General features: G+C 35.9%; 4 protein-coding genes and 2 long non-coding RNA genes across 6 annotated transcripts; 3 read left to right on the top strand and 3 right to left on the bottom strand.

Moving 5' to 3' along the window:
* Positions 1-3,414: 3,414 nt before the first annotated feature.
* Positions 3,415-4,424, bottom strand: LOC109157848 (abscisic acid receptor PYL4-like). Its single transcript, XM_019305685.1, has one exon. The coding sequence runs from the start codon at positions 4,305-4,307 to the stop codon at positions 3,663-3,665; it is 645 nt and encodes a 214-aa protein (XP_019161230.1). The 5' UTR covers positions 4,308-4,424; the 3' UTR covers positions 3,415-3,662.
* Positions 4,425-12,526: 8,102 nt separating this feature from the next.
* Positions 12,527-23,380, top strand: LOC109157849. Its single transcript, XR_002050293.1, has 3 exons — positions 12,527-12,537; positions 16,252-16,259; positions 23,232-23,380. It is a non-coding gene; the product is annotated as an uncharacterized LOC109157849 (long non-coding RNA).
* Positions 17,795-20,483, bottom strand: LOC109157846 (40S ribosomal protein S4). Its single transcript, XM_019305683.1, has 5 exons — positions 20,357-20,483; positions 19,319-19,396; positions 19,012-19,192; positions 18,811-18,908; positions 17,795-18,421 (listed from the first exon to the last, which is right to left on the bottom strand). Exons 1-5 carry the CDS (start codon positions 20,357-20,359, stop codon positions 17,987-17,989), a joined length of 795 nt encoding a protein of 264 aa, XP_019161228.1. The 5' UTR covers positions 20,360-20,483; the 3' UTR covers positions 17,795-17,986.
* Positions 23,381-26,458: 3,078 nt separating the features above from the next.
* LOC109157819 (gamma-interferon-inducible lysosomal thiol reductase-like) lies at positions 26,459-28,673 on the top strand. Its single transcript, XM_019305659.1, has 5 exons — positions 26,459-26,940; positions 27,041-27,106; positions 27,364-27,504; positions 28,147-28,239; positions 28,363-28,673. Exons 1-5 carry the CDS (start codon positions 26,671-26,673, stop codon positions 28,501-28,503), a joined length of 711 nt encoding a protein of 236 aa, XP_019161204.1. The 5' UTR covers positions 26,459-26,670; the 3' UTR covers positions 28,504-28,673.
* A 1,733-nt stretch (positions 28,674-30,406) lies between these two features.
* Positions 30,407-32,253, bottom strand: LOC109157734 (nodulation-signaling pathway 2 protein-like). The gene has a single exon (XM_019305578.1). It carries the CDS (start codon positions 32,101-32,103, stop codon positions 30,628-30,630), a length of 1,476 nt encoding a protein of 491 aa, XP_019161123.1. The 5' UTR covers positions 32,104-32,253; the 3' UTR covers positions 30,407-30,627.
* Positions 32,254-32,870: 617 nt separating this feature from the next.
* On the top strand, positions 32,871-53,891 carry LOC109157735. The gene is made up of 3 exons (XR_002050281.1): positions 32,871-32,911; positions 51,727-51,729; positions 53,818-53,891. It is a non-coding gene; the product is annotated as an uncharacterized LOC109157735 (long non-coding RNA).
* The last annotated feature ends 1,266 nt before the right edge of the window (positions 53,892-55,157 follow it).

Here is a 55,157-nt window from a genome sequence, read left to right as displayed (position 1 = left end):
AATTTGTTCATACGAATTGCCAATGCTGTTAAATTACTCATCGCATTCATCCTCAATGATCATATTGTGCATTATAATGCACGCTGACATTATATCATGCAATACACATTTATCCTTAAAACGTGTCGGTCCCTTGACTATTGCAATACACATTTATCCTTAAATCGTTCTTGCAAATCGTGATTGGAGAACTTCAAATGCACGTTCTACGTCTTTTCTACACAATTCTTGCATCATCGCAAATAACTTCTTTTTTTGGCCCTCGAGGTTCACGAATTGTTTGTACCAATATGGACCATTTTAGATATATACCATCCACTAAATAATATCATGTGTTGTACTCATGTCCTTGAATTACATAATGACAAGGAGGTGCTATACCATTTGGAAGATTTGAAAACAAATGAGATGCATCCAACACATTAATGTCATTATTCGACCCCGGCATACCAAAATGTGCATGCCAAATCCACAAATCATAATCTGCTACAGCTTCAAGAATAATAGTTGGTTCTCTACTCCGCCCAGCATATTGTCCAGCCCAAGCAGGTGGACAGTTTTTCCAGGTCCAGTGCATGCAATCTAAACTCCCAAGCATTCATGGAAAACCACGAAGTAGATATACAAGGTTGGAGGGAAGCACTGCTTCCTAAAGTTGATATAGCTAGAGATGAGAATATTATATTTCAAAAATTATTGCTCGGCATTGACAAATTAAAGATAAAGAAACACATTATGCACTTCGTAATGCATTGATTGAGCATTTGTAGGAACGATATAGTGATTCCGATAATTAAATATACTAGATGTTTTATGCTATATTATTATTATGGAATCAATTAAATTTTCAAAAATATTGTTAAATTTTATTTTTTTAATAATTAATGTTAATAAAAATTATTATTTACATCACAAGTTATATTTTATATTAAAATAATTAAATTCGGACTAAATTATATTAAACTAATTAAATTCGAACTAATAATTGAGAAATCAAATTATTTTAGTGTAGAAATTTGGTGTTTTGGTGTAAATGGGTTGGAGATGAATAAAATTTGGTGTGAAAATATGTTGAGAATATTCCTTCTGATGTGACATTTGGTGGAGAAATTTGGTGTTTTGGTGTGAATTAGGTTGGAGTTGCTCTAAGGGACATTTTTGTAAACACAACCTGGCATGGGTTGTGCTTGGGGCCTTAGGCCACTTTTCCTCCACTTGAGGTAAAAAAAAATAATAATAATAATAATATATATATATATATATATATATATATATATATATATATATATATATATATATATACACACATTAAAACAAAGGAATAGGGTTCAAATTGGCCACTGGACCTAACTTGAAAGTACGATTAGGTCACTGAACGAAAAAAATACAATTAGGTCACTAAACATCCCAAATATATGTAATTTCACATAATACCAGGTTATCATTCATTTCATGAGGTTGCATGCTTACTTGGATGGTGAGTTGACATTTTAAATAATTTTTAATAATAAATTTAAGAAATTAAAATAAATTTTTTTAAAAATAAAATAAAATAAAATAACCGGGGTGGCAGGCCTTTCTTCGTCTCCGCCGGAGATGACGGACTTATCTTCTTCTCCAACCGGAGACGAAGGAGGAGGTAGGGGGGAAGGGGGACGGAGTGGCCGCTTGCATTTTTTTTAATTTTTAAAGTTTATTATTAAAAATTATTTAAAATGTTAATTCGTTATCCACATAAGCAGACAACCTAATGAAATGAATGGTACCTGCTATCAGGTAAAATTGCATATTGGTGTTTTGGATGTGTCTTTATATTAGAATCAATTGTCTTGATTTTGTGTTCTTGTATTTTTAAAATTTTTATTCCAATTATTGGATTATACATAACCAAACAACACTATTGATAATCATTCTCATTCCACCCTACTACAAACATGCAAAATACTTTCAGTGTACTAACATTGATTACCATTACCAAGTATTTGATACCCATTTCGATTCGGATTCCCATGTGCGAACCAAACACACCCTTCGTTGGTTCTTATGGATTGAAATTTTTAAGAAATATTTAATTTCGAAATTTTCTTTGAAACTTTCCTACAAAACATATCAAAATCCATAATTAAAAGTGAAAAATACTATTATCAACCAAAAGGGAAATAAACTTGTTCAAAATTTGTGAATAATGTGGATGGTTTGGTCTTGTTTGAGGGGACAACACCTCATGGGAATTGAAAACGTGAAGATGAGTAGAAAAGAAGCGTGCAGTGAGCTAGGAAGCTAGCGCATGAGGGTCATTAATAAAGGCCGGTCGCCGGCCGGACTGTAGTGCCCACTTGCACCCTCCAACTTGCACTCCAAAATATATTCAAACCACAACCCAACAAACAATTTGCAACTTGCATATATACACCCCATGCCCATTACATTCTTTTTTGTACGTTAACTAATTAAAAGCTTGCAACTTGCATTTCTTTTTTGTCTTTTATTTTATCATCATATTAATAATAATACTTATGCATCACCTAATTGGTATCTCCAACCAAAAAATAAAGTTCAATTCCTCCCCACTTGCAGCCTTGATTGGCTGGTGATTCCCATCAACATTTTTCCATTCAAATAATCTATTAATTCTTTTTTCATCTAATATGATATTTTAAACAAAAAATTATGTTGTAATTGGTAATCCTACTCCTAGCTCCATTAAGCCCAAGTGCTTTTCCCCTTCAAAAAGTGAAAAAGATTTTTATCTTTTTTAAATAATTAGAAAAAAAAAAACCCCAATGTTAAAGAACCATGGTGAATGAGAATATATATATATATATATATATATATATATATATATATATATATATATATATATATATATATATATATATATATATATATATATTATAACCTGATTTTATGATGATTCATAAAGCCAACTATTATGTAGGGTGATGGTAGCAAACCTGTTACCATTCTAAATGGATGGTCATAGGATCAAACTCTGACAGTAGGGGCAGTGATTTTTTGGGCTGAAATATGCAGAATATATATTGAAAATTAGTAAAAAGTGGGTCAATTAATAATTTTTCAAAAACAAGTAAAAAATGTAACAATTTTTTGCTATTTTTAGTGTTCAACAATGAAATGAAAAAATTACCATATATATATATATATATATATATATATATATATATATATATATATATATATATATATATATATATATATATGTGTGTGTGTGTGTGTGTGTGTGTGTGTGTGTGTGTGTGTGTGTGTGTGTGTGTATGGATCTTTAATCCAATATTTTGTGTTGTTGATTATTGTAGTAGAAATTTTGTTTGTAAGATGAGTAGAATTAGGTCTTGTGCCTAGGGATTTTGAGAATTTATATGATTGATTAGAAGTGATTGAGGAAGAAAAGTGTTGAATATACAAAACCTAATAAATTAAAGTTCATTCATCTCAAAGGCAATATAATGCAACAATAGCTGGCTAGCTAAAACAAAAACTTAAGGATAATATGTATGTACATAGTGATCAATTCACAAGTTATCATACCATCCAAAATATCTCAACAAATTAAATCATAGAACTCACAATGCCTAGCAGCTAAGATCTGGATCCAGATAATCAATGTTGACATTTTCATATTAGATCTTGTTCTAACAACATCAGTTGTTGTTGTTTCGCCGGCAGGAATTCTGGGCGATCTGCGCCAGAGATTGGAGGTTGCATTTGACGATAGTGTCGACGAAGACGCAGGTTTCGTCTCTCGTGTTTCCCGGCGGGACGTCAACAACGTAGGACTCCACGACGATGGTGGTGCCGCCGGTGGCCTCGGAGTGGAGGGTGGTGACGGAGCGGTAGTTGGCGAGGCGGTGGTCGCCGGCGACGACGCTGAAGCTGATGACGTGGCGCTCCTCGTCGAGGATCTCCAGCCGCTCGGTGCTGCTGCCGGCGGGGAGGCCGGAGATGACGCGGACCTCGCGGAGGGTGCCCACGGTGCCGTCTCCGACGATGACGTCGCAGCTCTTCACGAAGTGCTTGTAGGCCTGGGGGTTGTCGAAGCGGCGGACGACGGACCAAACGGTGGAGGCGGGGGCGGAGATCCGCTGGATCACGGCGGAGCAGCACTGGTTGGGTCCTACCGGATGGGTGTGATAGCGGGCCACCGTTTCCGGGACCTCTGTGACTGTGGCGCAAGATATTGGCGATGACAGCCGTTGATGCGGCGGCTGAGATTGCTTACGAGTGGTGGAGGTGGCGGTGCTGATTCTTTGAAGTAGAACAGAAGTCTTTGGTGGGTTCGGAGCCATTTTGTTTTCAGATGGGCTCTTGATGATTCTATACACGCATATATAAGTGAAACTCTTTGTTTTTTTTTTTTTTTTTTTTTTTCCAATGGGACAGACTGACAGAATATATATATAAATGAAAACCCTTTGGAACCTTAACTTTTTTTTTTCCATCAAAGGATCCAAAGAGCAAATAACAAAATTATATGAATCTAGGTCAAATCACTAATTCAAAAAATCAGCTTAGTTGGCGTGTGAACTGTACTCTCGTTCTTTAAGAGAGGGTCGGGAATTGAACTCTTCTCGTATAAAAAAAAAATCAATTTGGTCAACATTTTACCCCTTAATTGGACTGACTCGATGCGAGCAGAGATTAGTCTGAGTATGGTACAGGCTTAAATGTGTCATATAATTAGGGTTTGCTGACGATACCTCGTGGTCTGACCAAAAAAATCACTAATTCAATGGTGCTTGATGTTGACAAAGACGGATATATATTAGAAGGAAACTCAAAATTATAGAATTCAAAATCAAAATTGTCATAAAGGATTATCTAACTTTGCATCCAAATTAACTCACATGTATCTTTCAAGTTAACTCTCTAATCTCAATTCAATGACTTTCTAATGACTTCAAGGGTATGGAAGTTGGAGTACTTATTACGGAGTATTAAATTACCTCAATGTTTAATCTTCTAAACAACCACGATTATATATTGAGTTATAACCCTCCAAGGTACATGTTAGTGTAAATTGAAGCACTATAACCCCGATTATACATAGCCTAAATTTAATATTTAATGAAATTAATTACAGAAGTATAAATTGATGAATTGAAGCTTTAGTACCCCAATATTGATTATATATATAGCCCAAATATTGAATGAAAAATGAATGAATTTCTTGGTTGCTCAAGGTTACAAGTAGGGATGGCAATTTCAATCCGACCCGTGGATATCCACCCGAATCCACCCCGCATGGATCGGGTTTTTTTGGGTGATGGTGGGTGGTGGGTCGGGGGTGGGTCTTAAAAAAGCAAACCCGCGGTGGGTCGGGTTGGATTCGGGTTCTATGTACAAGACCCGCCTAGAACCCCACCCGACCCACCATGTGTGTGTGTATATATATATATATATATATATATATATATATATAATAGTAAAATAAATACTAGTATGTAGTTATTTATAAAAGTTTATTTAACTTCGTGTATCTTTTTACTTTTTTTTTATATCAAAACTACTAAGTTTATTTTTAAAAATTAACAATTTAGTTATTATATTTAAATATTTCCATTATTTATGTTTTAGTACCCCTAATGGATTTTATTTTTTTTTATTATGTGTAAATAATTTAAATATTATTTTTGGAAAAACATAATAAGATGATAAGTGGTGGGTACCCATAGTGGGCACCCGCACCCAGTGGGGGTGGGGGTGGGTTCTGAAAAAGTCCACCCGATGCGGGTTGGAGGTGGGGGTGGGTGGAGAAAATATAAGGTGGGTCGGGTGATGGATGTAGCCCTCCCCGACCCACACCCGACCCATTGCCATCCCTAGTTACAAGGACACTATCTTAATTATAATAAAGTCATATGGTCTTATGAAAATTAAATGTTGATATTAATGGTTAAATGTTAGTATTATAGTTAAGATTTAGCAAGTTTAGCAAACACTTTTTATATGAGTGAAAAACATATGATATATAACATGAAACAAGTGAAGAAAATGTATAGTGCATGCAATACAACAAATCTGATACATTACCTATATAATTACATGGAAATAGTGAATTTTGCAACAAAAATAATAATATAGCATTAAAAATGATGTCAAACCAGATATCAAAGGGAAAACTACTCCTGAAAACTATTTATAAAATATCAAAGAGAAAAGAACACAAAAGTGAATGACAAACTAGATAAGGAAAGTAAATGTTAACACTTGAAAATCATTTTTAACTCTAAAAAAACAATTGAAATCTTAACTATAATATAGCCATATGGTTTGGTGAGCAATTATTGTTACAATTATTTTTTAAAATGGTGATGATGATTAATAGTCATTTATATTTATAAATAATTGTTTGGTCTTTAAATGTCAATTGTATGTTGCTACATCGAGTTAGAAATCTGAAAGGTCTAAAAATTTTGATCCGTGGGGACTCTCAAATTGTAATTCAATTACTATTGTAGTTTACTAAGTTCTTGAAATTTTGTAATATTAAATACTATGCACTAATCTAATACGTAATATTGGTAAATTTCTCTCTAGGGTTTGCTAGAGTTTTCTCCTCCCCTAGGGTTTGCTAGGTTTCCGACGGTTTCCTACGTTTTTTCCGGTGATCATCACTGTTTGGCGACGCTAATGAGTACGCTGAGTTGGAACTGCCGTGGCTTGGGTAATCCACGGACAGTTCGAGAGGTGGTGGACATGGTGTCCAAAAAGCAACCCGACTTTGTATTTCTAATAGAAACTAAGGTAGCGCGAGATCATGCTGAGCGTCTTCGTGTTACGATCGGTTTCGAAGGCTTATTTTATGTTGACAATGATGGTTTGAGTGGTGGATTAGCGTTATTGTGGAAGAAGAATAATACGGCGAGACTCCTTAGTTACTCAAGAAACTACGTTGATATTGAGGTAACTATGACAGGTAATCCGGCCTGGAGAATGACGTGTTACTATGGTTATTCGGACCGTAATAGGCGTGCTGAATCATGGGATTTGTTGAGAATGTTGGCGGCAAAATCGAATCTCCCGTGGGTGGTGGTGGGGGATTTTAATGATTTGCTATACCAGTATGAGAAGAGAGGGGGAAATCCACATCCGAATAGCCTTCTTCGAGGTTTTGGGGAGACGATTGAGGATTGTGGATTGGCCCAGTTGCCAATGATTGGATACCCATATACCTGGGAGAAGGGGAAAGGGACTGCAAACTGGATTGAGGAGAGACTTGATAAGGTCCTAGTAACGAACGAGTGGCGCAATATAATTCCCCATGTAAAGGTTATGAATTTGAGAACCAGGAAGTCAGATCATTCAGCCATTTTTTTCACAGTTCAGGAGGAGGTAGGGAGGGATGGGGTTAGAAGAAGGGGTTTTAGGTTTGAGATGGCATGGTTATATGATGAGGGATGTAGGGGTGTGGTGGAGCAGGCGTGGCAGGAAGGGAGAGGGCAGGGTTTACAGGGTTGTGTTCAATACTGTGGAAACCGGTTAAGACGATGGGGTGGGGATCGGTTCCATAAGTATGGGAAACAGATTGTGCAGCTGAAACGGGATCAACAACGTTTGAGAGGATGCACTGACTCGGCCTCTCTTGTCGAGTTTCAGCGAATAGAGCAACTTCTGAGTCGCACTGAGGCCCAGGAGGATGCATACTGGAGGCAGAGAGCCAAGCAGCACTGGCTCAAGGAAGCTGACGCCAATACCAAATTCTTTCACAGGTATGCCTCTCACCGAAAGAAAAAGAATACTTTACTTAGATTAATGAATGACAATGGGGATTGGTTGGAGGGGGATCCCATGAGAGATATCATTCTGGACTATTTTAAGAATATTTTCAGCTCTGGGGGTCCGGGAACTGGAGATGATTTTTTTGGGGGGATAGAACCCAGGGTATCACAGGCGCAGAATGACTCACTATTACGGCCATTTAATCTGGAGGAAGTAAAGGATGCATTGTTTGCAATGTATCCGGATAAAGCACCGGGACCGGATGGAATGAATCCGGGTTTTTATCAGCATTTCTGGGATGTGGTAGGAGGGGATGTTGCGAGTTTTGTGCTAAACTGTCTTGAATCAGGTGACCTCCCGTCTGGCTTGAATGAGACAGATATTGTGTTGATCCCTAAAAAGAGTAATCCAGAGTTAGTAACTGATTTGCGCCCTATAGCACTTAGCAATGTCATTTACAGAATAATAGCTAAAATGATGGCTAATAGAATGAAGCCTTTGATGGAAGGAATAATATCTGAGACACAGAGTGCTTTTATCCCAGATAGATTGATAACAGATAATATTCTATTAGCTGCAGAAGTGGGGCACTTTCTGAATCGAAAACAGTGTGGATTGAGGGGCTGGGGTGCACTTAAGCTGGATATGGCTAAGGCGTATGATCGAATGGAGTGGCCTTTTCTCCGTAATATGATGATGGCATTGGGTTTCCATGATAGATGGGTTGATTTGATTATGAAATGTGTGACCACAGTCTCCTATAGTATTCTGATAAATGGCTCAAGGAGTGACCCAATAATACCCACGCGTGGTTTGAGACAGGGAGACCCGCTATCCCCATATTTGTTTATTATCTGTGCAGAGGGACTCTCGTTGTTACTACAACAGGCTAACAGAGCGGGATTAATTCATGGATGTAGGGTAGCAAGAGGTGCCCCTCAGATTTCTCATTTGTTTTTTGCGGACGATAGCCTTTTATTCTTTAAGGCTAATGTGGAAGAGGCTAATGAGATAAAGAAATGCCTGACTGTATATGAGGATCTATCGGGACAGGTGGTTAACTACCACAAGTCGAGTATTTGTTATAGCAGGAATACGAGTAATGTGGATAGGGAAAGTGTGGCCCAAGTTTTGGGGGTGGAGCAGGCACCAAACTTTGGCAAGTATTTGGGTCTACCTTCGTTTGTGGGTAGGAATAAAAATGCAGCTTTTGCATATATTGAGGATAAAATACGCCAAAGAATTGGGTCATGGAATAAAAGGCTATTGTCTCAGGCAGGGAAAGAAATACTGTTGAAAAGTGTGGCACAATCTATGCCTACCTTCTCAATGAGTGTTTTTTTGTTACCTATATCAGTATGCACGGCTATAGAAAGAACGATGAATAGATATTGGTGGGGTTCTGGGACGGACAACCGAGTTCACTGGAAGGCTTGGGACAAGCTATGTGTTCCTAAGAAGTATGGTGGATTGGGTTTTAAGGACCTACGTGCATTTAATCTAGCTATGTTGGGGAAACAGGCATGGCGAATGCTCACTAAGCCTGATTCCTTAGTAGCTCGTGTTTACAAAAGCCGATATTTTCCCAAGGATACTTTCTTTGATGCGCAGGTAGGAAATAATCCCAGTTTTTGTTGGCGGAGTATAATGGCATCAAAGAGCATAATTTGTAGTGGGGTCAGACGAAGAATTGGGAATGGGGAAACTACATCTATATGGACCCATCCATGGTTACTGGATGACCAGGACCCTATGATACAAACAGAGATGCCTATACAGTTACGAGAGGCCAGAGTAGTGGGGCTAATAGATCAACAAACTGGTACATGGGATAATGAAATTTTATCAGATTTATTTCAACCTACGGATGTCGAGAGAATTATGAGAGTACCTGTATCCCGGGATTATAATGATGCATGGTATTGGTACGGGGACCCGAGAGGATTATATTCTGTGAAAAGCGGGTACAGACGATTGGTGGGAGATTATGAGAATAATCAAGGCCACTTTACTAATTGGTTAGCTTTATGGAGACTAAAAATTCCACCAAAGTGGAAAATGTTCCTCTGGAGAGCTATTTGTGATATTTTGCCTACAACTACGAACTTGCTTTTAAAGAGGGTGGAGGTGAACCCATATTGTGCTATGTGTGGGATATCACATGAGAATACAATGCATGCATTAGTCTTGTGTGATTTTGCAAGAAACATTTGGGATCAATCCAACCTTACAATCCCCAATATTGTCACAGATATTTTTCATGTTTGGTTTGGGGAACTTCTAAATATTTTAGATTCTGATGGAATGTTATATGCAGCATCAATTCTATACAATATTTGGAAAGCTCGAAATGGTGCAGTTTGGGAGGCGTTTTTACCACGCCCGGGGTCCCTACTCAGAGCCGCAGCGGCAGCCAAGACCGCATGGACTCAGTCCCGCCCAGCCGTGGCTGCCACTGCCACTGCTACGCTGCCGACAGAAAACCGCCACGCTGCCCAGGCGAGTCCCACCGCCGGCCGCGGTGCTGCTGACGCCGCCGGATCCTCTGTGCTGCCAGTGAGAAGATGCAGGGTCGATGCGGGATATCTACACGAGACAGGGAATGCAACTGTAGGGGCCGTTTTATTAGATGGAGATGGAGCCTATATCTCGGCACTAACCGCGCCGCTACCGGCCTGTACGTCACCACTTATGGCTGAGGCTTTGGCGTGTAAGGAAGTTTTATCATGGCTAAAGGATCGAGGTGAACAGAATATTGAGATCTACACGGATTGTTTGACACTACAACGCTACCTTACATCATCAACCACTGCGTTTCGCTCTTACGTTGGCTATGCCATTGATAGCTGCAGGCAAATTGCCGTTTATTTTCACTCATGTTCTTTTAATTATATTTCTAGATCGGACAATTATTTAGCTCATGCTTTAGCCACTACGGCTTATCAGCAACCTGATACTATGTACTGGGATACTCACCCACCAGACATTATTTCAGCATTTTTCTAATGAAGCACCGCAGAAAATTTTCAAAAAAAAAAAAATACTATGCACTAATTTTTTAATATAGTTTAAGATTTGTAGTAATCACACACCTTAAATATTATTTTAATTGTAAATATATTTATGTTCATAATTTTATCATAGGAATTCACACATAATAATTATTAAATAACAAAAATTTTATATATGAATAAATCTCATATAGGGTATACTTTTATAATATATTTTTCGTGCATCGCACGGGACAAATACTAGTTATATTAAATTCAAGAGTTTAATTTGAACCTTTTTTAAATACATTATGGTAGTATTTATAGACTTTGATGGCTTCTAGTCGTTACAATATATAGATTACGTGAGATTTGGCATGCATCCTAGGTAACTGCCTCACATTTAGGGCGCGGCTAGCAATGTGAATCTAGGTAAGTTATAACAAATTTTAGGAACCCTCCAAGGCATTCAGTGGGTCAATTAGTCCTCTAGAGCGACTAGGTAGGTCAATGGGTCCGATCTTCTAGACACTTATGCTATAAATATTTTAAGTCTTACAGTTAGGAATTATCTTTATATATATATTGATGATATTGATTGTTGTAATTTTAAGGACTTAGACTCTCTAAAAGTTTCTTTGTAATAGCCCTCTTGGGTTGATCTTTGTATAAACCGAAATTAAGACTTAATGGTTGTTAAGCCTTTGTATGTTAGAAGATCTTCACCGGCAAACATGTATTGATTCTTTATAGTTGAATGTGTTCACTATTAGCAAGCCTTATCCCGTAGATCCTATATTTAAGATTTTAGTATATCTTGCTCTTATGACCAGTAGACTCTAACGGTAAAATTCTTCAGCAAACTCGATCAGCAGATCTCAACTTCCCTATATAGTTCAAGTCAATGGTAGACCATTCAACTCATGTGTTAAGGTTTTTTGGCAAATGTATTATCATCTTACTATGACGGATTGCCGGGAATGAGCAGTACTGAAACCAAGTCTCAGTAGACAGTTTGTGCAACAGATCTTAGGTTTACCGGCACTCCGATAGATGTACTTTTGACAAAGTCGGTACAAGGAATCTTCTTTGTCCTTGTTTGAAGAAGAGTTATTGGGCACTTTTTTCGAAGATTCCTGCCTAAAAGCTATCTTCTGATAAGTAGAATACATTATTTTTTAACCTACACCAATTAGAGAGACATTCCTTTTACCTGAAATTAAAGGAAATAATTTTTAAACAAAGATCAATGCGTGTTGCGGAAAAGGAGGAGATGGCATATTTTGGACACCCTGCTACTATCTTAGAATGCGCCAATAGAAATTTTTAAAATGTTTAAATTTTCAAGCTCCTTAGCTCTATATAAAGAGTAACTCATGAAGCGTAGTAGGTGTTGAATAACCTAAGAATTATGAGCAAATCATTAGTGAAGTACACAAGGACGTCATTCTCAGTGCTTAAACACTTCAAGAATCATCTCATATTCTATTTTGTTAGTCTTCAAGACTAAAGTTCCTTGTCTCAAGCATTTAACAAGGTTCTCTCAAGGTGACTTGGTGGACGATCCTTGACGAAAAAGTTAGACAGTGAAGAGCGCACAGCTTAGTAAAAAAAGTTGTTCAAAGAATTTCCAAAGAAATTTTGCAAGTAACCTAGTTGGCTTGGTTTGCAACTAGAGTGAAATGCTAATTTTTCACTTTTATTGGGTTGATACTAGCGAAACATCCTATGTTAAGGAGAATAGTAGAGTAGGAATTTCGCAAACCATCCCATTATAAAAATCTCTAACTCAATTTTTCTATCACTTGTCGTTTTTACTTTATGCTTAGCTTACACTACATATGGCGGACTCAAGCTTGGGTTATTAGGCTATCGTTGAGTCTTGAGGGTTAGTGATATTAACATCCACAGTATTTTATTTCATAAAAAATGTAAATCATGTGTATAAATGATCAACAAACACATATGGGGTTAGGAGAGTTAAAAGTGTTCAATAGTCATTTGATTTCAAATCAATCAAAATTGAGCAAAGAATATAAAAGAAGAGCATATATATATATATATATATATATATATATATATATATATATATATATATATATATATATATATATATATATATATATATATATATTAAAGGAATAAGCTAGGTTCAAATTGGTCACTAAACGTAACCTGAAAATGCAATTAGGCCACTAAACGAAAATAAAAAATGTGCAATTAGCTAGGCCACTGAACACTCCAAATGTATGCAATTTCATCGGATAGCAGGTTACCATTAATTTTAGCAGGTTGCCTGCTTACGTGCCAGCTGAGTTGACATTTTTAATAATTTTAATAATAAAGTTTAAAAAAATGAAAAAAAAATAAATTAAATTAAATTAAACGACCCCATCATTTATATATTTATTTATTTTTTAATTTATTATTAAAATTTATTAAAAATTATTAAAAATGTCAACTCAGCTGCCACGTAAGCAGGTAACCTGCTAAAATTGATGGTAACAGGCTATCAGGTGAAAGTTCATACATTTGGAGTGTTCAGTGGCTTGCACTTTTTTTTCGTTCAGTGACCTAATTGTATTTTCATGTTACGTTCAGTGGCCAATTTGAACTTTATTCCTATTTTAAATAAAATGAAGAGTGGAGGGCAGGAGGGAAGATGCATTATATTGTTATTCTGATGCACATATGCAATATAAAGAATGTGCAAGTAGGCGTCTAATATGGAAATATATTTGTGGGAGATAGGAGTTTGGGGTTGGAGATGAAATGGTCACTTTCCGACTTTGGTTAAAGAGTGATATGAGGTGTTTGCCCTACTTTCAAGTGGTTGAGATGCTGTGTGGCAACCCATGTGATATGTGAATCTAAGCTATTCGCATATTCTAGACTCAGATTTTTGCTTATAATAAAGCTAAGTAAAAAAGCAAGAAAAGCATTACATAGAGGATGCCATTGGTTATGCATGTGAATATGTGATGTTGATATAAGAGGATCAACTTGTTGCCACTTGAGAAGCTCAGATTAATAGCCCATTGAAATATAAATATACAATACTATTACTAAAATTGTCATTGTAACAACTTTGAATGAGAGAAAATTTACATTTTCTAGCAATTGATTGTTAGATATTTGGTTTACGGGACTGAATGTGACAACACAAGTACACGTATGCACTAAATGTGACAAAATTAATAGTTAAGGTTGTCCTCAACCCAGCCAATGTTGGACTTGCAAGATGATGTGGCCGGAAATAAATAAATAAATAAGCATTGCTAGTTTCTTTTGTTTGAAATCCACGTGGCTATCAAATTTGCTACTTTTGAAAGTTAGTTTGCTAATGACGGCTTTTGCTGTAATTTCGCAGCAAAAGTTGCCGCGCCATTACTTTTTTTTTTTTATTAGTTATTTTATTATTATATTTGTAATATAATATGGAAGTGTGATCACTTTTGAAAGTGCGAGAATATTGTAGGGATGAAGAGAAAATAGTTGAGAAATTGTAAATTTTATGATGTGGGAGTGAGACTCATTTTTTAAAGTGAGAGAGTATTGTAGGGATGGAGATATCATTATTCTAAGGCTATCCTCATCCTAGCAAGTGAACCCCTTTCAATATGATGTGGAATGTAATGTGGATTTTTTTTTTTTTATTAGCTTATGTGGCTTGCAAACTTGCTATAATAGCAAGTTTGCAATTGACATTTATTTATTTTTTATTTTTTATTTTTTATTTGCTATTTTATTATTACTTTATTATTACATTTATAATATAAAATGAAAGTGATACCACTTTTTGTAAGTGAGAGAGTATTGCAGTGATGTGGAGAAAATAATAAAGAATTTATAAATTTGATGATAGGGTAGTGACATCCATTTTTGAAAATGAGATAGTATTGCAGGGATAAAGATACTCTAAGAATCAAATTTGAAAAGATAATAGTTCCTTTGATAAATGTAAAGAGATGCAAAGATAAAATTCAAATCATTACAAGGAAGATGACAAAGAAAAAGGGATGTTTTTAGCTCTTTTGAAACTTTTTTTTTTTTTTTTTTGAAAATAGCTCTTTTGAAACTTATTTTAACTTTATGTCACATTTTTATTGAGAATTTAAATGTAAATTTTTACTTGTTGATTCTTCTCTATTCATTTTACAAAGTAAAACATACCAAGTTGGCATCATCTCCACATTTTGAGCTCTGATCTTATTTATCATACCAAATTCTCTAACCTTTGCATTATTTGATGTATAAAATATGACATTTTTTTTAGTATATTAAAATACCACTTCAACCTCAATTTCTTCATCTCTTCCTTCTCATCTATATTTATAGTATAATATAACCAATAATATTTGAATTTAGGAATGGAATATGAATTTCTAACTAACATGGAGATCATCACTATGTATTATATTATATATTGTTTTATTCAATTTTCTTGTAAGTTTGTAATTGTGCCACTTTCTCATTCATCAATGTTATTAGTAATAAGTTTCTTCCTTTACTAGTAGGTACCGTTTCAAAAAGATACATTATTTAATGAAATCTGATGTTATACATTATATATACAAATGTTAATATTTTTTAATATTATTTGATCATTTCAATGTTAACTAGGAAATGATAATAAATTTGTAAATAATATATACATTTTCTCAAATTACACACTATCCAATCTCCATATAAAAATCACATCCATGTTATTATGTTAATTTCTATGGTGTTGAATAATTTGGAACCGAATTGCCCCTGCATTATCTATAGATAATTTGTTTCTTTGTCTAACTATGTTCTGAATCTTTATTTAACTAATTAATGAAATTTCTTTTTTACTTTAAAATTTTAAAAATATATAAATAAATAAACTCAAGGGCTGCATTTTTGAGATTGGTACAAAAGGCTAAGATCAGTGGTTCCTAAAAAAAATTAAACTATAGTCAATCTCAAAAGAGTGATGTCTTTATCGGTACTTTTGGTCCTGTGACTATTATGGTCTTATTAATTTGAGTACGTGACTTTAAAAACAAACAATTTAGTTTCGTAACTATGCAATTTTTAACACATTTGGTCCTCCCGGTCAAATTGCCGGCCAAATGTTGCCGGAAAAAGATAATTCCTTTAAAATAGTTTATTTATGGGGGTAAAATGGTCATTGTAAGCTAAAAAAGGGGGGGGGGGCGGGGGGGGGGGGGTGGAGATTTGTTCTTGTTTTCTACTTCTCTCCTCGTCATTGCATCATGTTTTACGCGAAGAAGAAGGCTGCGAAGAAAGAAGAGAAGGAGGAAGAAATCTGGGAAAAAAATGCTTTATTTTCTTCATCTTCTACTCTTTTCTTTGCTCTGTTTGTTGAAAAAAAAAAATGCTTGGATGATTTGCAGGGGTCCAACCATTTTGATTCCTGGGATTTTACTTTCCTTCCTTGTGGCTTCGCCGGAGATTTTTGCGATGGGGATAATGTGGTCACGTTGAATCTCAGGGATGGGTCGCCCGATTGGGAAACTTTTGGGCTGGACAGAGTTTAGCGTTGTTCCGGGGAGAATAATCGGTGCATTGCCGGAAAGCTTGTCAGAGTTGCAGAACCTCATGTTTCTTGGAATCAGCCTGAACTTTAATTTCTCTCCGGCGGGATTCCGTCTTGGAAATCCTTTCTGGCATCTCCCGGCCTCCCTCTCCTGCCGCTACCGCTGCGCAAGAAGAATTACTGCAACGACTCTTTGCTCTCTGCTTCTTTGCTGCCCATACTTAGCGCTATGAGACCCATTATTTGAGCTTTGCAGCTTTGGATTATACAAGTTAATTGGGTAATTAATTAAACTTGGGATACGGGATTTATAGGTTTGGATTAATGAAACGGAAATGGAAAATGGAATGCAATGTGAACTAAAGGAGCAATATAAGATGAAGAAGAAGGAAATGAAGAACCATTCTGGCCTTCCATTCACAGACCCATGTCTCCAAGATCTGCAGACCAGGAGAAGAAAACCAAGAAGAAGGATGAAGAAGAAGGAAATGACCTATTTGCCCCCGAATTAAAAAATATTAAAATGGATTAAAAATATTCCAGCGACATTTAGCTGGCAATTTGGTCGGAAGGACCAAATGTGTTAAAAATTGCATAGTTACAGGACTAAATTGTTAGTTTTTAAAGTCAAGTACTCAAATTAACAAGACTACAATAGTTACAGGACCAAAAGTGTAATTTTCTCTCAATATTATATATACTTATTACTTAGGCAAATTATATCGTGTACCAGAGTGCACAATACATTGTGCATCCTGGCCAAAACGACATCGTTTTGTATCTGTTTTTTTTTTAGAAATTTTGTTTCTCGTTTCTGCCGTTAACTTCTAAAAGAAATAAATAAAATCCCCTATTTCGAATATACATAATTGTATAGTAGAATACACATAAACTCATAACATAATACACATAATATAACATAATACATAATACACATAAACTCTTAACATAATACACATAAATTCTTAACATAATACACATAAACTCTTAACATAAAAACAACGTCGTTTTAGGCAGGGCGCACAATACATTGTGCATCCTGATGCACGATATAACAATTGTATTACTTAATAATTCTTCTCCCAAAAGCCCAACCCCGACCCGACAGACCATTTGACTTAATGACTCAACAGACAAAGTCAAATGCCGTTGCGCATAATCCCCACACTGTCGCCAAAGTTCAAACCTTGGTTTCTTCTCCTAATACTGCCTACTGAACCATTAAGTTAAGCCTATTCAAACAATAATTCTCAATTCTATTAGAACAACCACAATAGCTGCTTGAAATGAGTGAATGTTTTTTTTTTATTTTCCAGCCCATAAAAAGTTCCTATTTCAGCAAATTTATTTTCTCTCTCCTGCTCACGCAAAAATATCTCCTAAAATAACTATTGAACTATTAGAGTTGCTCTTAGTAACAATTTTTATAAAATATTTCCATTTAAAGAAAACATTTTTTTATGAAACTAAAAAGTTTAGACTACTTACTAGAACTTCCAATACCTATTTGTTGATTCACTTGCATTCAACACCAAAATTAACAGCCGACATTCGATAAGTCCAGGCATACACAGCCAATAAGTTGTAGTTCAAAACTGTATAAAATGTCTATTGAAAACAAATATCCAGCAAAAATTCTAATGCAACAAAATGATAGCAACTCAGTGAATGAAAATTTAGAGGGTACATCCACTTGGGGCAGTTTGGAGCGAGGAAATTTATTATTCTTTTAGGCAGTAGTAGCGGATTGAGCAGCAAGTCTCTTCTTGGCCTCCTCAATGATGGTCAGCTTAATACCTTTGCCCTTTGGTAGTGACACCCATGGCTTAGTACCTTTCCCGATTGTGTACACATTACCCAAACGAGTTGCAAACTCGTGACCAAGAGCATCCTGGATATGAACGGTCTCGAAGCTTCCCTTATGCTTCTCCCTGTTCTTGATCACACCGACACGCCCTCTGTTCCTTCCACCAGTGACCATGACGACGTTGCCTACATCAAACTTGATAAAATCAACTATCTTGTTTGATTCCAAGTCAAGCTTGATCGTGTCATTAGCCTTAATGAGCGGATCAGGATAGCGAATAGTTCTCCCATCATAGGTGTTGATGTAAGGGATCCCTTTCTTCCCAAACTGAACTGATCGAACTTTACATAGCTTGAACTGTGAACCAGAAAAATACAATATGTAACTTTACTGTGTTAGCAAAGAAAATGCAATAGAATGAAGACTCACCAATCACCACATCATGTCATGGTAGCCAACAGTAAAGGAAATACAACAAAAAAGATAAGATTTTTCCAAAAAGAAAATCAGAAATGGAAGTGCTTCCTCCAGAATTTAAACACTTTCTCATTCAGTTGCTTTATAGAAAAATAAATAATCATTTAACATTCACAGGGAGATTTTAAAAAATGTCCTTATTTATATTTGGTAGTGCTTCCATTTTGGCGTACTGAGATATTTGCACAAAGAATTCCTCCTAAAAGTAACGAAAACAGTACTGAAAGGCAAGATACAAGCTATTCCATGAAAAGACAAGTGTCACAAACCTTAGACTCCTCGTCCCTGATTGAGTGAAGCCGAAATCTGCCCTTGGTGTCATAGAGCAGACGGAAATTCTCATTCGTCTTGGGCATTGACACGACATCTAGCAAAAAATTCAACAGTTCACACAGGAGAAGGAAACAATTTCAAAATTAGTGTTTCAGTATATTTTTCAATCAAACGGCAAGTTTCAAAAGGTCTCCTACCCATAAAACCAGCAGGGTACGTCTTGTCAGTCCGCACCTTTCCATCAACAAGAACATGGCGTTGCATCAGGATAGAAATGACTTCACGATATGTGAGAGCATATTTCAATCTATTACGTATAATCAAAACCAAGGGTAAACACTCCCTTGATTTGTGGGGACCTGATGATGGCTTTGGTGCCTGCATACACCACATGAAGAGGACTTGAATAAGAACATGAAGATGCGGAACTGGGCATTTCAGGAAGGGGGGAGGGTGGAACCATTTTAAATAAAAAGAAAAGAAAGGGACATATAATCAACTCACAAAAGCACCACCTAGCTTGTCCAACATCCAATGTTTTGGGGCATTGAGCCTCTTCATGTGTTTCTTCAAACCCCGAGCCTAATCATCAAAATATGCCAGACAAACAATGTCATACAAGAATGAGTCATTCAGAACCAGCATAGTACCAAAGAAAGTGTGAATGACACCAAGAAGCATCCACAATTGAAATTTGAAAGAAGCTAAACCATGAAAGAATGCAGAAAATGGAATGATATTTAGATAACAAAAAAAAAAAAAAAAGCATGAATTTGTACAAACCTAATCATGAGATTGATGATTACCTACGTTAATGTCACAAAATCATAAGAAAAAAGAGTTTTGACAGCCTTTCACAAATTCCATTACCCCCTAGTTATCATAAACATATGGAAGCTCTAAACTAGCACATCAATCAAAATCTCTCAGTCATCCTTCATTCATTGAGTGCTCCTATTAATAACTAACATACTCTGGAAATCCATTCTTCGTTGTGAGGGAATCCCAGAGAAAACTATAACTGATCCAACTCCATGAAAAACAGAACCAAACAGTTCAAAGCATGGATCTTTGGGGCAAACCACAAACTACAATTATGGAACCATCTCCTGCTCTGATTACTATTAACTTTTCATTCATATATCCTAGGATAATTAAAGGAGCTTTTACTATTAGAAAAGAACCACTTCCATCTACATTACAAGCATCCTGTAAACAATTCTGTAAGGAAAAAATATCCAGCGCAATAATCGCCCATAAAACCATAGAATGGCATATATGGACCGATTACAAAGCGCAGAGAAGTTTTGAAAGCAAACTAATACGAAGCTATTTTTGCAGAAGCTGAATACAGTTCAAAAATATAGCCGAATGCACTTCAAAGGCATTTACAATCAGCATTTCCGCAATGATATTGCAACCAAAATTCAGAAAAGATGTTCAGAAAACAAAGCATATTTCCGAGCAAAATCAAACAAAAAATAATAATACAAAAACAACTATGGACATGTATATGCATAAGTATATGTTGAGAGAATTAACCATTGTGTTGCTATATCAAAGTGCTGCTTAGCTCCTCCTTGCTCTCCCTCTCTTCCACTCTCTATCCCTGTGTGTGAGAGCGCGCGCCGCAGACAAGGCAAATGGGAAAATTAAACCCTAGTTCTTGGCATATATGTTTAATGACCGCAACTCCTTTCTTCCACGAATGGGCAATTTCGGGATTTTGGCAAATGGATAGGGTTACTATCGAGTCGGGTTGTACTGCTAGATCCGGGTTTTACCACTTGCTTCAGTTGCGGCAAATTATATCGTGCACCTAGGGATGGCAATGGGGCGAGGCGGGGATATACTCGTCCCCGCCCCCGCAATCCCACCCCACTCCCCATACCCGCACCCGCACCCGTGCGGGCATTGAAATTCCTTCCCATACCCGCTCTCGTGGGAATTTTGCGGGTGCGGAAAATACTCGTGGAGGCTTTGCATGTAACCGTTTCATTAATAATATGAAACTTACATTTAATAAAATTTTTATTACTACAATTTACAATATTAATGTATCAAAGTCTTCATCAAATAACTACCAACTTGAATATTACATTTGCTTCCAAGTTCCAACTTCAGCATTAGTGTATAAAATATTAGCCACTAGCACCAAAAAAATAATTAGACGTTGTAATATTAGTGAGTTAAGACCTTTCCTTACTACTCATAAATCTAACAGATTAAATAAATAACATAATACTTTGATATTTACTTAAATATAATAACACTATATATATATATATATGCGGGGGCGGGGATACCTCTCCCCGCACCTGCCCCCATACCCGCGCGGGTTTAAAACATTTCCCCCATACCCGCACCCATTACTCAAATTATGCGGGTATTTTATTACCTATTGGGGCGGGGATGCGAGTAACCCATTGGGTGCGGGTAGAATTGCCATCTCTACGTGCACCGCGGTGCATAATCGATTATGCACTGCGCGTCAGACACTACATGTCTAAATCGACACTGTCAAAACGACGTCGTTTTAGTTAATGAAAAGAAACAGAATCTTCGCAAAAAATAACTCTGTTCTTCAGTTTCATTTTGTATACACTGCAGTTTCAGTTCAACACAACTACAGTTTTGTTTCGATATAACTACAGTTTCATTCAATATTTATACACTCAAATATATGAAAATGTTATTTAATTTTATTATATATACACTATAATTTCATTAAAACACAACTACATAATCATTTGAATATAATTACAGCTTCATTGTACAATATACACTCAAATATGTGAAATGTTATTCAGTTTCATTTTATATATACTGTAGTTTCATTTCACCACAACTATAGTATCATTTTGATATAACTGTAGTTTCATTTGATAATATAATAAAAATAATACGTGAGCCAGTGTCAGTTTAGACACACTGTAGTGTCTGATGCACGGTGCATAATCGATTATGCACTGCGGTGCACGATATAACGACCTTTCAGTTGCTTGAGTCTTGCCTTTTAAGTTATTCGCACATTGTTCACTCTCAAAAAGTCATATTATTAAATTTGTAATTAATTACTATTCGTTTTTTATCTGTATAATTCCTTTTAAACTTTAAAAATGATCACTCTTTCACATCACCTACAAAAAAAAAATTATTTTTTAATCAAAAAATTATGCAATTAATCTCTTTTATCAATATATAAATTAGGAAATCGAACTCTGGTTAATGGGCAGAAAAGAAAGAAGGAGACCACCAAGCCAGTAGGTTGGTCTTGTTCAGACAGTGATGCCTTGAGGAGCGAACACCCTTCTTTTTATACTGCACCTCAACCTCCAGATGTCGTCCACGTGTACGATAACCCAAACAATCTCCCCTCCACCAACCACGTGAACCACGTCCTTCACACCCACAACACACCAAACGCCATTCCACAAGACCACTGGCGCAGGCATCGGTTGTTGGAGGCCAGCCCGCCATCCGACGACGACCTTCGTCAATCACAACCCAAGGCAAGCATGGTGTGGTCATAGCATGCTAGGTTTCGCCACCGGGGAGCATATGATGTAAGATTTTTCCTAATAATATATATTATATATTATATATTATATATTATATATTAGGGCCTTAATTAAGTGGTGCAAGTTGACTAGGCTTATTAAGTGGTCTGGTTGAACTGAATAACTAGAAGTTGTTAGTCAACCAAACTCTGTGCGTAATATAAACCTGGATTGATAGGATACAGGATTATTGATTAGATAGCACATTCAGTTACGGTACTCATACTGCTCAGAAGATACCAATACACTATCTAGGGTTCTGAGTCAAGTATGAGGCAAATAATGGCTAACGGTATACCATTAAGAAGCTGGAGACCAACACGGCTACCGCTTCCGCTTATACGAATTCAGATTTCTCGTATATTATTGTTCACTATAGTTAGATTATTTATATCTAACATTTGGTATCAGAGTTCTTATAATCTCTGTCTGGTTGATTGTTTTGCCTAAAACAATATTAAGTTAAGTTTCATATATATTAAGTTTTTGTATATGTTTTAATTCTTTAAACTATACGCGTAAAAATATATCTATTCAGTCTGAATATAATTATGTAATTTGACGTGTATGTTTTGGAGTGAATTAATTACTGATTCTCCTGGAATTAAGAATAATTTTGGTTAATCTGAATATGTATGCAACCTGAATACATTTATTCTATTAAAGGCATACATATATTTGTGCTTTGCTTTTCCAGTATTTATGTACATATATTCGGATTTCAAATATGTATATATATACATGTCAGTTTTTCCAGAAACAATTTTGGAAAAAATTATAAATCATTTTTCGAAATATAAAGGAAATAATTTCGAAATTCAAACAATAAACCTACTGCCTTGCTACTTGTTTGCCAGAAAATTGCCGGATTTGTTCGCCGGTTACAATCTCCGTTCGGTGGCGAAGCTAGAGATGGCGGAGGTGGGTGGTAGCGGTGTTCACCGTTGGACGCTGGACATCGCAACGGCGTTGGCGTTGCGATAAGGAGAGACGGCGACGGCAAAGCTGGGTTCCGGCGGTGGCGTCATCGCTGCTTCTCTTCTTCTTCTTCAGGCGATGCCAACGACGGAGCTTGGAGTTGTAGCGACCATGAGAGACGACGAACGGTGAGCGACGTCTCGGATGAGGGAGACGACGGATGGTGATAGCGAGATTGGGTCAGCCGGACGGCGACAGCAAGGAATCGGCTTCGACCGGCTTCTTTTCTCTCCATGCAGTTGCGTCTCTCCCCCCTTTTTCTTCGTCGCACCTGTCTCTCTTTCTCTCTGTTTGGCTGTGGGCCGCTAGGTTTTGCCTGATTCAAGCTAGAGAAGGTGATGGATAATTAATGGGCGGGGTCAGGCCCATTTGGGCAAACCTGGAGTCTTTGTCTTATACCAATCATTATTGTGTGGACCAATTTGTGTGTACCATATTTTGTATACTGTAAAATAATGTACATTCGGTACAAAAATAATGTACATTCAGTACAAAAATAATGTACATTGTATTCAAGGGATGTACATTATTTTTGTTCTGAGTGTACATTATATTGTATAATGTACATTCAGTACAAAAATAATGTACATTTAGTATATATTAAAAAAATACTTTTTGTTATGGTTCACATAACATTGTGTGGACCATGGTCCACACAATAATTTGCCGTCTTATACAATGATACATGAGCCTGCTTTAGTAATTTTGGGCTTAATTAAGTTTTTTTTTTTTTTTCCATCACATTTAGACTTCTTCTACCTTAATTGTTCAACTTTAATTTCTCCTTAATTCATTATTAAATTATCATTCAATTTGAGGCAAATATTAAGTTTTAATTTGCTGTTTGAATTTTAATTTAATGTTAAGGTACAAATTGAATTGCCTCAAGTTTTACAGTTTATGGTTAATAATATATTAATATGCAAAATCAAAGCATGTTATGTATATTTATTAAATAATTATTTAATTTATTATTATAATTATACATTCCTAGAAGCATGCATTAAGGTTAGATTTAGCATATTATTAACTCATAAATTCATTATTAAAATATCATTCAATTTTGGATCCTTAGGCTAATTTTAGTCATTATGGCCTACTAAAGTAGCTTGTTTTGTTTCTCATTTAATTTTGAACATATTTTAGTCATATATTTCACTTGGGACTTTAAAAACCTATTTTGAACAAGTTATTTGGAACCAATTATGGGTTATTAAAGTATGGGTCCCACCATTTTGATTGATATTTTAATAATAATTTTTATAACTCTTTTTATTTGACTTATAACATGTTTATTAAGTTTTAATTATTACTAATTATCATATTTTGGTATTCATCGTTGGTAATAATATTAAGTTTTGGGTCTATTTCAGTACAAGACCATTTTCCATCCATGTTATAATTCACTTGGGTCATTGAGGTTTATGGGCCTAATTTGAGTGATTAAGTGCTATAATTATTGTCTTGGCCTATTTTGGGCAAATTATTGTGTGGACCATGGTCCACACAATGTTATGTGCACCATAACAAAAAGTACATTTTTAATATACTAAATATACATTATTTTTGTACTGAATGTACATTATACAATATAATGTACACTCAGAACAAAAATAATGTACACCCCCTGATCGAATACAATATACATTATTTTTGTATTGAATGTACATTATTTTTGTACTGAATGTACATTATTTTACAGTAGACAAAATATGGTCCACACAACTTGTGTGGACCATGGTCCACCCAATAATGATTGCCTATTTTGAGACATTAAGGATTTAAGGATTTAATTGCTATTTTGGTCATTAAGAATTACAACATATTGTTTAAGTTGATTATGTTCTTTAATCTATCAATAGTTTTCAGGGTCTTAATAATAATATTAAGTCTTTAATTTTATGGCAAAAGCAATATAGTTGGTATATTGTCTGTATAATGATAATTTGGTTATTACCTTAACTTCAGTCTCCTTAAGTATCATTATGCTAACATTAAGAGATCTCTACTCAAGACATGCTTATAAGGTTTTAGAGATTATACAGTGTACTCTTTTGTAGAATTTGGATGTGTTTCTCTTTCAGTTGTGCACATAATATATTTTGAGAAACATCCCTTAAGGTACTGAGAATGAACATTGGGTTTGTTCATAAAGGACCTAAGTTGGAGAATTAAAATGCATGTGACTATAATAGATACTACTCTGTTAAATAGAGGACATATCATTAAGATTTGTGTGTTTTGTTCTTTGATGAGGGTTGTGCTAGTACTTGTAGCAAGTGAGAGAATGTAAGACTAACTTGGGTAAAATTATTATAGTCAATGATTAAATTGGGTATTAATAGAGGTAAAATTACCAAGCTTAACAGAGGACTCAATTGGGTAAAACCATCAAAGTCAAAGATCTAAATGAGCACAAAAAGTCATTGCCTCTGTTTGGAAGAGCTTATTAGAAGATTATAGTTTATTTTAAGCTACTAATAAGCTATAAATTCTGTTTGATAATGTTTTCAAAATAAGCTCCTAGCTTAAAATAAGAGCTTATTTTGGAACGCTACCTTAGATAGCGTTTCAAAATAAGCTCCTAGCTTCCTAACTTTAAAAAAAAAAAAAAAAATCTTTATCCTTATTATTTTAAAGAAATGACATAATTTACCCTTTCCAATTAAAACATTTTTCTCTTCTCCTTTATCCGCAACTTTCACCACAAATATTATTATTATTATTATTATTATTATGAGATTTGCAACAATATTGCTACTTCATTATGAGATGCTAGATCATGATTATGCTAATAGTTTTATTTCAAAATGTTAAATTTTAATATGTAAACAAACTAATTTAAATTTTATGATGATGTGCTTTTTAGTATTTTTACATTTATCAGCTTATCAAGGCTAATTTTACCAAACACTTTCAATCATAAGAGCTAGCTTAACAGCTCTTCAGTTTTCAGCTCCGAGCTTATAGCTTTTTAGCTTCAGGATTAAAAATTGAAAAAAATCAACTATAGCTGATGATTAAATTGTGCATTAACTCGTAATTAATGAATATAAAGTATTGTAAAGTCTGTACAATTGTGTTCAAATAGCAATTTAATTTTCCATTCAAATTATAGCTGTCGTCCTTAAAGGCTAGACTGGTAGAGCCAACTGAAGAGTCCAAAAAGTGGAATAAGAAGAACAAAAACCGGATAAAGAGAAGTGGAAAAGCACCTGTTACTTTTTGGGTATGCATCATGAGGGCATATATTGCATACATAAACTGTAACTTCAAAGCACTACAGGAATACAGGACCCAACTACAAGCTAGTGAGAAATGGCTTCTCCTAGCCAAATCTGCAGAATCACTTTTGCTTGCTTCTTTATCTCATGCTTCATTATCTTTCAATGCCATAGTTCTTCATCAGATTTCGACGACAGGGTTAGCGTGTCGTTGTACTATGAATCGTTGTGTCCATACTGCGCAAACTTCATTGTGAATCAGCTGGTGAAGTTGTTTGTCACAGATCTTGGGTCCATTGTCAATCTCAGGCTCATCCCCTGGGGAAACACCCAAACAGCACCTAACAACGCCTGGGTTTGCCAGGTTAAATTCTGTCCCTTTTCAAGATTCATATGTGTTTTTGTTTGTTTTTTGGCTTGCAAGCTAAGGGACTAACCATTTATTGGATAATAACTTATTACAGCATGGGCCTGATGAGTGTCTGTTGGATGTAGTCCAAGCATGTGCCATTAATGTGTGGCCTAATCTGGTAATGACTTGTGCAGCTGTTAAATTCTGGGAATATTTTTTGTTGGGATTCGGCCAGATTGACCGAGTTCAGCCCATGCTCGATTTGAGACGTGGCGTTGTGACTTATCACAGAAGAATATGGTTAAATGGTTAATGTTCTCCACCTACTTATTATAACCAATTGGTTTGCTTAACGGGGAAGTAAGCATAGTGTCACACTGAGATTCATCAATTTTGGTCGATCTTTTTCCAAATATGGTTTTTGGTATGATGCAGGAGATGCATTTCAGGTTGGTATATTGCATAGAGCGTTTGCAGCTGGAGAACAGGCATGGGGAGTGGAATTCTTGCTTTGCTGCAACTGGATTGAGTGAATTGCCGGTTAGGGATTGCTTCAATAATGGAGTTGGAATCCGGGTCAGTCTGGTTTTTTATTTTTTAAATATTCAAACAAAGCTATCTAAGTTATATTAATCTCATCATCTTCACTTGCATGCTAATATATATTATGCTTTATGAAAGAAACTTCTAGTGTAGTGTGAAGCACAAGCATCCTCAAGAGTTGACTCTTTTGTTATAAATAAAGAGAAAACAAGAAAATGCATATTTATGGGTAACCTCAATCAAAGATGGATAAGGATTTAAATTTGTAATCACGAGGTCATGAGTTTGAATACCAACCCTCTTGGTTTGAGTCGGTCAACCTAAGCTGGTTTACTTTTTTTGTGGTCCTTTGCCAGCTAAATACAAACTTGTAACCACAAGGTCACGAGTTTGAATCTAAGCTTTTTTGATGTATCTAGGCTGATTTACTTTTTTTGTGATCCTTTGTCAACTAAATACGAACTTGTAACCACAAGGTTGAATCTAAGCCTTTTTTGGTGTACCCAGACTGATTTACTTTTTTTTTTTTGTGGTCCTTTGCCAGCTAATTACAAACTTGTAACCACAAAGTCACGAGTTCGAATCCAAGCCCTCTTGATTTGAACCAATCAACTTAAGACTGGTTTACTTTCAAGAAAATGCATATTTATGATAATTGAGACTTTTAACTTGCAGATAGAACAGGGATATGGTGATGAGACAGCTAGTCTAAACCCCCCACACAGGTTTGTCCCATGGGTTTTGGTGAATAATCAGCCTCTTCAAGAAGTTAGTCCCTCAAACTCCATAATTTTTTACTCTCTTTACATAAAAAGAGGCAATAAATAGTGTGTGTATATATAATATACAGATGTAAAGGGAAATTTCAATTTGCATGTTTTGCTTCTGCAGGATTATGACAACTTTGAAGCCTATATCTGCAGAGCTTATAGGGGAAACAGAATTCCCCAGGCTTGCCAGTCACTACCAGTTGAAGCCAATATGATGGTGAAGACATCAAGTAACACCCCTCAAGTTTGTTTTCGAGAATAACCCGAAACTACAATAGATGTGTGGCTCCATAAGACTCGAATTCGACTACTTTTTGCAATCTGAATGTTCATGAGATCAGATGAATGTGAAGTGCAGTCTGTAATGCAATGTAAGAATATGAAAAATTATCCCCAGGCCAGATTGATTGATCTCAAGTTATGAAGCTGCTCTTTGTTTCTGCAAGATTGATCAGAAAATATGTTAGTTTCTAGACTTGGCATCACTTACAAGTCACAAAAAGTAGCATATCAGAAACTGCATTTAATTTGCAGTAAGAGATTGAAATTTAAAGGACAAAAAAAGGGTATGTGAAACTTAACGTTGAACATGGGGAATCCATGTGCTAGGACAGTAATTCCATGTTATTCTCTTAAAATGCAGAATCAATTCTATTGCACTGCAAATCCATTAAGTCTACACGACTACACCACCTTCAAAGCATAGGAAACCAACTCAAAAGGCAAGTATAATTCTTTTATCTTTTGTTAATAATCCAAGTTTTCCGGACCTCAGAGCGGATCCAGAAATTTTTTCTCAATGGGTCGAAACATTCAAACAAAAGAGATATTTATAAAAAAAATGGAACACTTAAAAGTATAACTGTACCATAAATGTTGTTGAATATGAGCGAAAAATAAAACTCATTATTAATATAAAAGAAGGTTATATATATATGAAAGAAATATTGTGTCAAAACAATGAGATTTGAACTCCTAATCTTTCTTAGGTTCAAATGCATAACCTACCAACTAGTCTAACTTATCTCTTAATTACATTTATCTGTTTTCTTATAATTATACTAAAACATATACTATGTATACATATATATTTACAACGACTATATATGCGGTGTGGGTAGGGTGGGGGTGGGAGGAGGGGGGACAACCGCCTCCATTGTAGCTCCGCCCTTACCGGATCCGTCAGACTATGAACTCATGAATCCACTCTATGCCTATGAAGAGGTAAATCGAGCAAAATCTAAGGATATTCTTGAGATGGAAGCTCAAGCCCATCTTTCCCACATTTTGATTTAACACTCAAAATCAATCCCACTAGCATCTAAGTTCATTCCCCATTTTCAGACAGCATATTTGAATCATATTCTCAGCATCAAAAGAATTTGATACAAAACTGGGAAAAAAGACAAATTGTTGTTACCACTTGTAAGTTGTTTGTAACTCGAATGTTGCAAATTTTCAACACTAGACTATAAAAAGTTGGACTTTCATTTAATGTTATCTTTTCATGTCTAAATTTATTTACTATATGTCAAGGTAATAAAAACAAACACAAATTTGATAGTAATTCGAGAATAATGTAAACGGAGCTGATTATAATGCAACCATTACGGTCCACAACTGTGTTTTTCACAGTCCAAAAATACATAAAATATACTATTCTAACTCACAAAATATATTGTTCTAACATATAAAGTACATTATTGTAAGTTTGTAACTCAAAATATATTATCTTATCCTAGAAATTTCATTATTCTAACACATAAAGTACATTACACATTATTCTAACTCATAAAATACATTATTGTAACACATAAAGTACATTATTCTAACTCATAAAATACATTATCCTACCATAAAAACTTAATTTCATTATTTTTAACACATATAAAGTACATTATTCTAACTCATAAAGCACATTATCTTACCCCAGAATGTTCATTATTCTAACACGTGCGTAGAGCAAGAAATTTTTTTTTAACATCAAAACAACGTCATTTTGAACTGTGGTTTGCACAGCTGCGTGAACCACAATCCACACAATAATTTGCCATTATAATGTACTCGAATAATTGAAGCTAATAATATGTACTATTGGACCCACGAAATACACATGTCTCCGCCTTTGATCAGGGTTACAAGTTCTACTCAAAAGACGGGCAATGAACAAATATAATAAAAATAATTTATTTTAATAATATGTACTATTGGTCTTTACAGTGTCTCCCTATGCTACTAACATAATCCAATCTATGCAAAGACATATACACTAGGATAAAATAATGTATAGTATAGGATTCATCTCTTTACAAAATCCCAATAAAATAAAGAAATAATTTTGTGCGTTCCTATGTTGTCTGTTTGCCCGAGATTCTTGTCTTCTAATTTACATCCAGGTTGAGACTCTGATCAGTGGTGTTCCTCTCCATTCCAAGATCATCTCATTTTGTTTCTGTTCTTCAATGCTGACTCTGTATGGACTCTCCCTTTCTCCCACTAATTCTTTTGCTTCAACTAAATTCTCTCTGCTTAGTGTTTGTGGCAGAAAATCACAAGTTAGTCTAATCTTGTTTTGCTCCCAGTCTTGGTACCAAGATTCAGAGTTAATACAAGGTGCTAGAAATATACTCTCCAAGGCAATTCTTGCTTCTGAGAGAATAGCTGGGAAGTGCCATTCAATTGATTCCAAAAGGGACTTGTAGTGTACTAGTTTCTTGTTAAAGAAAGAGGTGTAGTTTGAAGTGTTGCAGCCCTCTGATTCTCCATGGGCGAAAACGATGATTCCGGTTTGGGTTTCAGAATTATGGGCTAAAAGTTGCTTAGCTATCTTTAGGAACTCCATGGCTCGAGAACTTGTTTGTGGCATGTTTGTTGCCATGTGTGGGAGCCTAAACATGCAGTTGAAAGCCAACCATTCTTTCTTCTTTGTCCTTTTCGTTTCGATGGCTAGTTCCTCGATGCTCGTTTCCTCGATCTGCAGGTTTAGGCCGAATGGCTTTGCGTGATCATAAAGCCTTCTCTTTGTCTCCTCATATCTCCATTGATTGCTGGGGGATTCATGGTTGGTTTTTATGGATGTGAGTCTTAAAGCCCTTCTTTTTTTAGCCATGGCTTCGATCACCGGAGGCCATTGAACCCCTTCTCCCATATCGAAATCTATTATGTGAACTGTTTCGGCATCATTTGGCAAGGCTTCAAGAATGGCTGAGTTAGCAGCAAAGTGAGCAAATCTCCCACATGGGAGAATTTGGTAGAATGCCCTGAATGCTTGCTCAAAGTTCTTGATTGATTCTTGTCTTAGGTAACCTTCTTGATCTTCTTTATTGGATTCGAATAGGCTGTGTGCAATACGCTCCAGCGTTTCGCCCAAAGGACTCGCCTTTCCCCTTATACGCTTCACAATAACCTCTGCAAGTTCCTCGTGCCCGTTTTCCATGGCCTCTGCATAAGCCCCCAGCAAGTGATGAAGGCTCAATTGAGTGTCTACTTCCACTCCACTCCCTGGAAATATAGATGATTGAGCAATCGAAAACGAAGCCTCAGAAGATACAACCGAAAGGCTAGGACTCCATTCGCTGTCACTAATGTTTAGCCACTTGCAAACATCCTCAAACTCACAAGGCACTGGATCCTCACCCTCTGGGAGCGAGGAGAGTATTTGCATATCATTTTGCAAACTTGAAAGTTCAGTAAACACATCTGGAAACAAGGCCGTAAAGTCTGAGACCAGTGTAGAGTGAGTATAGTTGTCTCTTACATAGGAATCTTCATGTGAACCGTACAACCTAGTTCGAGGGTGAGTTGAGTAATCGACGTTATAAGAGGATGGCCAGGAGGGGTGAAGGAGCTGTGGCTGCATCATCTTTATAAGGAAATCTCAACTCTATCTGATGAATTTTTTCTTAGCTTTGTGGTGATGAGCAGTAGAGTGCAGTCCTCTGTATATATAAATGTAGTTGGGATGAATTCTCAATGCAAAATTTCAACTTTCAAGTCTTGGTTGGGAAGTAAATCAATTACAGTACAGACAAAAAAGTACTCAAAGGATGTCATATTCTTAAAGAGTTTGATTCTGTTGAAGTTTCATGTTGACTCTCTTTCTTTCTTGGAATCTTGTTTCATGTAATATTATCCCATCAATTTTTAAAGATAAATTCCATTCACACTATGGGTGTGTTTGGTTCGCACAAGGAATCAGAATTGAGACAGGAATCAAATAATAGGTAAGGATAATGAGTTTAGTGAAAATATTTTACATGTTTGATAGTAAGGTAGAATTAGAATAATTACGAATATTGATGTTTGGTTACATATAACCCTATAATAGAAATAAAAGTTTTAAAAGTATAAAAATATAAAATTAAGTCAATTGATCATAATATAATGACATCTAAAGCATCAATATAAACAAAAAAAAATTAATACAAAAATCTAAAAGCGAGCATTAATCCAAACTTAAAGAAATTAAATTATCAATACGATGAAATGATACTCGTTTTTAATTAGGGAAGGGAGTTTTTAATCGAACTGGTAATTAAATCTCATAGTTATGGTTTAAAAAGTTGTCATCCAAACTCTAATTATGATTTTGATTCTCATTCTTGGTGTGTAAATCCATGAACCAAACAAACCCTATATATTATTTTTAATTCTCTGTAGAATATATTATTGTTTCATGATAATTGGGATTCCCAGTCTTCCACACGAAAAGGAACAGGATACGGTTTGATTACGTGTGGAAACATTGTTTTAGGCGCTTTCCATCAGATTTAATATACATTAAGTCATTAACACTGTAATGGCTATTTTTGAAAGATAAGGATTTTAATTTTTTGAAAAAATAAATCTTCTGCAATTGCATATTTATCCAAATCAGTGGTCAATCTTCATCCCATGTTTCTATATATATATATATATATATATGCTATTCAGATTCTTTATTTACCTTGATCTTAATTGTGAGATAGTAGATGTATACATGAAGACTGACTATGATTTTGTTTGGTTATCTTGTTGTGTAGTGATTTATGCTAGAGAAGAGAATACAACCGAACTAATTTCACTTTTGGTCTCACGACTTTAGAGGTTCTATCATTTTTGGTGCACAACTTTAAATTTTTTCAATTTTGGTGTCTAACTTTGTTATTTTTATCAATTTTGGTCCTTTCGACTAAATTGACTGCGAAATATTGCCGGATTTTACATTTTATGGGCAAAATCGTCATCCCAAGATGAAAGATATTCAATATCTAAACAAAAGAAAAATCATGTTAAGAGAAATATAAGAGTTTGGCAATCGTCGATGCTATAAATCTCATAGATCTGTGTCTAGTTTCTGTCCGTCTTCCCAATTATTCTCATCGATCAAACACCTATAGATATGATTTTAGAGTAATTTTGTTTAGATATTGAAGATGTTTCCTTGGGATGACGATTTTACCCCTAAAAATATAAAATTCAGCAATATTTCGTCGTCAATTTGGTTGAAAGGACCAAAATTGATAAAAACAACAAAGTTAGGCACCAAAATTGAAAACTTTTAAAGTTGTGCACCAAAAGTGATAGATCCTCTAAAGTCGTGGGACCAAAAGTGAAATTAATTCGAAGAGAATATGCATGAATTTCATCATTTATTCAAACCATCTAAAGATGACACTTATTACCAGGCCAGCTGTTCCACCTAAAAGAAATGTCTATAATTCAGCGTGGGGATTAGTCATTATGTCCGACGGTGGAAACCCGGAGTGTATCAAAAAAAAAAAAAAGATGAAACTTATTAGTTATCTGGTGAGAATAATACAGTCCAATCAGCTCCATGCAAGTACATACTTAATCGAGTTAATATCATCTAGGGTTCTCAAAGTATAGTGGTTTTTGAGTATAATAAGTACATACTTAATCAAGTTAACGTCATTTAAAGTCCTCTAAGTATAGTGATTTTGTCACGTTTAGTTCTAAATTTTCAAATTAATCACTATGATCCTTCAACTTTCAAAACCTTTAGAAAGACCCGTGTTGGTTAAAATTTGAAAGTTGAAGGATCAAGGAGTTAACTTGAAAGTTAAAGGACTTTAGTTGGTTAAAATTTGAAAGTTTAATTAGATAATGGGCTTTGGGCATGCATGCATGATGCCAGAATCTTTCTTGCAGTATTGTGACTTATCGGCAATTTATATCCTACACCACGATGCGCGTTGTACTGTGCGCCCAGATGCAAAACGACGTCGTTTTAATTTTTTTTTTTTTTTTTTTTGAAATTTCCCGCCTCAGTGAATGGCAGTAATTTTTCTTTAAAAAAAACCCGCTGTTCAAAAATGTACATAATGTTATACTAGAATATACATAATTGTATACATGAATGTACATAATCATATAACAAAATATACATACTCTTTTTAAAAGATAATACACATAATCTAACATAATACATAATAAACATAAACTTTTAACATAATACACATCAACTCTTAACATAATACACACAAATTTTCTGATTCGGATGTACATAATTGTATAAAAAGAATGTACATAATTGTATAAAAAATGTACATAATTGTATAAAAAATGTACATAACTGTATGAACAAATACACATAATTGTGTGAACAAATACATATAATCACAACAACTTCCTACCGCGCCTCCCAAAACGACGTCGTTTTGGGAGACGCGTGGCGCACAGTGCTACGCGCACCGTGGTGTAGGGTATAACGATTGTGACTTACCAGCATAAAGCTAAGGATGTTCTTACTGATATGTTCAACTAGTAAAACGAGATATGATGAAGTTCGCATTATTGGATTTCGATAGTTCTAATGTTAGCCGCTTGACAAATGACAACGTTGAAGATCATACTGGATTGAGAAACCTGGTGCTCATTTTATTATGATTTTTAGGTCTGTTTGGAAAGTAGGAAAAATGACTTGGAAAATGTATTTTGAAAAATGATTCATTTTTCAAAAAAACATTTTCGTTTTCGGTGTTTGGTTGCATTCTGAAAAATATAAGAATGGATGGAAACTAAGGAATCGAAGGCAGCGAAGGCAACCATGTTTTGAGTATTGGCGGAAAATGACTTGCGCCAATTTTGGCGTAATTCATTTTCCGCAAAAATACCTACATTTTTCCCAATCAATGGAAAATGTTTTCCGTTGTCTGAATTTTTTTACTGCATCCAAACATTGAAAACTCATAAAACATTTGTCAGAAATCATTTTACGAGTTTCCAAACGGACGGAATATGCCATTCTGGTTACTCATCATCATTGGTGGCCTCATTTCATTCCTCAATCAGATCATCAGAAACACAAGAAACAATTATAAAACGACAAGACAGTGTTTGATCAAAGAATCTGTTGAGGAGTCTTGACAGTCTAGGAACCTTCATACAACAATTAATGACAAGTTTTCCAAACCAGACGTTCTTGGTGGATAAGTTAGCCATCATATACTCATATTATAAGAGAGTTAATACCCATATTATAAGAGAATTAATTCCTTGTTTTAATCCTTGTTTCACTACCGGAAATTATGGAATTTTCGACCACATGAAAGTGATCTTAAATCAAGTTGACACCAAAAAGTGGTCGGAAATAGCAACAAAGGTTTTTCCGGATACCAAAAGTGGTCGGAACAAGACTTTCGACTTGATTTAAGATCACTTTCAGGTGGTCGGAAATTTCATAATTTCTAATAGTGTTTATTGATTACGAGAGTGGTTAGTAGACTAGGATACTTATGTGCATTCCCCATTGACTCTTTGGTTATTTGTTCTCCCTAATCCCATAGGTTGTTGAAGCATCTAGATGATAATGCTCCCTAGCTTGAGTCCGATTTCTTTATTTCGTGTTTATCTCTTGTTAATATGTAGTGTTTGTGTTATTTTGTTTGGTTACCGTAGTCTCAACCTTATTATGGTTTGCTTAGCTTCTTGTTGATTGCCTAGTACTAGTGCCTAGTTGTTTTTGATTGCGTGTTACGTATCATAACTCAATTCCCTGAGGATGACATGTCACATCCGTACACTCACCATCACTCATTTTTGCTACAATCATCTCACAAGAAGTGTTGCAGCTTACGACATTCGCGTGCTTCATGGCCATTGAAATTACAGAACTTGCAGACCATGTTTGGGCTACGTTAAGTGGAGTTGTTGGATCGTTTGTACTATTGAAACTGTTGACCATTATTGTTCCGATTAGACTTATAGTTATTCCTGCTATTTTGCAAAAAACCAGACTAGCGTTGTGTGACATTGACTGTAGGTTTGTAACGATAAGAGACTGTCTAGTAGCATCTTTCTTCTTCTTTTGCCTTTCAAATTCTGTGAGCTCGTCCTTGAGTTCCGAGAACGTAATAGGGGTTGGTCGTATATGTAGCTCAGGAACTATCTGATCATAATCGTCATTGAGTTGAGTAAGAATATGGATTACCAGGTCTTGCTCACTGATTGGGTTTTGATCAAAGGAACGAGCTTCAGCAATATTAAACATCTCATCAACGTATTCCTCAACTGGACAACCATTTTGAGGATTTGAAGCCAGTTTGGTTTTTAGTGAGACAATGCGAGACGGTGATGTGCTTGCAAAAGTTGTAGTTAATCGTTCCCAGGCGACAGTAGAGGATGCCGCGAAAGAGATCAACGGTTGGATAGTGTCAGAACAGCTCCCTAAAATGGCATTGATAATGGTTTGATCTTGTCTAAACCATGTGATGTATTCTGGATTATGCTCTTTTTGGGCTGTATCACTGAATTGTGCAGGAGCTGGAGTGGTACTGTCAATGTAGCCGAGTAAGTCAAGGCTAATAAGAGAGGCTTGAATCCGTTTTCTCCAAACTTGAAAGTTGGAAGATGTCAATTTAAGGGGAAAATTGGCTGGGGCATAAGTTGAATGACTTGTTTCTCTATATTGATGGCCATTTAGTGGGAAGGAAGGAGAGAGGGAGAGAAAAAAAATTGTTCGTTAGAGTAAGCCATATAGAGATAGTAACTGAATGCTTTATTATGAGAAAGGATGAGAGCTTAAATAGCCGGGATACAACAACTTCTACACTAATATCATGCAGACTAATTCTAACAAAGCCAGACAAAGTCTAACCACACAAACTAAACAAACTAATATACACTATTCCTTTACATAGAAAGCATAAAAATAAAACCCTAGCACACTTCTAGTTCTCTACATAATGATTAAATCCATTGTGTTGCGTAGTGAACAGTATTCCTTGAAAATGGAACTATACAGAGATCCTGCAGCCACCCAACTCGAGCACTGATAAAGCTTGGTGTGGTATTTATTCACTGTGGAATGTGACGTCGCCGGATTGGATTAGGTTCATCATTAGAGCGTGGTTTGGAAAGTCGCGCTTAAGCGTTCCGTATAGGCCTGTGCAACGGACGGGTTCGGGCTCGCGGAAGGCTAATCCCGATCGGACTTCAGATACCATATTCGAGCACCTATCCGTTTATTTTCCCACCTAATTTCGTCGGATATTCTTCCGAATTACCGTTCGGATATCCGACTCAACCGTCAGATAGTTCGGTTATTGAAGATAAAAGTGTAAGTGCAAAAATAATAAATTTATTTAACAAAAAGAACTGATTTTTAAAACTTAACCACTAAAAGTCTAAAATACAGAACTACTTAAGGAGTAAAAGTGTAAGACACTTCACAAGTTCACAGTTACAAATTAAAATTTACATTCATAAGCATTTGATACTGATTACAGACTAACTGACTAAGCATACAAAAATACAAAATAACAAAAATACAAAACACTGAAGTTCAGACATAAAGCAGTAAGCAATTAAGCATTAATCCAAGCCTCCAAAACTTGAAAGTCCAATGTCCAAACTCCAAAGTCGAAGCCACCAAGCCTCAGCAGTCAGCAACTCAGCATTCAGGCATTCAGCAATCAGCATTTAGTCATTTACAAGGAGTCCACAAAAAGAATACCAGTAGACCACTATCTGTGTATCTCTATATTAAAATACATAATAATATGATAATAACCTATTTGGCTATTCCTCTTCCTGATAAGTAAAAACACAAAACTTTTATAAGCTTTAAAATATATAAACTTTAAACAATTGAACATGAATGAGTTAGAATATGAGATTTATACATTATACATGATAGATAATTTATAAATATAATTTTATATAGAGTGCTCAGATTGCTATTTTTCCAGATCAACTAAGGATTGGGGGAAATTGCTCAATATGAGTATGGCACAAAACACACACTACATAGGCAACATGCCAAACCCAATTCTATATATTCAGAAAACATGGTGGAAGCATCATCATTGCACAAGGGGCCAAAGACAATTAAGTAATTAACAATAAGTCAATAACAAAGATATGGAGACTGGAGAAAAGTGAAGCCATATACATTACCACTTTACCAGACACCATTCATAATTCAGGTGCCAAATGCTCAATGGCAGCAACATTTAAAATGTCACCAAGCCATTGAACACTTTCCATTTCCAAGCCAAGGAATGAGGGCCTGAGGGACATTGATATTTGATACACATACACTGTAACACTGATGCAGTCATACAGACATATCATATAATAATCATTGATCAAATATCAAAATAAATACAGAAATGCTTTATGGAATATAAGTTATAAGTATATAACCATACAGGTATTGTAGGCAATGATCCAACTCCAGTGGTGGATGTGCTACACAACTCTGCAAAAAGAAAAAAAAACACAAGTATAAGTTAAAAGAAGTATTAATTTATACTAAATAGTTATAACTTCTAAGTTTAAAAATGTAAATTTTAGAGATTTACCTTTCTCAATCCTTTCAACATCTTCAATAATTTCTTCAACAGAGATTGGTTGATTGGATAACTTCAACCAATCCTGTGCACACACAAGTGCCTCAACAATCTTAGGAGTTAGGGAACTCCTAAAGGCATCTAGTACCCTGCCACGGGTACTGAATGCTGATTCAGATGCAACAGTAGAGATTGGAACAGCAAGTACATCCCTTGCCATTTTAGATAACACAGGGAACCTATCAGAATTCAGCTTCCACCATCTTAGAAGGTCAAAAGAATCCTCATCATCCACAATGACCTCAGACAAATACACCTCCAACTCAGTTTTTTTTCATTGACAAATCACCACTACCCAATTTTTGTTTCTTAATCTGGGATTTCAATAATGCTTGAGGTTTCCCAACAGAAACACAAAGTCCATAAGACAACTTTCTAAAGCCTTTGCAATACTTTCACCCTTGTGGGAATAGATAGGAACAAATGAAATGATTTTCTTTTGGAGCTTCCACTCACTGTCAATGAAATGTGCAGTTATGCACATGTAGTTTATTCTCTGGACTGAGGTCCATGTATCAGTTGTGATACTAACCCTCTTACTACTAGTCCTAAAGAACTTCTTCAAGTTAAACCTAGGACAGCAAACAAACACAAACTTTCTAAACCCCTGTCCCCAACTATCCTAAAAGGCAATTCATCCAGAATAATCATCTCAACTAAGGCTCTCCTTATCAAGTCTTGGTCAAATACCCAAGTACCTAACACCCCTTCAGATCCTTCACTACTTTCAGTTTCAGCAGAAGAAGGTCCAGGTTGGAAAGTAAGCAAGGATTGCCTTGTATCCTTAGAGTGAGGATTTTTAAGGCAGTTTACCACATTATGTTTGAGAGAAGAAGTCCCATGTTTCTTGGACTCACAACAATACACCCTAGCACAGTATAAACATTTTCCCTTGATAACAATGCCCTCAGAGTCTTTGATCTTATCAAAGTGATCCCATACAGGAGATCTGGTATCAACCACTTTCCTTTTCTTAGGAACAGGTGGAGGCAAAGGCTGCTGAGACCGAGATGTATTTGTCTCTACAGCTGTGGCTTCCACCTCAGGTTGACATCCAGATAAACCACTAATACTTTCCATCTAAAAAAAGGAAAGTATCAGTGAATGGGAAATCACTCATGGAAAATTATCAACAACTATGGACAGAGGCATCAAGCATGCACATTACCACATATATTCATATAATTACTTAAAAAGGTATAATTCAGTTAATTTCACATGTCATCATGTATGCAGAATTGCACATAAACGATTTAAGGGTCACATATCCATAAACTTAATACAATTTACAATTTACAAAGAAATCCATAATCAGGCATTCAAGCTAAGTAGATGTATGTCACTTTATAATGCTCATTATCTATATGGATTTCACACACAGGGGCTAGGGCTTCCACCAGATTAGGGACAATTAACCCTTAAAGCCTTTAACTCCTTTAAGGGACAACACAGTTACACAGATTTACACTTATAAATTATAAATTTATAATGCTCATCAATCATTATTTATATGGAATATGGATTTCCAGGTGCAAAGGGACACAGGGGCTAGAGCTTCCACCAACAGATCACAAATTAGAGACAAGTGACATGCAATTGATGCAAATATGCAATCTGGAACTTCTCAAGTCTCAACAGATCACATTATCACAGTCTACACAAATCAGTGAATCACAATCACATAAACCCTAATCAAACTATCAAAGTATCACAAATTAGAGACAAGTGACATGCAATCTAGAACTTCTCAACAAATCACATTATCACAGTCCACACAAATCAGTGAATCACAATCACATAAACCCTAATCAAACTATCAAAGTATCACAAATTAGAGACAAGTGACATGCAATCTGGAACTTCTCAACAGATCACATTATCACAGTCCACACAAATCAGTGAATCACAATCACATAAACCCTAATCAAACTATCAAAGACTCAAAGTATCACAAATTAGAGACAAGTGACATGCAATCTGAAACTTCTCAACAGATCACATTATAACAGTCCACACAATTCACAATCTATAAGAGTATAAGAATATAATCTAAGTATCTAACAATCTATAAGATTAGGGTTTAGAGAATAGAGATTACTTCGTTTCTCTAAATTAAACCCCCGAGAACAAAGGGCTTCGATTCCTAGACAGCGAACTACAATCCACTGGAGTATCGCTTCCACCGGAGACTCGCTTCGACTCAGACTCTCAAAGGGGCTACCAGAAAGGAATGGGGCTTGAGGGCTTCCACCGGAGAATAATAGCTACCACACAGTCACACTCTCAGAGATTAAGAGAAGCTGGGATTCTGAGAAGGGCTGAGAGAGAACGAGAGACTTTGAGAGAACTAGGGTAGAGAGAAGAGAGAAGTCAGAGAGTTCTCTGGAAGAAGGGAAGTGCCAAGAGCTGCGCAAATGAGAGTATGAGACTAGGGTTTCCGAGTTCTCCGTTCATCTTCTATATATACTAGGCCTGCACGACGTCGCTTTACTTAGGGTATACAAACCCTTAACCTAAATCGGGTAATCGGACGGGTTCGGGTGGAAAATATACCCCTTCCCCGAATTCATTAAATCGGCGTCGTTCTCGGCCGCGGTTCGGATTAGGCTATTCGGGTTCGTTTTTCGCACCACTCTCTTATGTCGGGTTCGGGTCGGGCGGGTTCTGCACAGGCCTAGTTCCGTACGTGGGGATGAGGTTTGCATTGCCACCCCCGCTCTAATCTTCTTTACTCGCCATATAACTAGAAGATAAGATCACTAAAATACAAAAGTAGAAGCTATAAACAAGATTTTGGATGGACATACCTTCTTCTTTATTATTATTATTTTTTAAATTGTTATGGTTATTTTGGCTCTTTCAGTATCCATGTAGATGGAAGTGTTTTGGTTTAAGCTGGGCTAAAATTTTATGTTTAGAAAGCATAAAAACAAAACCCTAGCCCACATCTGGTTATCTACATAATGATCTAATCCATTATTGGGTCGCGTAGTGAGCAGCATTGCTCGAAATAGAACTACGAAGAGATTTTACAACCACCCAACTCGAGCACTGATGGAGCTTGGCGCGGTATTTATTCAACGCGGAATGTGACGTCGTCGGATCAGATTAGGTTCACCATTAGAGCGTGGTTTGGAAAGTCACGCTTGAGCGCTCCGTACGTAGTGATAAGTTTGCATTTCCATCCTTGCTCTGATCCTCTTTACTCGCCATATAACTAGAAGATAAAATCACTACAATACATAAGTAGAAGATATAAACCAAATTTTGGATGGGCATACCTTCTTCTTTATTCATTTTTTCTATTTTATGGCTATTTGGGTTCTTTCAGTATCCATGTAGATGGAAGTATTTCGGTTTAGGTCGGGCTAAAGTTTATTTCTAGAAAGCATAAAAATAAAATCCTAGCGCACTTCTTGTTCTCCACATAACGTTCCAACTCAAGCATTGATGAAGCTTGGCGCGGTATTTATTCACTGTGAAACGTGACATCGTCAGATTGGATTAGTTTCATCATTAGAGCATAGTTTGGAAAGTCGTGCTTGAGCGTTCCGTACGTGGAGATGAGGTTTGCATTGCCATCCCCGCTCTGATCCTCTTTACTCGCCATATAACTGGAAGATAAGATCACTAAAATACATAAGTAGAAGCTATAAACCAGATTTTTGGATGGGCATACCTTCTACTTTATTCGTTTTTTCTATTTTATTGCTATTTGGGTTCTTTCAGTATCCATATAGATGGAAGTATTTCGATTTAGATCGGACTAAAGTTTATTTCTAGAGAGCATAAAAACAAAATCGTAGCGCACTTCTTGTTCTCTACATAACGATCAAATCCATTGGGTTGCGCAGTGAGCAGTATAGCCTGAAAGTGAACCATTCAAAGATCCTGTAGCCACCCAACTCGAGCACTGATGAAGCTTGGCGCGGTATTTATTCATCGCAAAACGTGACATCGTCGGATTGGATTAGTTTCATCATTAGAGCATAGTTTGGAAAGTTGCGCTTGAGCGTTCCGTACGTGGAGATGAGGTTTGCATTGCCATCCCCGCTCTGATCCTCTTTACTCGCCATATAAATGGAAGATAAGATCACTAAAATACATAAGTAGAAGCTATAAACCAGATTGCATAACTTTTTCTTTATTCATTTTTCCTATTTTATTGCTATTTGGGCTCTTTCAGTATTCATGTAGATTGAAGTATTTCAGTTTAGGTCGAGCTAATGTTTAGGTCTAGAAAGCATAAAAACAAATTAACCCTAGCACACTTCTTGTTCTCTACATAATGATCAAATCCATTGGGTTGCTTAGTGAGCAATATTTCTCGAAATGGAACTATATAGAAATCATGTAACCACCCAACTCGAGCATTGATGGAGCTTAGAGCAGTATTTACTCAATGCGAAATGTGATGTCGTCAGATTGGATTAGGTTCACCATTAGAGCATTGTTTGGAAAGTTGTGCTTGAGCGTTCCATACATGGAGATGAGGTTTGCATTACCTTCCCTACTCTGATCCTCTTTACTCGCCATATAAATAGAAGATAAGATCGCTAAAATACAAAAGTAGAAGCTATAAACTAGATTTTGCATGGGCATACCTTCTTCTTTATTCATTTTTATTTTATTTTAAGGCGCAAAGTATAGATTATTAGATATAATGGAAAAATAGCATAATGATCTACCGTGACTTGAGGTAGTCTTATATTTCATTTTTATTAGGTAGCTAGGCCATTAGATATAATATGATGAAACTCAAAGTAGATCAAACATGCTCTGATACCATGTTAAATGGATAATTCCATTTTTTTTCAAACCTGAAGCTCTGATACCATGCTAAATTAAATATATTCCTACCATTTATAATGCTCATAACTAGTTTCAAACGAACATTAATGAGGGAACAAACATGTTTTTGTGACATGGCATTTGATCCGATCTCTATAACTCTAATGGTCATCGTCAAAAGGGGCGCCTATGATATCAGCATCTTCCTCGGAGGATGACCGGGGTGCACCTGTTGATGTAGATTGAGCCTTGATAGTGTTAATCATCTTGTTCAGGGTCTCTATGTGCAACTAGTACTGAAAAACCTCATTGATTCCCAATCTATAACTTGTGGAAACTTAGCAGGGACTACAGGTAGACTGGGTAGTGGGGCTCTAGCTCCAGCGGGTGGTGGAGCAAGCACCATAGGTGGAGTAGGCGAACGTGGTGACGACTCAGGTGATGGTGGGGTGGATGTTTGGGATTCTTCCCCTGCAATATCAAACTCTGATAATGGAAATGGAGTTACCACGCATAGGGGACACCGAGTAGTTATGTTGTGCAACCCTGTGCACCATGCATGGTGCACACGGTTGCAAAACGATGTCGTTTTGACTAAAAATGCGCGTCCCATTTTAAAAAAAAAATCAATTTCGATTCCCCTCAACAACATTATTGTGGATATATAGTTATGAATTATTGTGGATATATAGTTATGAATTTTTGGATATATAGTTATGAATTTGTGGATATTTAGTTCATTCATTGTGGATATTTAGTTCATTCATTGTGGATGTTTAGTTCATTCATTGTGAATATTTAGTTCATTCATTGTGGATATTTAGTTCATTCATTGTGGATGTTTAGTTCATTCATTGTGAATATTTAGTTCATTCATTGTGGATATTTAGTTCATTCATTCTGGATTTTGTGTTATTCATTCACTGTGGATATATAGTTATGAACTTGTGGATATATAGTTATGAATTTGTGGATATATAATTTAAATTATGCAAAAAAATGTTATTGCCGGGAATCGAACCTGAATTTTTTTTTTTTTTTTTTTAAAGTGGGACGCACGTTTTTAGTCAAAACGACGTCGTTTTTGCAACCGTGTGCACCATACATGGTGCACACGGTTGCACAACATAATTTGCGAGGGGGCACCCGTAATAAAGTGACTTTTCCACTTTAAATAATTTTAATTAAGGTATTTGTCTGGTTGAAGCCGATAGTATTTTCATTGGTTCTTGCTCTAAAATTGTGTATATATATTCGGCATTTGAAATAATTTTAATTAATATAACTCACATTTTTTCTCTTTTCCCTTTTTTGGTCCACACTCCTCATTTTTAGCAAATATTTTATACTTATTTAAATAAGTAATCAAAGAATCAAATTTAGATGACAACTAATAGTCGATAAAAATGTATAAAGGCTATGTTTGGCAAACCTAGCTGATTATACTTAAAAGTGTTTGGTAACATTAACTTTTTGATAAATTGATAAATGTAAAAAGAATAAAAATGACATTTTCAGCCGTATGAGTTAACAACTATTTCACTGTTATATAAGTGGGAATAACGAACATGCTCTGATGCCATGTTAAGTGGAGAATTCCATGTTTTTCTATCAAACCTGGAGCTCTGATACCTTGGTGAATATATTCCTACCATTTTTCTTTCAAGGATCTTATTGAATGTTCGGATCCACGCTTCCAGTAAGGTTGGGTCCTCTTCTCTTACAAAGGCAGCGGATGATGTCACAACACCTGCCTAGCCACATCCCAATTCCCACGATGATTGTTGTTGAGTAAGGCATTGTTCAATATTTGAGCGGGGGAGTATTTGCATATCGTTTTGCAAACTTGAAAGTTCAGTATACGCATTTGGGAACAAGGCAGAAAAGTCTGAGACTGAGGAAATTCCAAAGGAGTAGTCAGTTGTGGTGACCAGTGAAGAGTGAGTATAGTTGTCTCTTACATAAGAATCTTCATGTGAACCGCACAACCTAGTTTGAAGGTGAGTTGAGTAATCGACATTATAAGAACATGGCCAGGAGGGCTGAAGGAGCTGTGGCTGCATCATCTTTATAAGAAAATCTCAACTCTATCTGTGATGAATTTTTTCTTAGCTTTGTGGTGATGAACAACAGAGGGCAGACCTCTCTCTCTCTATATATAAATGTAGTTGGGATGAATTCTCAATGAAAAATTTGAAGTCTTGGTTGGGAAGTAAATCAATTACAGACAAAAAAGTACTCAAAGGATGTCATATTCTTAAAGAGTTTGATTCTATTGAAGTTCCATGTTGACCCTCTTTCTTTCTTTCTTTCTTGGAATCTTGTTTCATGTAATATTATCCCATCAATTTTTAAAGCTAAATTCCATTCACATTATGGGTGTGTTTGATTCGTACAAGGGAATCAGAATTGGAATGAGAAACAAATAATTGGTAATGGTAATGGATTTTGGTGAAAAATATTTTGCATGTTTGGTAGTAATATAGAATTTGAATGATTATCAATATTGATGTTTGGTTCGTATGACTCTATAATGGGAATAAAGGTTTTTAAAATACAAAAATTAAAAATTAAAGAAATTGATCGTAATATAATGACATCCAAAACATCACTATAAAAAAAATCTGAAATTGCACCGTGACACTTGAAATATAAAAGCTATGTGTTTTTACTTGTTAATTAGGTTATGCAGTAGTTACGTTCATTAATTAAACTTGTTTAAGCAAATGTAAATAATGAAAGCTAAAAGCATAAAGAATGTAAAAAAACACAAAGAAATGTTACGCAGTTTGGAGCTCCTTCTCCTACGTCTGCGGGGCAACCCACGTCTGCCCAATCCACTATAGATGTTCACCAAAAAGGAGTATTACAAGAGGTAAATACATATGGCCTCCAGCCTTTACCACTACCACTCTTTCTAACACCTATCCAGGATTGACACACGAATACCCGAACAATCTTCACAAGATGCTTCAGCAGTACCACGTACTGATCATGTAGTACAGATTAAATATTCATCAGAATTAAATAATAAAATACATTAAAATCGAAGGCTTTGTAAATCAGAAGTGTGCTCTTGAATATTAATCTCAAAATTGGCAGCTTTCCTCTTTGGTGTGGCTTCTTTTTATAGCAAGTATTAAGCCTCCACTTTGATCCTTAATATTAGCCTCTTTTTATTTGAATAAATCACAACCACATCTTTTTTGTTTTGAAAGCTTCATTCATGCGTTGCTGCTGACTTCCTCTTCACTTGCCAATGCATATTGTCCACTCAAATTCACTTTGAAGATATAAAGTGGTCCAAAGGAAGATTAACACTAATAATTCTAATTAACCTCTTAGGGTGTGTTTGGAAACCCGGAAAATGACTTCTGGAAGTCATTTTCCGGGGTTTTGGTGTTTGGTTACATTGGAAAATGACTGGTCAAAGGAAAATGGGGTGGAAGTCAATGGAAAAGGAAGGCAATTTTATGGAAAATGACTTCCCCTTTTTTTTGGGGGAAGTCATTTTCCAACTTTTACACCAACATCATCAACACCATACCACCACCACCACCACTACCAACATACCACCGTCGCCGCCATCTCCACCATACCACCGCCACCACCACCACCATACCACCATTGTCACACCACCGCTGCCGCCACCACTACCACCATACCACCGCAACCACCGTCGCCGCCACCACTACCGTCATACCACCGCCGCCGCCACCACCACCATACCACCGCCACCACTACCACACCACCGCCGCCACCGCCACCACCACCACACCACCGCCGCCACCGCCACCACCACCACCATACCATCGCAACCACCACCACCACTACCACCACCATACCACCGCAACCACCGTCGCCGCCACCTCTACCACCATACCACCGCCGCCGCCGCCACCACCATACCACCGTCGCCGCCACCACCACCACCACCACACCATCGTCATACTACCACCACCATCACACCACCACCAATTATTATTATTATTATTATTATTATTATTATTATTATTATTATTATTATTATTATTATTATTATTATTATTATTATATAACGAATAACACCACTACCACTACACCACCACCACCACCATAATATTTTTGATATATTATTAGTTTTTTTTTTTTTTTGTTGAAAAACTTAGCTATTTTTTATTATATTTAAAATTAATATTATATTATTATATATTATTATACATGTTGTAATATTCTAAATAAAATAATTAAAATGTTTAATTATACAATTCTACTCATTTTCCAGAAAATGAACCAAACACACAAAAACAGTTTTCCAGAATGCAACCAAACACCGGAAAGGAAAATGTTTTCCGGAAAATGACTCATTTTCCAGAAAACATTTTCCAGAAGTCATTTTCCTGGTTTCCAAACGGACCCTTAATTAGAACTAATAATATTACTACTAAATAAAATAGTCAATAAGGTTTAACGTGTAAATACTTTTACACTTACAATCTCCCCCTTTGGCATTTTATTTGGTAAAACTCTAGTATCAAATACCTTGGGCAAAAGATTGAGAATCAATTTCTTTTTATTTATTAGCCCTTAGTATAAGTACTGGACAGTACAAAAGATAATAATGGCACAAAGATCAAAAAATTGACTCGATTTCTTTTTGGACCACTTGTGAATAATGTACCTGATTAAAAGGAACTTCAAGCGGTCGTAGATTGCACATAGTGGGACCAAATTCACCTACTTCCAATAATGTGGGATCAAACACTCCAAAAACTTCCACTGATACATACTTCATAATATATACTTCATAAAACCACTCCATAATAATCCCAATTATTTTCATAATATTCCAAAAGTTCCAAAAGATCCAAATATCCAAATATCAAAAAATACTCCCCCTTACTCCAAAAACTCCCCCTTTTTGCCAAATAAATGACAAAGGAAGGTGAACATCATAATAGTGGATTAGATTTACCGTGCAGACGGGGTGCCCGAAACTGAGTCGTCGTCAGCATCATCAGTTTCATTGGTAGTAGCGCCAGTATTAGCCCTCATCAAGTAGATAATCCAAGATAATCCAAATAAGGTGATGATTATAAAATGAGACCCCAGAGTTTATGATGAGCCAAATAAAACTATAACCAAATGAGATAATCCAAAGTCTGAGAAATTCCAGTAAGAGAATCCAATGCATCATATAGCCAAATAAAGGCTTTATATTTGGCGAGAGATTAATAACCAATTAATAACCATAAACTTCATAATCGAAGACTGATATAATAGCAAGAGATTTACCAAAAGAAGATTACCATAAGAGTAGTAGTACCAAAAAGAATACCATATGCAACAGTCATAGTCAAGCCAATACATAAACCATATTAACTACTACTCCCCCTTTCTTACTTACCGCTTTATTCCAACAAAGACAACCAGTACATACCAAACCAAAAAACGAAAAAATTTATCAAAACAATTTTAACAAATAACATATACGCACAAGTCAATTTGGAGCAGATTAAGTGGATAAAACATACCAAGTAACCAACGTATTCAAGCACAAATTCGTAGCACATAACACAAAAAACACACAATTGGGTCACTCAAAAGGACAGATTGGTAAATAAGACAGTAATCACATTCAGGTAAAGCATATTCAGCCAGAGATTCAACTAAAGCAACATTAGGCACAGATTCATATAAATCTAATTTAGGCACAGATTCATACCAGATAGCACGGGAAAACACACAAATAAACACACATACGGTCATGACCGGGCTAAACACATAACACAGAGTAACACAGGAGAATACAAATATTAAACAAATTGCATCAAATTTTAATTCAAATAACCATAGAGAATTCAAAAATTCAACACAAGGAACACCTAAGCAAAAACAACGCAAGTAGAACATTTAGGAAACACATAGAAAACAGTCAAGAACACAACACAAAGAATCAATCCGCAATTTAGAGTAGTAGGCAACGAAAAGGACTAATTGCGAGAAAATTAAAAAAAAATGAGAATAGAGGGCAAACCAACCATAGAGAGACACACTCCAAATAAAAAAAAAAAAAGAGATATATATGCAATATGAGAGCATGTAGGAACAACACCAATAATTCAAAAGATAACTTTCTTGATCTTGAAACAGATCCTATCACAGATGCAGAATATTACACAGGCAAGGATGAAGAATAGTCAAGATTTGATGAAGGCAAGTATATTGAAGTAGAAGGCACCAATTTAGGTAACAAAACACATACAAAACTCAGCTTTTGACGTAAGAATATTTGCAGGTATTTCACAAGACATATTAGACAATGACACCAAAAAAAAAAAAATCAAGAAATTAACGAAAGGAATTGAAGAGTAATGAACCTGTAATTCTTAATTGCAACCCTCAATTGCAAATTTGTCAGTTTTCATTTTGAGATGCCTTAGAAAATTCCTGAGCTATAGCTTAGATGTCCCAGCTTTTTGATGCCATAACTCAGCTTCATCAACACTAGACCTGCAGAAAAACAACATTGTTGGTCAGAATGTAGCAATTGTCAGTTGACCTCTTACCTTCCATAACGCATTGATTTGTGTCGTCCAGGACACTGCATGTATTTTTGGTGAAGGACACATTCAAATTTTGTTCGCAGAGTTGGCTTATACTTATGAGATTTTCACGAAGACCATTCACAAGCAGTACTTTTTCTAACTTGGGTAGGCCAGTCACATTTAGAGTGCCTACGCCGGTGACTTGACCTTTAACACTGTCACCAAAAGTGACTTCACCTTTTCTAGCCTTCACGTTGCTTAGAAATTTGACATTTTCTGTCATGTGACTAGAACACCCACTGTCGAAATACCACTGCTCTTCTCGTCCTGCACTTTCAGATTGAAAAGAAATAAATGAAATATAGTCAGTCTTTTTAACCCAAATCTGTTTTGTAAATGGTTGAATGTTCTTGTGCCTGAACTTCTCGATTCTTTGATCCTTGTAAAAGTAGTAGCATCCAGGTTTTGTATGACCACGCAACCTGCAATAGTGGCAAACAGGGTTATATAGTTTATAATGGAGCTTATCTGCGCTTACTTTACGATAGGAGCGTTTCCTTGTGCTGGATTCTGGGATGTCCTCTGGATCAGGTCCAAATGCTTTGACAAATACTGTCTTATCTTTGGAGTTACTTCCAGTGAAGCCCAAACCAAATTTTGCAGAAGTTTTCCTGCCGGAACCAAGAATCTTATCAAGTGTTAAAGTGGTATCCATCATTTGAATTTGTCGTTTGTAGGTGCTGAGCTCCTGTTTCAAATTCAGAACTTCTTGTTGGAGTTTTGCTTCTCGGTCAGCTGCTTCCTTAAGAAGTACATTTCTGGTTTGTACTTCGTTTTGAAGTCTTTCCTCTCGACCTGCTGCTTCTTTAAGCAAAACATTCCTATCAGCTACTTGATTTTGATGTACTTTATTTGCATTTGTTACAATCTCTATTTCACTAGCTAGTTTGCAGTTCATTTTTCTTAAAGCTTCCCATTTGGGATACAACTTATTAAATTCAGCTTCAAAAGATAAAGCATTTTGTTCCACATCTTCTGCAGAGACATAGTCACCACCTTCTGAGTCTTCAACAGGTTTTGAACTGTCAGTAATTCGTGCCGTAAATGCAACAAAATTACCTGAAATTTCCTCGACATCTGACCCAGTTGGTTCAACGTCAGGCTCGTCATCGCTCCAAGTAATGGCTGACATAGATTTTTTGCGTCGAAGATAGGTGGCGCACTCAGCTTGTACATGTCCAAATCCCTCGCATTCATAACACTTGATGCCTTTGTTGTTGGACCTTTCTTTGGACTGTCCTGGACGTGAGACAGGCTGTTTGGCGTTTGGCGCCCCTGTCCTAGGTGCAGTCTTGAATGACGTTCCTCCCTTTTGTGAATTTCTGTTGTGTGTGTTTTTGTATACCTGTTTCAAAATTTTGGAAAACTGTTTAGTTAAGAACGCAACTGTATCATCACTAGTTTCATCTGTATCGGATACTACATTATTTTCTTCAGCGGCAAAAGCAATATTTTTTTGTTTTTTCGTATGATCAGTTAAAATCTCCATTTCATATGTTTTAAGATTTCCCATTAGCTGAGTAACAGATTTTTTCTCCCAGCCATCATGCTCTTGGATGGCTGTGACTTTCATTCGGAACCTGGGCGGTAAAGATCTCAGTATCTTTTTGACGAGTTTCTCTTGCGAGAATGGTTCACCAAGGACCATTGCGCGATTTGCCAGTTCCTGTATGCGAGTATGAAAGTCGATGACTGTTTCATCCTCGTTCATGCGCAGTTCTTCGAATTCTAACTGAACCAGTTGCAGCTTCGACTGTTTTACAGAGGTAGTTCCTTCGTATGTTGACTCAAGAGCCTCCCAAGCACCTTTAGCTGAAGGAATACCTGCAACAATTGAAAACTGGCTTTCATGCATAAGAGAATAAATTGTGTCTAAAGCCTTATCATTGTTTCCTGCATTGGTTATCTCTATTTGAGTCCACTCAGTCTCTGGCTTAGTGACTTCTGTTCCATCAGTGCTGGAACTGGGTTTAGTGGGATGTGTCCAACCTGACACCACAGACCGTCATACGGCTTCACCTTTAGCTTTTAGATGCGTACGGGTGCGAGCCTTCCAATATGCATAGTTGTCGCCGGTCAACTGGGTAAGGACTTTAGTTCGCTCCATTCTGTAACACTTAACACCCCGTGAGATCAAACAAATAAGTAATAAACAGATAAATAATAAAAGTCGCTGAAGATATAAATTCAAGAGGCACAAAATCGCCAGATCGATAGACTAATAAATTAAGTCTACAGGCTTTGATACCAATTGAAATTGCACCGTGACACTTGAAATATAAAAGCTATGTGTTTTTACTTGTTAATTAGGTTATGCAGTAGTTACGTTCATTAATTAAACTTGTTTAAGCAAATGTAAATAATGAAAGCTAAAAGCATAAAGAATGTAAAAAAACACAAAGAAATGTTACGCAGTTTGGAGCTCCTTCTCCTACGTCTGCGGGGCAACCCACGTCTGCCCAATCCACTATAGATGTTCACCAAAAAGGAGTATTACAAGAGGTAAATACATATGGCCTCCAGCCTTTACCACTACCACTCTTTCTAACACCTATCCAGGATTGACACACGAATACCCGAACAATCTTCACAAGATGCTTCAGCAGTACCACGTACTGATCATGTAGTACAGATTAAATATTCATCAGAATTAAATAATAAAATACATTAAAATCGAAGGCTTTGTAAATCAGAAGTGTGCTCTTGAATATTAATCTCAAAATTGGCAGCTTTCCTCTTTGGTGTGGCTTCTTTTTATAGCAAGTATTAAGCCTCCACTTTGATCCTTAATATTAGCCTCTTTTTATTTGAATAAATCACAACCACATCTTTTTTGTTTTGAAAGCTTCATTCATGCGTTGCTGCTGACTTCCTCTTCACTTGCCAATGCATATTGTCCACTCAAATTCACTTTGAAGATATAAAGTAGTCCAAAGGAAGATTAACACTAATAATTCTAATTTACCTCTTAATTAGAACTAATAATATTACTACTAAATAAAATAGCCAATAAGTTTTAACGTGTAAATACTTTTACACTTACAAAATCAATACAAAAATCTAAAAACACTAATCCAAACTAAAAAATTAAATTTCATGAAATGATACCAGTTTTTAATTAGGGAATGAGATTATTAATTGAAGGAATAATTAAATCCCATAATTGTATTTTAAAAATTTGTCAACCAAACTCTAATTATGATTTTGATTATATTTCCATATTCCTGGTGTGTATATCGATTACTAAACACACCCTATAATATTTTATTCTTTTTGAAAACCTATAATATTATATTTAATTCTCTGTTGAATATATTATTGTTTCTTAATGATTGGGATTCCCAGTCTTCCACACGAAAAGGAACAGGATGTGGTTAGATTACATGTGGAAACATTGTTTTAGGCGTTTTCCATCAGATTTAATATACATTAAGTCATTAACACTGTATATAATGGCTATTTCTGATTCTGAATAAAGAATCTGAATAGCATATATATACATTAAGTGGTCAATCTTCATCCCATGGTTCTATATATATATGCTATTCAGATTCTTTATTTACCTTGATCTTAATTGTGAGATAGATGTATACATGAAGACTGACTATGATTTTGTTTGGTTATCTTGTTGGGTAGTGATTTATGCTAGAGAAGAGAATATGCATGGATTTCATCATTTATTCAACCCATCTAAAGGTGACACTTATCAGTTATCCGGTGAGGATAATACACTCCATTCAGCTCCATGCAAGCGAAGTACGCACTTAATCTAGTTAATGTCATCTAGAATCCTTCGAGTAGGATCAGTTTGTCACATTTAGTCTTAAACTTTTAAGTTAATCACTCATGGTCCTTCAACTTTTAAATTTTAACCAGTCATGATTCTTTTGAAGGACCACTATTAGTTAAAATTTGAAAGTTGAAGGATCACGATGGTTAACTTGAAAGTTAAAGGATTTCAGTTGGTTAAAATTTGAAAGTTGAAGGACTACGCTTGTTACTTAGATAATAAGGGCTTTGGGCATGCATGAATGATGCCAGAATCTTTCTTGTAGATAGATACTGTGACTTACAAGCATAAAGGATGTTCTTACTGATATGTTCAACTAGTAAAAGGAGATGAAGTTCACATGATTGGATTTTGATAGTTCTAATGTTAGCCTCTAGCTTGACAACGTTGAAGATCATATAGATGCTATTTGGATTCTGGATCGAGAAACCTGGTGCGCATTTTATTATGGTTTTTTAATTGATCATTGAGTATAAAACTAAAAGGAATATGCTATTCTGGTTACTCATAATTGGTGGCCTCATTTCAATTCATTCCTCAATCAGATCAGAAACACAAGCAGAAACAATTGTAAGACGACAAGACAGTGTTTGATCACAGAATCTGTTGAGGAGTCTTGACAGTCTAGGAACCTTCATACAGCAATTAAGGACACACGTTTTCCAAACCGGATGTTCTTGGTGAATTAACTTGTTTAGACTTCCTCATTCCAAACCTGTCAAGGATTTTCTCAATATAACTCTGTTGAATTAGCCACAAGACCCACAACTTCCTTAGCTTGCATCTCTATCCTTGTGAATTTTCATGCCAAGAATTTTTTGTGCAAACTCCTAAGTCTTTCATGTCAAATTCATGACTCAACAAAGCTTTCAATGTAGTAATGTCATTCATACCC

This window comes from Ipomoea nil, unplaced genomic scaffold (genome assembly GCF_001879475.1).
Source record: "Ipomoea nil cultivar Tokyo-kokei standard unplaced genomic scaffold, Asagao_1.1 scaffold2792, whole genome shotgun sequence".
Taxonomy (NCBI): domain Eukaryota; kingdom Viridiplantae; phylum Streptophyta; class Magnoliopsida; order Solanales; family Convolvulaceae; genus Ipomoea; species Ipomoea nil.
Note: the sequence above shows the minus strand (reverse complement) of the source record. Positions and strands in the feature narration are given on the sequence as shown.

What these genes read in the sequence shown, in the direction of transcription:
- LOC109157848 (XM_019305685.1), bottom strand. Translation starts at nt 4,307, where the DNA reads ATGGCTCCGAACCCACCAAAGACTTCTGTTCTACTTCAAAGAATCAGC.
- LOC109157846 (XM_019305683.1), bottom strand. An exon ending in GTACCCTGCTGGTTTTATGG is followed by an intron (nt 18,909 to 19,011) that starts GTAGGAGACCTT and finishes ATTTTTTGCTAG; the next exon opens with ATGTCGTGTCAATGCCCAAG. An exon ending in TCAGGGACGAGGAGTCTAAG is followed by an intron (nt 18,422 to 18,810) that starts GTTTGTGACACT and finishes TCTGGTTCACAG; the next exon opens with TTCAAGCTATGTAAAGTTCG.
- LOC109157819 (XM_019305659.1), top strand. Translation starts at nt 26,671, where the DNA reads ATGGCTTCTCCTAGCCAAATCTGCAGAATCACTTTTGCTTGCTTCTTT. An exon ending in ATAATGGAGTTGGAATCCGG is followed by an intron (nt 27,505 to 28,146) that starts GTCAGTCTGGTT and finishes TTTAACTTGCAG; the next exon opens with ATAGAACAGGGATATGGTGA. An exon ending in ATAATCAGCCTCTTCAAGAA is followed by an intron (nt 28,240 to 28,362) that starts GTTAGTCCCTCA and finishes TTGCTTCTGCAG; the next exon opens with GATTATGACAACTTTGAAGC.
- LOC109157734 (XM_019305578.1), bottom strand. Translation starts at nt 32,103, where the DNA reads ATGATGCAGCCACAGCTCCTTCACCCCTCCTGGCCATCCTCTTATAAC.